Source organism: Aotus nancymaae, unplaced genomic scaffold (assembly GCF_030222135.1).
Source record: "Aotus nancymaae isolate 86718 unplaced genomic scaffold, 86718_ANA_hifiasm-v0.15.2.pri h1tg000010l, whole genome shotgun sequence".
NCBI classification, from domain to species: domain Eukaryota; kingdom Metazoa; phylum Chordata; class Mammalia; order Primates; family Aotidae; genus Aotus; species Aotus nancymaae.
Window position 1 is genome coordinate 7,352,912 of NW_026988421.1, and position 71,938 is coordinate 7,424,849.

Below are 71,938 nucleotides of genomic sequence, written 5' to 3' on the forward strand. Positions count from 1 at the left end.
AATGTTTCAAGAGCAGAAGTTTTTTATTTTGATGAGGTCCAAGTCATCAATTTTTAATTTTACAGTTATGCTTTATGCATTCTATCAAAGACACATTTGCATGTCTCAAAGTTGCAAAGATTTTCTCCTATGTTTTCTTCTGGAAGTTTCATATTATCCATCTTGACATGTGGGTCTTGAGACATTTCAAGCTAAGCTCAGCATATAGGGTGAGTGATGGGTGGAGGTGTATTTATTTATTTTTGTATGTGGCTATTCCAGCACTACCTGATGAAAAACTATCCTTTTCCCCACTGACTTATCCTAGCATCTTTGTTGGAGTCAATTGATAATCTATGGATCAGTCTATTTCTGGACTCTGTTGGTTACTATGTCGAATCTTACACCCAGCTTTATTTTTAAAATTGAGAAAATTGCAGCTAAGAGAGTGAAGAGCCTTGTATCAGGCCAAATGAAATAAGTTAGAAGCCAAGATGGAATGCAACTCTGTAAATACCTGTCTTAAACTCTTGTTTAAAGCCAGCAAAGAGAGAGTAGTAAGTCGCAGCGTGGATATTGATGCTGGGACAGTGGTTCCCTGGGTGCCCCCCAGCTTGCCCGTGGGGTCCCTGCAGAAGGAAGAGGCCAGTAGGAGAAAGAGAGATGGAGCTGGCCTTTCTGGGAGCAGCTGTGTGACCTTGCATAGCTTGCTCCATCCCTGGAGATTCCTCAACTGTAAAATGGGATAAGAATAACACTCACCTCATAGCAGTGTTGAGAGATTACATGAGATGGTGCTTTTGGAGTATTTAGTGCAGCTAAATATCTGGGACTGGGTAGGAGTTCAGGGTAGGTTGCCATGCACAGCCTTAGTCAGCATAAGGGTCTTCCCCCGGAGCTGATACTAGAGTTGCTCCCGTGGTGGGGAGAGTGGCCCTCACAGACTGAAGCATCCCATTCCCATTCCCAGGCACAGCAGCTTTCCTGCTTCCTTTTTTCTGCTGGGGGCTGGGCTGACCTACAAGGAAACTCACAACTCCCCTGAAGACAGCCAGACTCAGCATTGGAGAGCAAGAAGAGGTCCGTCTGCTCTGAACAGTGGCCTGGACCCCACCCTAAGAGAATGTTTGCGCTGTCCCTGCCAACTCCTTCACTTCCCAGGAGTGAAGCCCCATACACAATATCCATTCTCTATGGCCTAGTGAAGTTAGAACCAGCTGCATCAGTCCCGGGTGGGTGCTGGGCCATCGAACACTACAGGATGCCCGGCTGCATCATGTCTGGATCTTCTTGCTCAAATACCTGGCCCCAGTGTCAGGCTTGAGACTGCTGTGCAAATTTGCTCAAAAATGGATCAAGCTGCAGTGTTGCAAGCACTATGGGTGTGAGCAAGTGTGGGAAGTACAAGAGTTCCTCTTTAAAGTTTCCTTTCTTGTTAAAGAATAAATCATAATGTGCTTATAACTCTTTTGTTAAGCCCTATCCTATGTAGCTATTAGACATGCCATGCTTACAGGCACATAGTAGTACATTCTATGTCCTTGTACTTTAACCAAGATATCTGTGCTGGACGTGCTCACAGGCATGTCCCAGCTCTCCAGTGCTTTTACCTGTTTAGAAAAGTTTTAAGTTGTTAGCCAATCGGGTTTTAGTTTAGATTGTGAGGTCTGGTTCCAGCAACAGAGATCAGTCACAGCAGTAAGGATGACCCCAAATGCGTAAGAGGTAAGTATGTCTGTTTTCCTTTGTTCATTGTACTCTCATGGCAAGATGTCTAGCTTGGGTACCCTTCCTGCAGTCCAGGAAGTAAAAATTGCATTGCTGAAAGATCTTTTGTTTCAGTGCGAATTTTTCTCTGTGGCACTGAGCATCTGTTTCCAACAACAAGGTTAAGGAGCCCCAGAGACTCATCCGCAGTCTCTCCCATGCCTGCCTTTATGCCCCCTCTATGGAGACAGAGTGTATCTAAAAAGACAGCACTAAGGCTGAGTGGCAATGTTGACTGTGTGGCTAACTTCGTGTCAAGTGCTGTTTTGAGTGCCTGAAACATGACGACTCAGTAGTGCTGCTAGCCAGTGTTATCCACGAGGAAACTGAGGCATAGAGAGGTTAAGTCAGTCATTCTAGGTGGTACAGTCAGCAAGCGGCAATGCTGGTAATTTGGTCCTGTGTGCTCTGGCTCTTAGTTGCTGGTCATATTAGGATGTTAATTTTATGTTAATTCTTTGGTCGAGCAGGAAGTACTGTCCTAAGGGAGCAGCAGCTGAGGCCTGGGGGATCCCCGTCCTGTGAGAGCCACTGTGATGTGGACTGGGCATCGGGCATCTGGCATCTGCAGATGTGAGGCACCTGCCATGTGCTTTATGTGCTGATTTAATCCTCACAAGACCTTGAGGTATACAGAGACCTTCTCCCCATTTGAAGAGGAAATGATACCACAGAAAGGGGCAGAAAGAGGCAAATCTGATATTGGAACCAGAAAATAGTAGCGTTTAGAAAGAATGGAGTGACTTGCCTAAGATCTTAGGGCATGTGAGTTGTAGTATCTGGTGTCAGGAAATCAGTTCCTTCTCTATGAGTCAGTCTCCCCAACTGCAAGAGAGGCCTTTGCTGAATCTTTGGGAAGCATCATCATGGATTTGGTAAAAATAGGAGTTTAGTATCAGTCACACCTGGGTTCAAATCTCTGCGCCCCTTTACTGTGTGATCCTGGGCAAGTCATTTAACCTCTCTGCACTCAGTCCCTGCATCTACTAGTTGAGAAGCCCCACCTCTGGAGCTCTTCAATGAGAAACTGTAGCCAAGACCCCTAGCAACATGCCAAGCACACAGCAGGAAACCAAGAAGTCTGGTCCTCCTCCTCCTAGGCCCCTCCTACTCTGATTCTGAGATCCAAGAAGTTAATTATCATCTAACAAAGCCTGAGGAACTGGGCCAAAGTGGCAAAAATTACAAGGTATTTGAGAGGGTGGGGCACAAGCGTCCCCCTGGTCAAGGTGTTTGGGAAGAGGAGGGCTGCTGTGGTTTTGGGCAAGTTAAGAGATGCCCCCCAAAGGATGAATACCTACTACTCAGAAGGCTGCAGGGGGTCAGGAGCACCTGGGGCAGTGGACATGGGAGAGAAAAGGGTACAATATTGGAGGACAGGAAAGAGAAGAAATAGAAACTTTGGTGTCACCATGAAATTACGGGAAACTAACATTTCTGGCAATTAACCTCTACCTAAAAATGTATTTACATCAGGTCATCAAAAGTGTGCATGAGATTTTGTAACAGGAGGCTTCACTGGACAGAATCACAATATATACTTTTTCCCCGTATTAACCATCAATTCTATCATAAAAATATATTACAGCATTTGATATGTATTCACGAAACACAAACCATTGTAAACAGAGCAGGCAGCACTGGCCTTGGATTCAAAATTCTTGAGTCCCATTTCAACAGAAAACAGCTGTTGGCAAGTGGATTACACTGTTGCCATAGTGGGAGGGCTTCTGGTAATATTAAAAAAAAAATAAATGGAGCCATACTCACGTTTAACAGATTAGAAGAAAGGGAAATGTAAAACCACAATGTTAACACACACGAGAGGATGCTAAACTCTTGCTTCATTTGTTTTCTGCTCCGTGTGCAGCTATTTGTGTTCACGGACGTTCTCCCATATGCATATAATCACGGGCACACAGTCTCATGAGAGCGCAGGGTTATGGGCACATTCATTGCAACACAAACACACAGATGTCCCACCCATTTTCCTAAGAATCTGACATTAAGGGATTGCAACGTTGTTCAGAAGCCAATCATTTGCAGGTCACTTTGTCCCCAGGAATGCAATATCTTTTGTTTTTCTAAATCCTGGTTTCCAAAAGTATTCTTCAAGTGTGCAAATATAAAGTGCATTTCCATACGGAATGCTAAACCAGCTGGTACATACCTGAAGTTTCCTTAATGTGGACTCCCTTCTATCATTTGTCAGCCACTCTCTGGATCCCCCAAGCTATGGTTGGTGTGAGTTCCCCCACCCCACTTTACACAGACATGAAAAAAATGGAATCTATGAACATTCAAAAAACGTAAAGAATTGGAGTTCAGTGCTCTCATTACTAGGAGCCTCCAGGAGCACTGAGGATACCATTTAGCCAACTCTCCTCTCACTAAAGGGAAGAGATGGTTCTCCCATTGGACACTGGGCAGAGTGAAGCCTCTGTGTGGGGAAATGGGCGTGTTCCATGAAGAAGGATGGGTGGGAGTTGTCTACTGGCATCCACTACACACAACATACCAAGGCAGAAGGAGAGATCTATGCATTCTTAGGAGTTTCCTCAGCAAACACCAGCATGAATAATGCACATCCAGATGGCAGGATTTGATTCTCCTCCCAGATAAGCCGGAGAAAATTAAGTCTGGCCTATTCCAGTGTCTAAAAAAACCACCCTGGGTGGTAGTGGGGGTCAGGCAAGGCACCTTTTCGATTTGCTGCTGGACTTCCAAGGCTGTTTGTGATCCAGAGTTAGCCACTTTGCCGTGGGGAAATTCTGATGGGGCTGGCGGCACACCAGACTCCACAAATGTCTCTGCATGCCAAAGAAGGTTGTATTTACATGTTTGTTGTAAAACAGGAGTGTTGAGGTTTGGAACAATTTCAGCTTGCAAGGGAACTTGACATTCGAAGGTTGTTAGAGCAGGGGGTTTGGTTACTATTAGTAACTCAAGCAAAGATTTAGTAATACATGAGTTGAGAGCAAGGCAATGTCAGGCTGAGTCTTTGGGTGCAGGGTGTTTAGTATTTTAGCCGATGCATGAGCAATCACTATGGTCTGACCATCTTGGGTCATCCAATCAATTGAGTGTCAATATGACTACATCCAATGCTCCCCCCAACACCAAACCCAATCCCTGAGGATTGTCCTGGGTATGACTGAAGCCTTGGGTCTTGATGGTGATATTCTAAGTCTCACAGTTCAGAGTAGACTTCCTGTCTCCACATACAGATTTTAGGCTCTTGAAACCATCAAATCATGGACTTTGGTTTCTATTAAAGATGTGTAACAATTCTTCCATGCCAGGGAATGAGTACAACACTGACATGCTGAGCATGCGTGAGAGGACACAGGAAATGCCACACGCTGGTGTTCCTGAGAGCACACGCACGCCCCAAGGGGTACACATCCTCTTTTGAGTCAAAAATCCAAATTACTTTAAAAGTCCTTAAATATAAGTATACGTGATGAACCAGAACACTGCTAAGACTGATTAGACTCATAAAATTTGACCTTTAAATGCTAGATGCTATTTACATGACACACTGTACGGGCAAACTGTGCAACACCCGGAGATAGGTGTGGGAGTGAAGGAAGGGTGACTGAATTGCCAAGTAGCATGAGGACAGCTTTTGCCAACTGCTTGTTTCTGCCGCGTGGATTTTTCCATTTGTCCTGGGGGTATGTGGTCGTGCCCACTGGGGCCCTGCATTGATATTAAACGTGTGGCAAACATAAACATTCGCTCCCCTCAGGATATTGTCAGATGATGTGTCCTGGCTGATGTGGTTGGTTTCTTGAGAGTGAATTATGCTTCCCTCCCCAAGCTGTGTAATGAAGATGCACCTCAAAATGAATGAGATTTGTCCTTCTTCCTTCCTTCCTTCCCCCTTCCTTCCTTTTTCCTTCCTTCTTTCCTTCCCTTTTTCTCCTTCCTTCCTTTGTTTTTTCTTCCTTCTTCCTTTTTTCCCATTCTTCCTTCTCTCTTTTCTATCTTTTCTTCTGCTTTCTTTTCTTTCTTGCCTCCCTTTTTCGGTAGCTAAGAATAGAGGATTTTCTCCATATCCTCTTTTCTAAAAGAGACTTAATTCTGATACTCCCAACTTCAAGACTTCTATTACCTCCCACTGGCCACAGATCATCATCATGTTCCGCCCATCTCAGGAGGCACTTGCCCTCCCTCTCAGCCCTCACCTGACGCTGTCCTCAGACCCACACTGAGCGCTGACCCCACTGGACGCCTTGCCAGGCAGGCTCCCATCTCTTCTGTGTCTAGCCACATGCTCTTCCCTTCTATAAGTTCTGACCCAATGCCACTGCCTCTGAGAAGCCTTCTAGAACCCTCCTTTCCCACCAGCCACATTCTCCAGCCCTTCCCCTGGACCCCACAGCACTGAGCACCCACTTCCAGGGCAGCCCTGCTTCCTACACTGCAGAGGGATGACTTGTCTCCCCCCGAGTGTGACACAGCAGAGGGCCTGGCACACAGTAGGTGTTCAGTAAATGTTTGGAAAGCAACAGGCAAGTCTGTTCACAGCTCTGGGCCAGAGCACGCAGCTGCCACGTGCCGCCCTCTCAGCGGCTCCAGGACTCCACTCCTCCGGACCTGTGACAGATCACTGCTTCTGCACAGTGATGTCTTGGCCAGGCTGAGCAAAACCACCATGTGTTCTAACCGCTTCTTTCTCCTGATGCAGATTCCCTAGGAAGTTGCACAATTGTATTCCTTGAGACCTCTGATTCCTCCTTTCTAGATGATCAACTTCCAAAAGTGTCTGGCTCCTGCTCTTTCACTCCATGTTTGTGGAAGGAGGTGCGAGAAGGCAGGAGCAAACCTGAGGTTCCTGCCACCTTCCTTTGACCAGGACGGTCTTAGGCCACAGCACAGCAAGCAGCTGGCCTGGAGTTGGACTAACTTTCTGGTGGCTAATAGGCCGTTGGTCTGGGAGACAGTGGGAACCAGCCGGGAAGATGGGGAACTTGCAAATCATACTGCTCTCAGACCACTTTCTCCCCTGAATCTGTAAGAGCGAACTGTAGAGGCCAAGCTCCACCTAGCCTCTCCCCAAATCCATCTCAGCCCAGGTCCCAGAGCCAATACCAAGGCCCTCTAAGTCAGTCCTCCTGGCTGCAAGGCACAAAGAGGTCCACTTTGGTGCTAGGGAAAGATGCTCCTGGGGGCTGCTGGCCCAGAGTTTCAGGGAAATCCAGATTGACAATGAGCCTTATACACCAAACAATTGGATAGATTCCCTGTTGGCACAAAGGGCTTGTGAGCCATGTGTTCTGGGCACAGAGGTTGCTGCAAAGCATTGTTCCTCAGAATTCCCCTAGAAACACATACAGAGTAAGAGAAGTTTAGAGAAGTCCTTCCCAAGCAAGTGGGAGCCGTGTGATGGGAGAGGTCCCAAGGCCCAGCTGGTGGGTATGGGTGTTAGCCCAGGAGCTGAGACTGAGGGGCTGTTTCCTGATGGCAGAAAGACATCTGCTGAGCCTAGAGTTACCCGGAGCGAGGTGCAGGTGACGGTTTCCCCATGGTCACTGGTCTGGTCTGCCCTCCTTGAGAGCATTGCCCTGTTTTGCAATCTCCCTCAAACCTCCCTGCCTCCAGACCTTCAAATCCTCCCAGATCTGTAAAATGGAGACAATGACAGCACCTACATCAAAAGATTCTGATGAAGATTAGTGGAAAACACTACCTGTAAACACTGATCTCAGACAACTTTCTCCCTTGAACCTGCAAGAGCAAACTGCGGAGGCCAAGCTCCATCCAGCCTCTCCCCAGGTCCGGCCCAGCCCAGGTCCCGGAGCCAATCCCAGGGCCCTCCATGTGAGTCCATATCCTGGTATCTAGTATTTCCTCCATACTCACCAGATGTTAGGACACTGTCATTACTGGCAGCCCCACGGGATGAGCTGGGAGCCAACAAGAGACTCACACCCAGGGACTGGCATGCAGAACTGTCTCTCGCTGACCCTACCTCAGCCTGAGTCAGCTCCTGTGTGTGAGGCTGGCTGGGAAGAGGGCAAGACAAGCTCTGGGTAGTGGCAGAGGTGTCAGATGTCATAACCTCTCACAGCCAGGCTGCCCCAAGCAGAGTTTGATCTAAGACCCAGGCAAGTGCCCCCGAGGGGACCCCTCTGAATGCCATGATCCCTTCCTCTAACAAGGCTTCCTGGCTCAGAACCAGCCAGCACTGCCATCTTCTGCCAGTACCCCAAATACGTCTCATCCCATGACCTGGGAGCGCCATAGAAAGGAATCAAGACAGGTTTTTGCGATTTTGTGGAGAGATCAAGTTCGTCCCTCTGAGAACAAAATGCCCCAGCCCTTGAATAAAGCTGTAGATTGAACTGTTTGGAGAATTAGGGAAAGATATGAGACAATTGAAACTTAGATACTTATTAATAGAAACACTCAGTTTTCTATAGAGTTTATCCAAGTGTCTAAGATCATTTTTCCTTAGGGGATGGTTTGAAGACAACTCCTGTAAGTCACTTGGGCATCAGTGATTAAAAGTGCTCTCCCCAGGTCCTGCCTGGCCCTGCTGAAATTGATCTCTGAGGAGGTGATGCTGGAATCTGCATTTTAAACAACCTTCCTTGGTAACTCTTGTGAATAGTAATTTAAGAGCCAATGGCTCCCTTTCAGACACATGAGACCCTAATATATGGTGCTCCCAGTCCAGAGGATAGGAGCTGACCCAAGGGATTCCTGGCACCTGATAAAATGTCCTCATTAAACTCAGGCAAGTTAGTTTAACCTGCATCTGGGTTAAATTCTAACAATACACAGTCTTTGGTTCTTCCAAGGGTCACATCACAGCCATGGGGAGGCCTCATCTACCTGCCCCCAGGCAAGTAAAAGGCTGACAACCAGGACCTGAACCTGGCCCCACTCTTTCCATCTTTTCTTAGAAAGAAAGGCACCATGAAAAAGAAAATTAATTTCACAAACACGAGGAGTGAGTTTTATTGCTCATGGGGACAGGAGGCTGAGCTGAGTCCTAGAAGTGTATACAGTTGGTCTGAGATGACTCAAATCCATTTCCCCTCCTGTCCAATCCTGGTTTCTAAGTAAAAACAGACAGGCAACTGGAAAGCCATCTTTGAGAGGAGAGCTGATCACGAGACAAACCCTACAAACCACGGCACCAATGCAAATGGACTTTTCTTTGGAGGTCCCACGGCTGTCAAATCCCCTCCCTCAGAAAGGTGCCATAGAAAAAGCTGGAATAGTTGCAGGGTGACTTAAAAAGGCAAATTCTGATTGTGTAGGACTAGGAACTCAGCCCTATATGTGGATTTGGGAATTTGAAAGCCTCTCTTTTATGGGCCTTATTTTCAAGCTTCTTGAAAGGTTTTCACCCAGTCCAACTGTTCACCAGAGTTTGGGCCTTAAATGTCAAGTTTCACCCTGGAGTGAAGTCAAGCAAGTAGATTTAGTTCGATTCAGATGCTGAAAATCTTGGTGTTTCTATGTATCTCAGGTGTTTGATATCTGAGAAAACAATGTTACCTTTGATAAATTAAATTAACAAAATGAGGTAGTTAATTCGATTGGGAGTAACAAAGCCGGGGGCAAATTTGATAGACTGTATAGCGAATTTGATAGACTGTATAAACATTTCTCTAAAGGTAATTACAGCAGAGTTGGCTAAGGCTGGCTGCTAACACAGTAATTTTCTTCTCACTTTCCCTTGGTATTTAATTCCTGTGTCCAAATAATAATGAAAATGCCCAATCGATGGACTTATCTGGAGTTTTTGTCTACATGATACCAGTACAATTGGTTTTAGAGGTATAGTGAAAATTATGAAAAGCATCTTTTCAAGATATGTGGTGTTGTGGGTGACAGATTTTGCTTCTTGGCTAAAGAAGAGGTAAAAGAGGCCAGGTGCAGTGGCTCATGCCTGTAATCCCAGCACTTTGGGAGGCCAAGGAGGGTGGACCAGCCTGGCCAATATCTCTACTAAAAATACAAAAATTAGATGGGCATGGTGGTGTGCACCTGTAGTCCCAGCTACTTGGGAGGCTGAGGCAGGAGAATCCCTTGAACCCAGGAAGTGGAGGTTGCAGTGAGCTGAGATCGCACCATTGCACTCCAGCCCAGGCGACCGTGAGAGTCCATCTCAAAAAAAAAAAAAAAAAAAAGATGAATTCCCAAGCCCTCTCCAGACCCGCTGGGTCAGGGCCTTGGGTGCTGCCCACCATCATGTTCCACCCAGTGCTGCAGGCTGGACAGGATTCCCTTCCTCTTCCCCTGGAGCCGGCTCTGCGCCGAGATGGCGCCATTGCACTCCAGCCTGGGTGACAGAGCGAGACTCTGTCTCAAAAAGTAAAAAAAAGAAGAAGAGGTAAAAGAGATCTAGTTGCTACTGGGAGTACAACATGTGCCTTTACAGCACAGAGAAAGCAAACAGAGGATGTGCCACAGTTATTCTCCCAAAGTGATATTGATGCAGATGTATTTTGCCGTCGGCTGACCTCAGGCACTGGGCCACTACTCCTCTTTTGCCCAACTTTGAAAGCCTTTGTGTGAGAAGTGAGCTACTGTCCTCCGATTCAGCTCAGCATCCTGTCTCGGCTTCTGCTGGTTTCTATCCCAGTGGTACTTCCGGGGTTGGGATGATGGAAGGTGCAGGAAGCAAATGTCTGTTGCTATTGGAACGTGAGTGGTCAAAGGAACTCTGAACCAGAGCAATTTTGTTTCAGTGACACACAGAGTCATGTCTAGCAGCAGCGTGCCAGCAGATGTTTCACAACCAGTTCTCTGTGGGGCAGATGGCCTGATTTACAGCATTTCCTGGTTTTCATGGTATAAACACTCCCACCGTGGCTGATTTCCAGCTACCAACATGACACCCCAGATCACGAAGCTGGGAAGGGTCGTGCCCCATCGGCTTCCCCAAGCAGGTATGAGCACATCTCTGACAGCAACTTCAAGATGCCAAAGCGTCCTTGAAAATTACACCTGTCTCCATTCTAGTCCCCATAGAAACTTTGAAACTAGACAACAGGTGAATTGTTTTCTAACGGAGGCGCTAAGAGTTAATAAGACATCTTTTCAAATAAACACGCACATACTTCTCTTTAAAAATTGGGGCTGCCTAGAAGAAAAAACAATAGACCCTTTTCTGCTTCCCTCCTGTTGGACCACACCCTTCCCTCTATACCTACAAAGTTAGGATATAAAGAGCTGGAAGGAGAGAATGAGCTGTCTGATTCCACACTTCCCACCATGGAGAAATCACTTAAGAGTTGAGGATTGAAAGGTAACCGCTCTGAGTCAATTTGAAGTGGTAGACAAAGAAGAGAGGGCCAGAAAGCAGGGGCTGCTCTCCTTGGTTTTTATTAAATCAAGTCAGGGCTGCTAACAGATTGGCATGTGTATTACAGGTGCAGTATTCTATAAAAATTTCATTGTCTCATCATTAGCACAGGGCACTTTCTTGAACAGCCTCTACTTTCTGTTAATAGGCTTACAGAAACTAGGGAGATGGAGGCGCCAGGACAATGGAACCCAGTGACTTAAAATCAAGGCAAAAATCCCTGCTCAGGCCAGCTCTTGCTCATCCATCTCCCAGGACATGCCAGACAAGATGCATAAGACAAGGTGAAACACTTCCTGAAAAATCAGGTCACAAACGGGAAGGGGGGACCAACTAGCCACCTTCCTCCTGCCTTTACTGAGCTCCAACAATGAGGACTTGTAAATCAGAAGGTGACCTCCCAGTCAAACTTGAAAGAACCTAATACGTGTAGGACCAGCCTGTTTAAACCATTTTCATGCTAGGATTGTCTGCACACATAAACATTCGCTTTTAGGGGGAAGGAGAGGGCAAAGTTGAATCCAATTGACCATTTCCAAGACAACTGGCCAGCAGCAGTTGGGCAGCCATTGATTGTGAAACACTGTCCTTCAGGCACAGAGCCCAAGAGTCCCAGCCGGGCACATTGTCGTTAGTACCAGCTGAATAATATTTGGATTGAAGCAGCCACCACTACCCTGTGGAGACGAGGTGCCATGTTAGATCCGGGCCGAATGACCACTGCCAGCCTCCCTTTGGCATGGCTGAGATGTCCCCTGGAGACTATCACTTTTCTTCAGCATGGAGCAGCATCCAGTGGTCAGCAGGCAGGTGGACACCATGCTTCCCACCTGCCACCAGCTCTCTGCATCCTTGACAGTGACAGAACTGAGTGTCATCCCCCAGGGAGCCTCAGGTGAGTCCAGGAGCTTCTTAGAAAGGCCAGCACATGGCCCGTAGTCATCCTTTGGTGACAAATAGGGACTGTCCAATGTCTGCCCTTGAGGAACCAGGAAGCAGGCTCTGGAGCCCCTACAAGCCAGGGAACCAGGATCACTGGGTATGCCAGGGGCTGGCGGCTGGTGGTGTTCACCCAGGGGCCCCCACGCCCTCCCTCCCTTCTTCTCACCGCTGCCTCATTCTGAACTCTTCAGCAGGAGTGTGGTCCTTCACTCAGACACCGGCAGAATGTTCTGGCTGTGAGAGTCGCCGGTGAGGCCGGAGGAACGGATGGAGCGTCTGTGCAGGAGCCTGTTCAGAATCTCCTTGCAGCTTTTGCGGTACTGGTGTCGCAGTAAGGAGTACACAAAGGGGTCGGACGCGGCCTTGCTGTAGGCCAAGCACTTGGACAGCACCCCCCAGTGGGAGCCGATGGGCACCGTGGAGAAGAGCTCCACCAGCCTGCGGAGAAACAGGGAAGCCGTTACTGAGGACACAGCGAGGCACGGCCTGGGGTGGCCATGGACCAGGGCTCCAGTCTAAGCCCCTGCAGACCACAATTTCCCAGCCCACCCCTCAGTTCATCTGAGACTGGCTTCTTAAATAACAATGATAGCAGTTCACACCAATAACGATGATGACGGTGAACACTTATCAGGCTGTATTTTATTCTACACACTGTGCTAAGCACTGATTTTGCTGAGCCCTGGGAGATATGGCCATCGCTGTTTTACATGCAGGGAAACAGATGTCCCAGGAGGTTAAATGCTTTGCCCAAGTCACATGGCCAGTAATTGTAAAGGCAGGATTTGAACCCAGGTCTGTCTGACTCTGAAATTCAAGCCGCACTGAGAACCCAGCTAATAGCTGGCTGTCCTGGCTTTGGTGCCAACTCTGCTGCTGACTTGTCATGTGGCCCTGGGCACCTCTGTTCACTCCTTTGACCTACATGTCTTATGTGAAAAACAAAAAGGTGGGACAATATAATCTCAATGATCTTTTAACTGGAAGAGTCTGATCCCACTGTTTGCTTCCAATCCTGGCTCTGTGTTCCTAAGGAGGTTGTATGGGAGGAAGAGCTGAGAACAATTTTGAAAACACTTTGCAAAGCTCAAAGTATGTTGTGAACAGGAAAGAATGCTAGCAAGGAAGTCCTCTTCCCTGGGTTGGGATCCTGGTCGTCTTTGACAATGGCCGTGGTCAGGGGATCCTAGATGGACCCTCATTCTTTGGGGGAGGGGCAAGGGAAGACCCAGGCTGCGTATCTTAGAGTCCTCTTGGTGCCATCAGACAACTCCATTCCATGGTGCTAATACCATCTTGTGAGGTCAGGGAAAGCCTTCTTTCTACCTGACCACCCAAGAGAATTCTACCCTCCACCGAAATCAAGCCATTTACTCTCTCAAGTGTGTCCAGCATCCTTGGCCACATTTGGACATTATCCAGCATTAACATGAAATAGAAAAGACCCACAGAGCTGGGAGAGAGTCTGGAGATCATATATATTGCTCTCTCTTCCACTCTTTATCATATGAAAAAATTGAGGCCCAGGGAGAGAAAGGGTTGCAGACATTACACAGCAAGTCAGTGGCCACAGAAGCTACAGCACCTGCACCCCCTCTGACTGGAGGTCTAGTACCTGATTCTACCTGGAGCACCTGCAGATAGAAGGCAGTGGTGGCTCTCAGCTTGGGGGTCTGCCCAGGTGAGGCCCCAGGTACAGAAAGAACTGAGCTTGAGCTGGAACTCAGTGCTGCTATCTTTAGTTGGTTATTCTTAAGCCTTCTTTGGGCTGTAGAGCTGGCGAAGAGGAGGAGGAGGAAGCTGGTGGGCTGCGATCCTCTACTGAAATCCCCTTTCTGGAGCAGACCCTCAAGGAGTCCACTCCGAGGCCCCTCTAGTTGGCATCCCATCTTCCTCAGCACTGTCTACCTTTGCCCTCTGACCCTGTTGGGGACTGTGGCTATGTTTCCTCTCATATCCTTGAGAGCCTGAATGGGGAAATGGAGCTGTGAACATTTAGAAAATCTGTACTTTTAAGAAATCTATTTTGAGAAGTGATGAATTCAAAGGGAGAAAAAAACCTGAATTCAGAATTCACACCTAATAATAATAATGAAATAGCTGAATGCCAACACATTGTTGCTATGCAATGCCAAATTGTTTTTCCAGAATGTCTATAGTTTTTCATACATTGCTAAATTCAGGCTTAGCATTTTAGCTCTCCCAAAAGGATTTATGAAGAGAACCAGATATCATCAAACCATCCAGCACGATCGAAATTGTTATTTGCAGCTTCTGTAGATTTCACAGAATTAAATTATTCACGACGATCTAAAATTTCACCATTTAGAGAATTAAGAGGTTAAAATCTATTGCATTTGCTTCTCAGAGATTTCATCGCAAGTTTGAGCTTCCCACCTGGCACAGACATGATTCCCAATTGAGTATCTCCTTTGGGCTAAGCACTTGTGTGTATAATCTCTAACCGTACAGTTATCCAGCAGCATGAGAATCATTATTCCCATTTTACAGGTGAGGAAATCGAGGCTCAGAGAGGTAAGCAGCAGGTCAGGGTCTCCTGCATGGGAAGCCCAGCTCCATCTAACTGCAGTCCAAGTCCTGGCTAGTGACCACACCAAGATGTGACTCTCAGCACTGCAGATATGACAAAGGAAGCTCTGGGGTCCCTTCCAGCTCCAAGAACCCCTTTTTCATGAGGTCACTGTATGCTGCCTGGAACTTTTTTCACTTGCCCCTCCTCACAGTGCACAATGACGATTTCTGTGTTGAAAAGCTAATGTCTGGCCTTTGTCAGGACCTCCAAGCAAAGAGGTGCTTTGGAGGAATACAGGCCTGGACACTGCTGCCACGTGGTCACTGGCATGGGGTAGCTGGGATGCCTCCTCCGGGCTTGGCTGCAGCTGGCTGGGCCACTGTCTCGTGGCCCTGTGCAGGTGGCTCCCTGCACCTGCCGTGGCTGGCTGCTGGCTGCTGGCTATGCTCCACACTAGCTCCGACAGCTCCCAGCTCCTTTTGTTAATGAGAAGAGCCAAGGGTTTCCATATTGTCACAACAACTTCTTTCTAATTCCAGATCTGGGCAGGCATCTGGATAAGCACCAGATCCCTTCCAGGTGACCTTTTAGAGAGGGACAATTCAGGCCGTGTTTTCCTGCCAGATCTAGCTCTGCTCACTCCTTCCTGGTGCCCTTCCCTCCAGGAAAGAGGCGTTAGAATTTTGACCAGTCACATGTCACTAGTGGGCAAGGTCACAGTGTGTAAAGGGAGCCTCTCTTCCTCCATGCGGTCAGTTTATTTAATGCCTTTCCCGCCTCCCTCCCCTTGGCAGTCAGAGTTAGTGGATGGTCTCAGGACAGGACGTCGGAGGGAGGCAGCTCACAGAGCAAAAGCCTCTAGTGTAAGGCCCTGTCTCCTGCTTAGTTCTGGCCAAGAGCCCTGTAGTGATGGTTATTGGGCTCAGGTGTTGACAGAGCAGGATTTGGCTTCCTTTTGTCATTGCCCCTGTTATGGGTTGAATTGCATCTCCCCAAAAAATGCATGTGTTGAAGTCCTAACCCCTAGTGTCAGAATGTGATCTTATTTATAAATAAGATTGTTTCCTGTACAAATCAGGTTCTAATGGAATAGGGTGGGCCCTCTAATTCGGTACCGTTGTGTTCTCATAAAGGCAGAAACTTGGACAGAGACGCACACACAGGGTGAGTGCCGTGTGAACACGAAGGCAGAGATCAGGGAGAGACACCTGCAACCAAGGAACCCAGCAAACCAAGAGCTTGGGGAATGCGTGGAGTGAGTTCTTCACAGCCCTCAGAAGGAACCAAGACCTTGATCTTGGACTTCTGGCCTCAGAAACTGTGGGCGGTCTTTCTGTGTTAGAGCCACTCGGTTTGTGGTACTCTGTTACGGCAGCCCTAGCAAACCAAGATTCCCCCTGAAGAACCGCATGGGGAGCAGGGGTGGCTGTGTGATTGTGTGGTCGTTCTGGGGACCCCTGGCTGTAACAGCATCAACCAGCCCCACCACACTCCTAGAGCCCGTGTATGCCCAGGTCAACCCTGGAGATCTGACAAAGATTAGCAGACCCGGGAGCAGGGTGCTGCCCCTTGCCACCCTCTGGAAAGCAGGGCCTGTCCCCACAAACATCGCTCCCTGCCACCTGTGCTGACCTTCCACCGAGCACAAGATGACTTTCCATGTGCTCTCTGGGGTATGAGCCGGAAAAACGTCTGTCTGCCAATAGCTCCATTCAGGGGGAAATGTTCATGCTTCTGTGCTCAAAAGGCACACATGCCTGCCCTGACACGGCTCCCCCAGGAAAATCCCCTGGGGTGATATCCACACCCTCAGTCCGCAGATCAGGTCGGAGGAGGGGACAGAACTAGGGAGGGGGCCCAGACCCCCTTTTCCAAGCATTTCAGGAAATTCTGATGCAGGAGCCCAGCCCCTATGGGAGCCTGGGGTGTGTGGGTTTGGGGAGGATAGAAAGTGCTGCAGGGTGCAGAGCTTATTGATGAAAAGGAAGCAGAACACAGGGACATGAACTCTTCTGACTTAGGGTGAGACACAGAGCAGATACCCATAGATCTTGCCAGACCCCCAGACCCTGTGTGCCTGCACCCCTATGTTCTGATAGCAGTCCAGGGAACTCTTCCATGGAGCCATGGCTCCTCTCTCAGTAACAAGCCCCTCTGATGTGGGTTGCTGGTGCATCTGAACTGGCTGCCACAGTCCAGGGCTGATGGAGACAGGAAGCTGCCCACCCTTGCCCCTCGCACCCATGGGGGACTTCATACTTCCATCCAGCAGCCCGGGAAGTCCTGGTCCTGGGAGGGAGAAGGGAAGCATGTCTGCCAGGACTCCAAGGCATTCTCTGGGCCTCTGGAGAGACTAGCGTCCTGACCTTGCTCCACAATGGGAATCCCAAGGGAAGCAAGTTTCGAGGTGAGAACAGTACAGGTAACCCCTGTGGTCCCTGACCCAGCACCTCTTGTGGGCCGCCAGGGGCTCTGTGTCACCTTAACTGCCTCACAGATATCATCTCAGGATGCCAATATCACTCTTCCTGTGGTACAGAAGATGGAACCAAGGCAGAGAAGTGTCAAAGTGACACAGCCTGAACATGCAGGAACCGGGATTTGAACCTGGAAGGTGGGTGCCAGCAACCACGTGCCTTCCTGGTGCCAGGCTGCCACACCGGCCTCGTTGACTCAAGTTCCTATTTCTCAGTGAGATCAAGCACTGGTACTTTCAAATCCTGAATTTAAAGGGACAAATTAGCACCCTCTCTTTACACTTTCCATGCCACCATCATCTCTCCTCTCTTCTCTCTTCTTTCCCTCTCTCACTCACTCTGACACACACAAATGCACATGCGCACACACACCCACATAAACTCATGCACACACATACATACACACACATGTATACACACACACACATACATTGTGTACCAAATGTAACATGGGCCACAGAACATTCCTTGGAAAACCAGCCCCGTGTTTTCTCAAGACTTCTAAAGAACTTGGCTTATGTATTTGAAGACCTACATATTTGAAGTAATAAGCTGATGCTTTAAATTTGCATGAGACAGAATGGAGAAGTCATCTTATTAATAGAATATCTATCTTCGGGAATCCCCTGCCTATGAAACCTCTCTTCCATCTACACATTTTCCTTACTTTGAAAAGCCACAATAATGGTGCTGTCAGATTTGCAAGTGCCACAAAGCCTGATTCCAATGATTTATGACAACCATAATTATTTGTAAGCATAGATTGCTGCAGAGAGCATACCCTTGCAAATGCTTCTAGACATGTGGATTTTAATTCAGAAAATATGTAATTTGAGCTTTTGGATGAGACTCTGTTGTGGATCTGCAGACTCTGCTCAAAGACTCTGGGAAGAGTCCTATGTGACCTAGGGCTTTGAGGACACAGAGCCAGTGTGACTGTGAATTGGAGGTGTCAGACTTCTATTAAGAGTGAAGGTGCAGCTTTGTAAATATGTTTCCACTGTGGCCTTATGTGCCCCCATACACAAGTGCAGGCGGCTCTTTGGCTGGTAGAGTTGGATGTCCTGTCTTTCTGAGATGCCAACTGCATCCCCCAGTAGCTCTGCCTTCCAGTGCTGATGATCTCTTGGGAACTCCAGCTACACAAACTGCTGCTGTCAGTGAGATGGGAGATTGGGGATGACTCCATGAGAACTTATCATTTTTGCTAGAGAAACTCAAATGCCTGCTTCACTCACAGGAGCTTGGAGGCCATCTGCACTCATGTCATGGTACTTACACATGGACCTATTGGAAGTTGGGCAGAAAACATACACATGTGTGCATCTCTGTGTTTCCAGAGCCTGCCCAGTCTTTGGAGTTGTGGCATGGCCTAAAGGCTGAATTATAGCCAATTGGCCTGACACTGACCTTTAACTCTTGGCTTGGTCACTCCCTACCCATATGTCCTTGAGCAACTCATCTCACCTCTCTGAACTTCTGTGAGACTAGGATTCTAGTATTTACCTTGTTAGAGCTGTCTCAGGTGCAATAAGGTACACACTGATAGCCCCAGGTGGTTGGCAGGTGCTCACTAAGTGACAGGTATGGTTATAAAGACTTCATGCTCTCCAATAGAAAGCTTGAGAACCTATAGGAACACTTGAAAGGTTCTTTTACTTGATTCAAGAATGATGCTTCCCTATCTGAGAACGTTATGAGGCAAATGTGAACAGATGGGGGACAAACAGAAGGGAAACCCGCGCCCAGCCAGTGGGATCTTCTCTATCAACTCAAAGAGGTGGCAGGTGTTGCAGCGGTATCCTCCTCTCTTCCTCAATATCCCGGCCTCCCGGCTGCCAGCATTCTCAGCCGCCATCTGACGTCAACCCACACTCTTGAAACGTCTCCATTTATAAGGTACAAGGCGGGTGGAAGTGGCAAAGCCGACTGTCTAGATACAGCCACTGCAGAGTTGTGGGGAATATTAGTTTCTGTGCTGACGGCTCAATAAAGGGTGTAAGTGACACCTGAACGACTTGGTCTCAATCATCTCAGAAACTGTAGCATTTCATTTCTGAGTGGGTCGTGCCTCAGTGTGTCTCCTCACATCCCTCTGGGAGGAAAGTAGGAACCTCTGCTGGTGGAGTTGGATGTCCTGTCTTACTGAGAAGAGAAGCAGAATGATACATTGTGAGGGGCTGGGCATGGGTGCTGGTTTCAGGCAGACCCACACTAGAACTGAGCCTGAGTCACTTGCTGGATCTGGGCAAGGCTGAACCCTGACTGAGCCTCAGTTTCCTTGTCTTTAAAATGGGAATGTTAGCGCCAGGCATGGTGGCTCATGCCTGTAATCCCAGCACTTTGAGAGGCCGAGGCAGGCAGAAGACCTGAGGTCAGGAATTTGAGACCACCCTGGCCAACATGGAGAAACCCCATCTCTACTAAAAATACCCAAATTAGCCGGGTGTGGTGGTGCATGCCTGCAGTCCCAGCTACTCAGGATGCTGAGGCAGGAGAATCGCTTGGACCTGGGAGGCGGAGGTTGCAGTGAGCTGAGATCGCACCATTGCACTCCAGCCTGGGCAATAAAGTGAGATTCTGCCTCAAAAAACAAAAACAAAAAACCCCAAGAGACTGTTAGCTAGGTGCAGAGGGTCCCCGGACAGCTCTGGTACAGCTTCAGGCACAGAGTGAAGACTTACAGGATTAAAAATGAAGAGAGCTTCCTGAATTAGTTGATGAGATAGAGCTTTTCCTTACTCGTCCTTTCTGAATTCCTCAGAATCAGCCTGTCACTGCCGCGATGGGTTTGGATTTTTATATCTATGGACAGCGAGGAGGCAGAGAACAATGAGGAGGCGCTGCATGCAAGGGAGACAGCTTTCCGCCCAGGGGCCCTGGAGCTGCCCAGTGGCATCCGCAGATGGGCTCAGGCTGTCTGGTTCCCCGAGTCTTTCTAGCTAAATGACCCGTGCCATCTCTTCCCTCTCTGAGCCTTGGTGCCCCCATTTGCAGAGCGGAGCTCACATAGCTCACCCAGTCCATCTCTTGGGGGTGGTATAGGGCCCAGGCGAATAACACCTGAGCAAACTGCGGAGTGCTGTGGAAGGCACAGCCCTGTCAGATCCAGCTGAACCTGTTGCAGTAATACATTTGTTAGCTCAAACAAGCTCCACCCAAGGGCTGCCTCCTGGTCCCCATCAACCCCATCTAGGCCAGGAGCCCCACATCTCAGGGATCTGACCCAGAACAGGGTTCACACCTGCCACATCTGCTGTGTTGACTCTTTGGTGCTGGGGCTGCAGCTGAGCTCAATGTCCCTGAGCCGCCACCACTGAGCACCTGGCAGGTTAGAGAGACAGAGCTGGGGCTGCTGTTCTCAAGAGAGCCTATATGTGCAGCCAAGGAAATGACCTCCTCCATACGGAGCTCCAGAACTGTCCAGGGCCTGCCCCTGGCCATTCCCCAGGCTTCTGCCTGCCCCAGGGCCTCACTCCACCATTGCAGCTGCAGTACAGTGGGCTGACGGGGTCCAGGAGTATGACTCACTCAGCAAGCCCCAGGAGATCTGCCTTGGGAGTGGGTAGAGGATCCTGGGGAAGTGGTTTGGGAGCACTCTCTGCATGCCATGTACTTTAATGGCACAGTCACAGACCCACACAAGACAGCAGGGGAGAGCTGGGTCTGCAAAGACTCCCCGGAGGCCTCTGAAAGCCTGAGGGGCAGGTGGAGAGCCTAATGAATTTGGAAGTCCAGTTCCACTGCCAACTAGATGCGTAGCTCTGGGCCATTATTTAAAAGCTCCCTGACCCCAGTCCTTGGTTACACTCCAGCAGTAAAATGGGTTAGGATGCACTAGAGACATGGCTATCAGCACACTCGTCATTAGAATCATCTGAGGTGCCTTAAAGCCACCCATGCCCCAGGCCCACATCAAGGGAGTCTAACTGAACTGGTTCAGTGTGAGGTCTAGACGTGGGTTTGGATGTAAAGCTCCCAGGTGATTCTAATGAAGCCAAGATAACAAACCAAAGAAAACCTTCAAGTATGCACGTCTCTCCCGACTTTCCCACTAATCCCAGCCTGGCTTCAGAATTGCTTTCAAAACAGCGCTCTGCTAGTCACCAGCAGTGGGTTGAAGTTGGTCTGCACGGTGCAACCAGCTCACCCTTCCTGCATGAGGTGATAGCTTAGGGGGTCCTTTGCCTCCAAAACCCATGGCTCTTGGTTCTTCTCCACAAAGACTCATTTTCTACAAGAAGTTAAATCTCAACTACATTTCAGCAGGTCTGTCTTCAGCTTCTTCTGAGACTGGTTGTGTCTACACTTGGAAATCATCTTGAAAAGAACAGCAGAAGAATCAAAAATTGCAACTGGAAGTGTCAGTGATCCCGATTCCAGCGTGGATGATAGGTCCACACTGTGCTGAATGCTTTGCTGGGATCATCTCGTTTATTCCTTACCATTGTTTGGCTTCTCCTCACAAGCAATGTGTGTTTCTCAACCCTGACTCAGAGGAAGATGGAAGAGTTTGCATCAGGCTTCCTGGAGGTGGGTGTGAGATTAATCCTGTCCCCTCCGCACCCTGCCCAGCCTGGCAGTCCATGTCCTGGCAAAGCCCTGATGGGGTCCTGGCCGCGCCCATGCACAGCTGGGGCTCAGATGGCCCCTGGTGCAGTGAATATAAATTCACAGAAGCCCATCAGAGGGTGCCGGGGGCAGGGGCGGCTCCTAGCCACCCTAAAGACTAAGCATCTCGTTGGACGTTATGTGAGCCTTGTGGGGATAGAGGGATTGGCAAGGTCAGGTGCTCCAAGAGGGGTGTGATTCAGGAGGACCCACCAAGAGGCTCTATTTGCCTTGCACTCCCCTCCCTGCTGCCTCGTTTCAGGGCCTGATGTCCCCTCCCTTCAGGCCTCCTGACCCTAAGGAAGAAGACACTGATTTGGCAGCTCAGGAAACATTCCCAGATAAACCCTGACATTAAGCAGGGTCCAGAGAGGGGAGAAAAATGGAGGAAAAAGTCTCAGAGTGGCTGGCATGGAGGTCCTGGGCACTGAAGAATGATATGAGCAGCTTGAGGTCTAGGAGGAGTGGGGTGGGGAGCAGGGCTTCGGCACACCTCGCACCCCAGACTTCCCTGACGGCAGGCCAGCAAGGTCCAACAGAGAGAGAAGGCAGGCACAGGTGTCACCTGAAATGCTCTGCCAGTAAATAGAAACAGGTGCAATTAATTTTAATTACATATTATATTTAACTTTATCATTTCACTATGAATTCTATACAAAATTACTAGTTCTTATTGTCAATGTTTCTGTGGAAAAAGATGTCTCATTATGTTGTCCCAACTGGTCTCGAACTCCTGGCCTCAAGTAATCCTCCCCCCTTGGCCTCCCAAAGCCCTGGGATGACAGGTATCAGCAGCTGAGCCTGACCAGAAAGGTATTAATTTCCTACATGGAGTATGTAATGTGAAGTCTCAGGACTTGTGTGTTTTTAAACCTATAGCATATCTGTTTGGACAGGTTATGTTTCAAGTGCCTCGTAGCCACCTGTTGCTGGTGGCCTCCGTGCTGGACAGCACGGTTCTAGATCTGGCTCATGCTGTCCCTTCTCCCTGGACAGTTGCCCTGAACAGCCAGGTCCACTTGACAAGTCTCGTCTGTGAAGCCCCAGCCATGAGAGCTCACTTCTGCCCCAGAACCCGTGGAGCCCGTGCCCTTCCCACAACACGGTGCTCCATCTGGGTGAGAGGACTACAAGGTCAATGTCCCCATCAGTGGGGAGCACCCGGGGTCGCATCAACCCTTGCCTCTGCATCAGGGATTCTATTATGCTCCACAGAAAAGTTGCTCTAGAGATGTGCTGAACTGGAATGTGGGTATGTGTGCTCATTTTAGGAGATTTTCTTAGGATGGCTCCTTCACACACATGAGAAGGCCAAGGCAGGAGCGGGCGGGGTGGGGGCAGTGGGATCCAGGGAGGGGGGCGGTTTGCCAGAGACATGTTTTGTACTCATGAGGTTTCCTGGGCATAGTTTCTCTCCTGGGTAGGTTGCTGCTCGTCTCCATGGAGGATGAACTGTTCTGTGAATATTTTTTAAAACCCAAGATGCATCAAATCCATTTGGAGGGAGCATATTGAGCTGTAATCTATCAACCATTTTACTGAAACATGACTTCCTGAGCACTGTTAGAGAGAATCTAGCTGCAATTTTTTTTTTTAAAAAAAGGAAAATTTTGTTGGGAAATGAAATTAAGCCAGAGAAAAGTCCAATAGTTTGAAACTGGAGTCGTGTCACCTATCCTCTGAAGGTTCAAGTTCACCTCATTAGCCCACGGCTGCCTGTCTTCTGGTACCTAAGAGGAGGGGCTCTGTGTGGCCTCCCTGTCTGAGGCACCATCCCTTACTGCATCAAAGCCTTTCTTGGCACAGCAGCCAGTCCTGGGCAGGGGCAGTGTGGGTGATGCTGTAAGCACCAGAGGGAAGGAGAGTGAAGACCACAGATGTCATCCGCCAGGCCTGTGCCACATGTTCCCATGGTCCCTGTCCTTATATCCTCACAACGCTGCACTCTCTTCTGGAGACCCAGAGAGGCCACATCACTGGCCCAAAGTCACACGGCAGGATGTGGAGGCGCTGGGGTTTGGGCTCCAGGGAAGTGCACTCCAGAGTCATGCTGCTAAGTCCTCTGCCACACCTCCCTTGGGAGTAATATGTTCTCCTCTGTTGCCATGCCCAGGCTTTGTGTCTTGTGGAAAACCCTGAATGATGTAAGCGCTGGCTTCCTGGCTGGATGTGGTGGGTCTAGACTAGTGGTTCTCAGCTAGGGGTGATTCTGATCCCCAGGGAGCACTTGGCGATGTCTGAAGACATTTTTAGTCATCAAAACTTAGAGGGACCTGGAAGGGTACCCCTGCCTCACTGGGAGTTCTACTAGCATCCAGTGGGCAGATGCCAGGGATGCTGCTGAATACCTCATCATGCCCAGGACAGCCCCTGGCATCAAAGAAGTATCTGGCACAGAATGTCAGTGGTGCTGAGGTCTAGTGGACAATTTTAGAAAGAAGAGCCAATAGTTCTGCTCTGGTCAGACCCATCCAGAGACGTGCAGCCAGGTGTTGGTCCCCCATTCAAAGCAAGACACAGCTAACTAGATCTTCCCTAGAGAAGGCAGCACGCCACAGAAGTCAGGGGAAGGCACCCTAGAGGTGTCTATCTGGGGAAAATAGGGGAGCTGGTCTCCAGGAAGTCAGGCTCAGTGACTGCAATCCACAGGGGCTCGTGGGAGTGGAGGATGGCATTCTGGATGACAGAAAGAAGAGCCAGGAGCAGAGGCAGAGGCCAGAGCAAATCATGCTTCAGCTCAGTGTAAGGACAAATAGCAAATGGGAGGAAACAGGGTGAACTGTCCACAGGACCCCCCTCACTGGGGCATGCAAGACACTGCTGAGTGATGGTGAGGCAGGGGTGCCCCTCCTGGTTCCTGCAGCTGAGGATACTGGTGCCTGGGATCTGTTCTTTTTCTGGGTCTCTCTCTCTCTCACACACACACACACATATACACACACACACACACACACACACACACACACACACACAGAAAACCCTGCACAAATTCTCCTTCCCAGATTCAATGAAAGCTTCCACATCCACCTACTAATAAGCATCAAAGTTCCCTTCTTATTGTCAACTTCCCAACTAGTTAAGCCCCTTTAGATGCAAAGTTGTGGAGTTTTTATTTTCCCTCCAGTGCACAAAACTGATTGGGTAATATGTATTTTTCTTCTTTCTGGCTAACACATGTGGGGAGTGTTCCAGCTAGAGCAAGCTGGCTTGAGGGATGCACAGCCCAAGGCTAGTGTATTGCAACCTTGGCTGGCTCGAGAATCTGGAGACCTGGGAGAGAGCACGACAAGCCTCACAGCACCTGGCCTAACAGTGGAAGAGCCCCTGAGCCACAGGACAGGTATGCCCACCTGGCTTGACACAGAGCATGCTACCTACTCCCTGTGTAGGTGGTAGGGGACCTCGCTGTTGACCTGGATGTTCAGGCTGGGGAAGCCTGGGGGTTGGGCTGTCTTGCATTCAGTGGGTGGTGAAGCAGGGTGTGGGGAGCTGGCGTTTGGGAAGATGATGCTTTCCTCTGTCTTCTCTCACTTTCTCCTTCTCTTTAGGGCCTCCTGGGGGTTGGGAGCCTGGGATAAAGGGTTATAATTACATGATTTAGAAATCGAGTGGGAGAGAGTCTTTCACACCCTTTGGGTTCTGAGTCTAATCCAAAAGAATTCGAAGATGGAGAGGAAAAGCGTGCAGCCTCCTGTTCACTAAATCCAGCAAGTTCATTCTTGCCCCCCACAACTCACCCTGCAGAAGAACGTGTGGCCAAGAGTGGCTGCCACTGCTACAGGCCACTGGGCCCTGCCTTGCTCTTCAGAGTCCCACCACGCACCTGCCGGTCAGGCTCACCTGGTGATCACGTAGGGCGCGAAGCACACAAGGAAGGTCCCTATGAAGGTGCTGATCTTCTTGGTGGCTCGCTGCCGCCTCCGCTTCTGCTCCTCCAGACAGCGTTCCCGCACACTGCGTGTGAGAGAGGAGAGAAGGTCACCTATGGGGCGCCCTTGCTAGGCCAGGATGAGGCACTATTTTGAAACACAGTCAGTGGTCTCTAGTGTGAGAACTTGACTATGGAGTCAGAAAGACTTGACCAGGGTCAGGTCTTGGCTGTAGCTATTGGCCAGCAGTATGACATCGCTAAGCCTCAAGGTCCTCGTGTGTCAAATAACAATATGTGTCATATGTTTTAGTGTATTATACGTAATGTAATAAAATACTACAAGAGGCTATTTTGAGAATTAAATGCATAAAGCAGAGATGCATGGAATGCATTCCATGTGTGAAGTACACAAGCTACCGGCGGTGCCCAAGTCAGTACAAATAAACGTTAAACATGACCTCTTACTATTGCTCATATCATTCACTGATCATCTGCTATGGGCTGGCTCCAGAGTGCCCCACTCTCTAAGTAGTATCTCAAATTCCTGTCTTTACCACAATCAATCCTGGAAGGTGTTTTTACCTGCCCTGGTTTACAATAAAAACTGTGAGCTCAGCCGGGCACAGTGGCTCACACCTATAATCCCAGCACTTTGGGAGGCCAAGGTGGGTGGATCACCTGAGGTCAGGAGTTCAAAACCAGCCTGGCCAACATGGTGAAACCTCATCACTACTAAAAATACAAAAATTAGCTGGGCGTGGTGGTGGGCTCCCATAATTCCATCTGCTTGGGAGGCTGAGACAGGAGAATCACTTGAACCTAGGAGGCATAGGTTGTAGTGAGCCGAGACTGCATCATTGCACTCCAGCCTGGGCAAGAAGAGTGAAACTCTGTCTCAAAAGAAACAAACCAAAAAAAAAAAAAAAGCAAAGAAAAGAAAACTATGAGCTCTGTGAGGCCAAATGATTTGCTTAACTGGTAAGTGGAGGCAGGACTTGAACCTGCGTGGATGACTCAAAGCTGGTCTTTTTCATCTGGGACAGCCTAGACTCCATGCATAGTGTGGCATGAGGCTTCCTTTCCTCCATGTCTTCAACCCTGATTCTTCCATCCCAAGCCTCATTCCTGCCTGGAGCCACAGATGCCACATGATGGGGTCATTGAAGGAGGAGTCATTTGGTTCCTCCTGGGACCAAGCTTGAAGAGGCTACGAGACTCCCAAGTCCCCATGGAATCAGGGACACAGCTCTGAGGATGGACTCAAGAGCCACCTACGCCTCTAACTGTAACCGTGTTTCTGCTCCACTCTGCTGTGGGGCCTTTCCGGAGGATCAAAAATGAACAGGAAAGAAGACTGTGGACACAGTTGCCCAGGAAGTGAAGATGCAGCACCAGGCCTGGGCTGCAGTGGCCTGGCTCCAAAAACAGGCCAGTCTGTTGAAAGAAGGCGAGCAGTGGCGAGAATATTCATGAGCCAGGTTCATGTACATCGCTAATGCCAGGGCAGCCTTCCCTGCCTGCCAGGAGACTCATTATTTTGATACTTAATCAAAACTCCTCTTAACTAGATTTCCTATCACAGATGGACAAGTCCATATTAGTTTAGACTGAAGCCTCCTGAAATTCTTCCAAGATTTTCCCCCCTGACTTCTGCATTTCCAGGAAGTTAAAGAGTTAAGAACTAGAGTTGGGCTCAGTACAAAGAGATTTTGTCCTGGCTGAAGATGTATTACTCATGATTAATATTACTAATTAATTTCTAGAAATTAATATTAATAACCCACATTTCTTGAGTCTATAATATGTGCCATGCTAGATACTGTGATGGGGATTATTCATTTATTTAAAACTCACAACATCTATGTGAGTGAGGGACTGATATCATTATGGTCCCCATTTCTCAGATGAGAAGATATAACTCACAGAGGAGTGGAGGGCCCAAGATCACACAGTTGGAAAATGGTGGTGGTAGCAAGACCAATTTGTCCCATTTTATCTGGGACTGTTCCTGAACAGTTTGCAGGAGACTAGCAAGTTTTAAAAAGGAAAGGCCCAGATCTGAGAATCCCTCCTCTATTTTGGGCACACCAGGATGGTTGGTCACTCTAGGTGATGGCAAGACCTGAACCCAGACCTTCTGACTCTGTGGGCATGTGCACCACCTCCAAAACCACAAAGCTCCTCCCACTGCAGAAGCTCTCTTCCTGCACTATGCATTTGACAGACAGCTGTAACCAGAGGCTGTGCCGAAGGTGCAGCAAGAGTGAACCAGGAGTCAGGAGACCTGAGGTGGAGACCTGACGCTTGTGCTGGCTCTGTGGCCCTCTCTGGGCCTCCAGGGACCTGGTGGACATGGTTTCCTAACCTTAATGGCACCGGACCTGCCATGGAGCACAAAGGGTATCTGTACGGTGGATGCTGTGCTGGGATTCACATCCACATGGGCCTTGTCATGCCTCTGCTTTGGGACAGACCAGCAAGACACCACAGCCATGTGTAGTATGAAAGGCTGGCTCATCCACGCACCCAGATCACAGATGGGGAAACTGAGGCTCAAAAGAGAGAGGGATTTGTCCACCCAGAGAGTGCAGTGCAGGTGGGGCTAGCACCCACTCCCTGACTCCTAGTCTGGTGCTCCTGGTTGGGAGCCACGTCACTCCTTTCCTGAACTCTTTCCAAAGAAAAGGATGAATCCATCTCCCCTGCCTGAGGCTCTCCTGCTTTCCAGGTGAGAACAGGGAGGTGGCAAGAAGTGAGCAAGACAGGGCAGTCCCCAGGCTCTGAGGGAAGCAGCGCAACCCTCTTGCTTATTATTATGATTATTATTTAAGCACAGTATGAGAACAGCTTACCCGCTCCCAGAACAACACCACTTTGCGCTTGCTGTCTTTTTTCCCCCACCATAACTTTGCAAAACTGAGCTCTTAGAAATCTTGCAGCCTTGTGTGCTGTAATTTTGCTTATTTTCAGATGAGAACACTGAGGACTGGGAAGTTTCCAACATGCCCAAGGTTACACTGTGCATTCAGGACAGAGCCAGCCCTCTTCCCAGGTCTCCTGAGTGAGTTCTGGGGGTGGCTCCATGATTCTGCCTGCCATTCACTGAGTGGCGGGCATACTCAAACATCCCCTGGCCTGCTGATGACACCCAGAGTCCTCAGACCTGCAGGCAGGATCTGTGGTGCAGAGGGTGTGAGACTCAAAGTTCTCATGATGCAACCTGGCCAGGTATGTTCGGCCAGAGTGCGAGCGTGTGTGTCAGTGTGGTGGGGAAGGAGGGGGTAAGGTCCTGAGGCTGTGACATGACAAAGGGCTTCCTTGAGACAAAAGGAGACAGACTCTCTAGCATTGTGACATGTGGGGTTGAAGAGATGTTCCCCAGTGGCTCCAGTCACAGGGAAGAGGGGATGGCATATTCAAGAATATCTGAGAAGTCAATCAGTGAGGTGATCTCAGCTAACACCTTCCAGCCACAGACACCTCCCTGCTCTCTGCAATAGGCCTAGGTCCTGAAGCATCCCTAGACAACTGGAGTCCAGCCAGAGCCCATGCTCTGAGTACTTAGGGAGTGACTCAGATTGGTTTTTCTGGGTTTTAAGGCAAGGGAACAAGCTGATCGATGGAGGGCAAGAGCCCTGAGTTCCGAGTCAGGACACTGGCATAAGCAGTCTGGCCCTCAATACAATACAATCCCTTAGCCCCACAATACAATAAAGAGTTCATGGGGCTAAGGGGATGTGCCTACCCACAGCCGCCACTTTCCATTCCAAACCAAGCTCTAAATGCCTAAAACACGGAATTCTTTGCCCAAACGCCCTCATCCTGCCTGCAAGATGTGTGTGGGCACCTCCCCTGGTCCCACGCTCCTGAGGGTAGACTGTACCACCTGTGTGCTCAGCTAGATGCCTGAGGGGTGGCATTTGTGAGCAACACATGTGCATGGAGCATGGGTGTGCAACCTGCAATGTGCTCCTTGTGCAAGGGAGGCCCCTCGTGGTGCTGGGTAGAGCGAGGGTGAGGGGCAAGGCAGGTGGGCCAGCTCGGCTCTCCCATTGTGTACAAGGCTGACCCCCAAGGAGCCTGAGAATTCTAAATATGAACCTAGACTTGCAGGTCATTATAAAGATATATTCACCAAGGTAGGAGGGCAGAACACATTTCATTTAACAGTTTGTAAGATTAATGTAGAACTTCTAAATCTCTTTCTATATGTACAGTTGATGAGCCTCTATTTGCACTATTGCTCCCTCCATAAATCTTAGGGGCAGACCTGGGTGTGAGTCTTAGCTTGAGACGCTTTCTTTTTTTTTTTTTTTTTCTGAGATGGAGTCTTGCTCTGTCGCTCAAGCTGGAGTGCAGTGGCGCGATCTCAGCTCACTGCAACCTCTGCCAGCTTGAGACTTTCTAGATCTATTGAATTAGCTGAATGCTTCTCTTTTCTTCAAAAATTGGGTCTCCCATTTTCTCATCTGTAAAGTCAAGGGCGCAGCGCAATTCCTGTCTACTGAGCCACAATTCTGACACCCTCCAGAGTCAGTCACTCAGCCAACATGTGCAGACATTGCTCACAAGACAAGGAGGACACACTGGGGGACCCTCGGGGAACCTCAGAGGAAGCTCCAGTTAGTCTCGGCACTGCTTCCCTTTTGAGGGAATCTCATCATCAATGTTCTGCTTCTGTTAATCACTAAGCCAAGCTGGTGAGTGGGGAAAGAGCAAGGTCCCTGCAGCCACACCCGGGGGCCCACCTGCTCTGCCATGCCTGGCAGCACCAGGAGAGGGGCTCCCTATAACTCTGCTGGGGAAAAGCAAGGTCCCTGCAACACGCCCTGGGCCCACCTGCTCTGCCGTGCCTGGCAGCACCAGGAGAGGGGCTCCCTATAAATAGTCCCCAGCTGTGGTTTGGGAGAACTGAATGCTGCTCTTGCAGGTGGAGGACCAGGTGTCTAACAAATATTAGAAACTCCCAACCGCTTCGGAAATGTAACTCAAGAAATCGCCACAGAAAGGCAGGAGTAGGGGATGCCACCAAGGGTCCCAGATTGAATTAAGAAGAGAGGGTCCCAGGTGTTTTGGAGGTGGTTGAAGCAAAGGGGTGAGGACTGCTACTTAACATGCTAAACATCCTGCAGGCAGAGCAGACACCACCAGGGAGCTTCCTGACAAAGACAAATGCCACCCTGGGTCCTCAAACGGGTACCTTGTAATTAAGTCCCAGGAAGCCATCAGTGTGGAGGCTGACAAAACTTCCAGTGAGCAAAGACTCCAGCTGCCACCCTGGCTGTCCAAGGGGAGAAGCCGACTCCTGCTGTCCAAGACCAGCACTTCCGGGTCCCACAGGCTCCCAGCACAGAATGGCCCTGGGAGACTTAGTGGCTGAGACTGGTGGCACCTGGGGCAGCCTCTGAGCTAGTTCTGCACCTGCTCATTTGTAGGGAGGAAGAGTTTGGTGCTGCCAAGATAGAAGCTGGCGGACTGGCGGTCAGGGTCTCTTGTGGACCGACTGTCCTCTCCTGTCCCTCCCACATACCTGGTGGGGACCAACCCCCCAGAGAAGGACAAATTTGTGTTCACTGAAGGGGCAGTGCTATCAGGTCTGCCACGATTCCATGACCTCAGGGAGCATTAGTCAAGGGGGCCTGTTGGCACTGGGCCTGGCCCCAGAAGCCTTTCCTCTCTGCAACAAGACTGGGCCTGGGGCGCTGGAAGCAGGGGCTCCTCAAAGCATCCTGGGGCTAAGAAGAGATCAAGGTCCTCCCAGAGAAGTGGAGGGGAGACCGAAGGCAAGCAGAGTAGCTGCCTCCACTCCTGAGACCCCAGAACTCTCTCTGCAGTGTCTGGCCTGGTGTCAGCCAGAAGGATTTGCAGGAGTGGTGCTGGCCCTACATCCCAAATAGGCTGAGCAGGAACCACAGCCCCTCCTCTTCTAGAAGTTGGAGGAAGAGTGGGAATGCAGTTCGTACTGCTCTAAATAAGAACTGGTTCCACTCCCAGCTCAACCCTCCTCCGCTGTTAGACTCATGGTGAGAGGGCCCCCTCTAGGAATCTTTAGTCTTGGGAGTCAAACAACATTGCCCTACATCTTCTAAGAGCAGTCCCAGCGCAAGTGCTAAGGATACAACCTATAAGGAAGAGCGTCTCAGCCCTGAGTCATGGGAAGGGAAATAGTTCTGCAATTGTGGTTGCAGATATTTCCTTGAAGGACACTGAACCACGCAGACACGTGCTGTGAGAGCTAGCGTATGTCTTTGTGGCAGAATGCACGCATGCCATGCCCGTCACCTGTGTACGCATGGCCAGCTGTCTGCAGTTTATGTGTGAACACATGAGATTGTGTGTGGAGCTCCCACATGTACATGTCCTGCTATCTATGTGCTCTCAGTCACTGGCATGTACATTTCGTTCCTGAATTTGTGGGGATTCTGTGGCTGGAATATTGGTCCAGTGCGCAGTCAGGAATGGCTGTGCTCCAGGGGAAATGAACATGTGCACACTTGCCCTTCAATGTGCTGGCCCAGTGAAGGTCAAGGACTGCTTGTCACTGCTCTCGTGCAGGAAATACACACAATGCTCAGCCTGACACCTCCGGTCTTTCCTCAACCCTGGTGTGGAACATATACACCAGAGGATGGAGCCTCCTCTGCCCCGAGACTCCCCTGGGTTCTCTCACACAGAATGCCCTCACTGGCCCTGTCAGAGTCCTCTGCCTGCCTCACCTGCCACACCATCTGGACCCCAGCACCCCCTTATCTGGGGTCCCAGGAGACAGGGGGAGCCTGCCTTTCCCTGGGACAGCAGGATGTAAAATAGCAGAGTCCAGACGCTGCCAGATGTTTCCATCCTCGATTTCCTATTCTCCCGGGGAAAGCCGAGGTGAGCTCAGGACAGCGCAGCTAAGAGTTCCCTCCTTTTCTCCCTGACAGGCTCCTGCGGATAGCAGGGGTTTGCAGAGGGTACCCATGCTTGCCGGGCTCCATCTGCCCTCCTGAGAACAAGAAGCCAGCATGAGGACGGAGATGGGGGCAGGTTCAGCCCCAGCAGCCTTGGGGTGACACTCCTTCTGCGGGAGCCTCTAGGCACCAAATCCGGGAGACACTGGATGGTGCTGTCTGGGGAGGGCAGGAAGAACCCCCCTCCCCGCCCCTCAGAGCCCACCACAGGGAGGATGCAGCCCGAATACTTGGGAATTCACACGCACACGATCGGAGACAGAGGCAGCGCCACACACCCGAGAAAAGACTCAGAGAAGCGACACACCTGGGTTTGGAGAGCTCTTAAGGAGCTCCCTGAGCATCAAGGCCGCCCTCTCAGGGCCAGATTCAAACACTTGGAAGGTCTTTAACAGGGAACAAAGACCACGGACTTCCCATGTGCCATTTAAAGTGAAAGCTACAAACACAGAAAATGAGCATGAAGAAGCTCAACAGAGTTCTGACTGTCTGTGATTTCTACCCTGATGCTTCACAAAACTATGTATAGATGGGCTCAGCCACGTATTTTGTGGCCCTGGTTTGCTGTTACCCTAAGTACCTACTTAAGCCCCACAGCCTGGGCCGCTCCCCACCCTCGTATTACCAGAAGCCATAGAGGCTCGGTGGAAAAGAGCCCGTGGGGCTGGGGACCTCCCACTCCTGTTGAGATCCCACGGGGCTGTTCCCAGAGCCCTTTCGGGGCTCGGCTCACCTGGGGTGCAGGTCCACGAGCAGCACGAGCGTCTGCATGGTGATCACGTCGATGCGCTTGCAGTGGAAGCGGGCCACCTTGAGCACCTTGAGGTACGTGCAGCAGAGCACGACAAAGGAGAGCAGGAAGCTGAGAGCGTGGAAGGCGCCCGTGAAGACCGCGAAGCGCAGGCGCTCGTCGGGCCGCCGGCTGCACAGCGTGCACGAGGCGTACAGCTGGTGGAAGCCGAGCCAGGACAGGGCGAGCGCGGCGGCGGGGAAGGTGAGCGCGTGCAGCCACGTGTAGGCCACCATGAGCGCCGCGTCGCGGAGGCGCATCTTGGCCCGGTAGCTCAGTGGAAAGACCACGGCCACCCAGCGGTCGATGCTGAGCGCGGCCATGCTGAGCATGGAGTTGGCCGCCAGGAAGGTGTCGAGGAAGGCGGCCAGGCGGCACAGGCGGTCGCCCGCGGGCTGCCGCTGCGCCACGACGCCGGCCAGCGTGAGCGGCATGTTGACCACGGTGCACAGCAGGTTGCCGCACGTGAGGTTCAGGGTGAAGAGCGCCGGCGCCTGGCGGCGGATGTCCGCGCTGTGCAGCAGGCAGAGCAGCACCAGCGCGTTGGACAGCAGCGAGACGCCCATCGTACCTACCAGCAGCCCCGCCAGGCCCGCGTCCCACGAGTTCATGGTGCGCGCCCCAGCCGGCGCTCAGGGCCCGCAACCCGGCGCCGCCATGGCGCAGCCTGCGGCCGTCTCAGCCCCTAGGCGCCGCCGCTGCCCGGCGACCCCCGGCCCTCGCCGCCATGGCTCCCCGGAGGGCGCGCGGCCACCCCGGAGCCTCGGGCCGCCTCCCGGGCAGACGTCTGGGCGCGCGGCCACCCCGGAGCCCCGCGCCTCCTCCCGGGCAGGGACCTGGTGCGAGGCAGTGAACCCCGGCCCTCTGCAGCACCTCGGGCCAGCGCGGGAGTGCGCCGCCGAACCTGAAGCCTTTAGCGCCCCGGGATCCTGGGTTGCAGGCACCTGCGTCCCCGCTCCGCCTCTGCTTCTGCTTCCTCCTGCTCTCACCCCATCCCTGCGAGCTCTGTCTCCGCTCCGTTCGCGCACCCTCTCGCTCTCTTGCTTTCTCTCGCTCGCGCTCTCTCTGTTCTCCCCTCCACCTCTCTCCCGCTCCCCGCGCCCCACCCCCCGCGCTGTTCTCTCCGTCTGTCTCTCCCACCCCCAATTTTCTCCTCCCCTCTTGTTCTTCCCCCTCCTCTTCTCTCTGTCTCTGGAATCTGGCTGCTTCTATCAAAGAAATTCCCACTGGTGCACACGCAGATACACTCACACTTACGGGCTCAGAGGGAACCAGCCCTAAAGGCTCCGGTGCAGGGTGATTGGCTCACTGTGGCTCCCTTCCCCCCTCAGCCCCATCCCCCAGTGTGTGTCAAAGACAGGCTGAGTCAAGGAAATCTCTCTGAGAAAAGGAAGGGATGCCTGGACACCTTCACGCCCCAGTGCCACCTGTCCCCACCTGCATGTCATCCTGCCAGACCTTGATGTGAGAGTCCCAGCCTGCCTGTCCCAAGAACAGCTGCTACGTGCCTGGGGTTGCTCGATGCACAGTGCCTTCTTTCCCTTACCCGACAGCCGGAGCTTCAGTGGCATCCTAAGCCTGCTCCGGGAGCAGGGACCCCAAGGCTCTCTGTAACATTCCTTGGGCATCTCTCCAGTTGGGAGAGGCCTTTATCTGACCCCGACTGCTCCCAGCTGGGCAGGCCAGGCTGTCCACAATCAGCCTGGCCAGCAGGCCTGGTGTGATGGATACTTGGCTGTCCTGCCCCGAGTTCCAGCAGCTGCCTTCTACAGCCCTAAAGCCATACACTCACCTGCCCTGAGACTGGTGAGGCAACATGTTCTAATTTATGAGGGCCCTGCCTGACATAACATGCCAGAACGCTTCAGAAAATGAGGAAGGTGCCAGTTGCCAGGCCTGGTTCAGGCCACAGAGACCCTGGACACATGGGAACCCTGCCTCCCCTCAGGAAAGTGTGCAGGGACTGTGACCCTTCTGTTCTCAATCAAAACTCTATGGGGAAGGGAGCAGACAGGGGCAGCTCTCAGGGCTGCTGCAGCCCCCTTCACCTCCGTGAGATGCTCCCTGCAGTGACCCACTGCACCAGGTCAGCAACCTTAGGTCCCTGTCCTAGGCACAGACAGCCCTATCCCAAAGCTTCCTGGTGTGGCCAGTGTTGACTGGACATTCCTGGGCCTCAAGCCACTAGATAAAGTACGCCAAGCAAGGACCTGGTTGACTCTACCCCCTGAAGGTAGAGCCCTCATTGTATTTAATCATCTCCCTTCACATAGTACCAAGCACATCATAATACCAAGTTGCTGTATTATGCCATTTTCTTTGCCCTTAAGGAATACCTGAGATTGGGTAATTTCTAAAGAAAAGAGGTTGAATTGGCTCATGATTCTGCAAGGCGTGCAATCATGGCTCCAGCATCTGCTCAGCTTCCGATGAGGGCCTCAGGAAGCTTCTCATCATGGCAAAAGGCAAAATGGGAGCAGGCATGTCACATAGTAAGAGTGAAAGCAAGGAGAAAGGGGAGGTCCCAGACTTGTAAATCACCAGATCTCTCACGGACTGAGAAGTCATTCAGGGTGGTGCCAACTCATTCGTGAGGGATCTGCCCCCACGATCCAGTCGATGTTCTGGCCTGGAGGCACTCACTGAAGGCTCACCATAGACTCTAGACACACAAGATCCCATTTATATTTTTGTATATTTATAGAAATGTTTATTTACATTTATATTGACAATATAACATGTCAATATCCTCCTAGCACATTGGAGTTTATAAAACATGTCAAACATTATCATACTTTATTTGGTTCTTGCAACAAAAAGGAAGAAAAGCTTTATTCCTGCCCCACATTTTCCAGATGAGAACACAGACTCAAAGAAGTTAAGTGACAGAGTTGGTGAGGAATGAAGCCAGTACCTCTAGCTCCATGGCTTGGCTCTTTCTGCATACTGCAGAGGTCTTCAACCACCTTCTCAGGAAGGTGTCCTGGGACTATAACTTAAAAGTATCTCAATTTTGCAACACCAAAATGATGTTGGTGACCTGGTAACTCGGTCTAACATCAATAAACCAATAAACACACATACATGCACACGCACACACATGCATACTCACACATACACATTCCTGTACTAGCTCATATCATTTTAAGGATCATTTGCTTTCTGAATTCCTAAAGGCAAGATTGAAAGGCTAAAATGCCAGAAAGACACTCAGAATATATTAACTCAGTTTCCTAAAGAAACTGAGCTCATTTTCCTCTAGGTTTGAGCAAACTTCCCTACCTTCAGTTGGTCTATGGGAAGGCTGATATCCCATAATAGCCAGGCCACCAGTCCTGTTGGTTTCAGCCAGACTGAGCTTCCCCAAACATGGGTTCCAGCATGGCCCAGACACCAGTTGGCAGTGAGATTACACTCAGCAAGGAGGGGAGATGCATGTCTCTCTCCAGGCTTTGATACAAGTCCTTACTCCACCTCCATGAAAAGCCACAACAATCCATTCCACCTGACCAGGGGCAAGAAGGCCTGGAGTGTGCCCACCAGGGGAACACACTGTGGCTGGATCTGCATGGCATGCTCCTTCAAGCTGGAAAGAAGTCAGCAGCAATGGAATGTTCATGACAGAGTCAACATGAATCACTAAATGCTGTTACTGGAACCCAAGGGAGGGCTCAAAACAGAACTATGGTAGAGGCAGATGGGTATGCACGTCATTGCCTATCCTGCAGCAACCTTGTGGCATAAATATCATGATTCCATCTTGACAAGTGAGGGAGCTGAGACTCAAGGAGGTCCAAATTTGTTTAAGGTCACTCCAAGTAGGCATCAATAGATAGAACACAATGAACTGATGAAGAGTCAGGATTCAAATTTACTGTTATTTCCATTGTACTTCTGTCTTTATCCCATGCATGTGCCCAAATACACACTCCAATTAGAGGTCGCAGACTGCAGTGGTCCTTTCTACAGCTATCTTTAGAAAGAGATGAAATATTGATATAAACTGAACACAAACCAGAATGTCACCAATGCCCCAAGGAAAGTTCTGTAAAAGTGCCATGGACACAGAGAGCATATCCCTTGGGGGAATCTGGAGTTCTGCAAGTGGAATGGGGCTAGAGCCTGGCATTCCATGGGAAAGGAGGTGCCTGAGTAAATGCCTGGAGCCTGAAGCCTGGCATGTAGTTGTGGCTCTTGAGCATCTTCTTTCTTTCTCTGGAATCTGGCTGCTTCTATTACAGAAATCCCCAATGGTGCACGCACAGACACACTTGTGCACACACACACTCACAGGCTCAGAGGAATTAGCCCTGAAGGCTCTGGTGCAGGGTGATTGGCTCATTTGTGTCTCCCTTCCCCTTTATTCCCCATCCCCATAAGATGGGTCTGTAGAAAAGCAGGAAAAAAGGGCACTGGTAAACTCTGGATGCAAACTGTGGATACCAGCCCAATGCCAGGCTGAACAGGAAGGCCAATCCCATTCAGATGACAGCTTCCAGGACCTGCAGCATCCAGTCATTCTGGGATATATCCCTTCTAGTCTCTCCACCTTGGCCGACCAACAGTTCTCTATTTTTTAAAGCATTTACATATCTGATTCTTCAGGGGATTCTTGCAGAACCCTAGAGTTGTAGGAATGACACAAAGATGGTCTCCTTTTACAGATAAGACCTCTGAGACCCTAGAGGGGATGTTCATTGCACAAGAACATGTGGCAGACCAGAACCTGGAACCCAGGATCCTGACTGCTGTCTAATGCTCTCTCTGCTACCACTATCAGACAGGTGGTCCCTCCCCATAGGAAAGCTGTTTATACACACCCCTGGCCCGGCCCTCAAGTGGGGTAAGCAGAATCAAGAAAACAAATTCCTTCCAACAGGACCATCGAGCTCTGGCTGACTTGCTCATTATCAGAGAAGACAATAATTGGCTTGCTAGACAGGGCTTTTGCCACTCCTGAGTCCCTGGCTGGCCCAGGTCTCACAGGCCAGGCAGAGGGCCCTGCCAGAGAGAAGAGGAAGTCTGCTGCCAGGAAATGTCAGCTGGTGGTGTCCTGGAAGAAGCTGAGGCCCCACTATCTGATTGGACTCAGAATGCTGAGGAACATGCATTGAAGGTTTGCTAGGATCCCCTACTTTATCTCACGTAAGTTTCACGGCAGAGATTCAAAGAGGCTAAACAGCATTCCCAGGAGGTCGCAGCTGATGAGGGAGGTGATGTGAACCTAGGCCTATGTGTATAAACGCGGTGACTTGGTTCTAATGCCTAGGTTTAGTTCCCCCAGTCTCTCTGGATGATGCCCAAATGCCCATCGCTTCCATTCTTCTTTCCTTTAACTCTCTTCCCACATTAAGTGCTTGGACTGAATGCCAGCTGAGGAGTATAGAAACTCAGCGTCTATCTGAGGGCTCGCTGTGGACTAGAACTTCTGCTAAGCACTTTAAGTTCATTTCTCCCCTTATCATTCATGGGATAGAGATAATCACCCTACTTTTGGACTGGGTGTCAGAAACTTGCAGCCAAGCAGCTTGATTAAGGTCTCACAGAGGTCCTGTGGCAGATCTGAGATCAGAATACAGGACTTCCCTCAGCCCAGGACTTCATCACCTACACCACAGTTGTCCCACAGTTGGACAAATAGAAAGAGTTGCAGTTCAGCTAGAGTCTACCTGAGTCAAAGCCATTCCTCTCCACTGAACTCACAGGCACACACAGCCAGCCAGTGAGTTTGCACCTTGCTTTGAAAATCCATTAAATGTGTCTGTGGTGGCAGCAGCTTCTTTATTTGCAACGCAGACTGACTCCAGGAGCAGAGAAGTGTGTGATTGATCTTCCTTAGTGTTAGACTGCGAGGCATTGAACCGGTTCGTGAACAACAGCTTCTCTGGGTTTAAACTGACTTCTAAAGATGTCTGGCCCTGTTCATTTCCTGTCTCTGACCTGAAGTGAGGCAGTGGAGCTTGTCTTGTATTCCCAGGACTGGAGCCTTCAGGAAAAGCTATTTCTCCAAGTTCTCTGTCCCACTGTAGTCCCCACTCACCCACAACCACAGCCTAGAAATTTACCAGTGGGTCTGAGTGGTTGCAAGCCTGCAGGGTCCTGCCTAGGCTGGAGTTCTCAGAAGGTCAGCACCAGGACAGTGGACAGCTCCTTGCCTCCCACTCACCCTCCTGCCCTCTGATCACTTGCAAGAACACCGGGTCCCGAGAGGTGGCTCGTGACTGTAACAATCCCAGCATTTTTGGAGGCTGAGGCAGGAGGATTGCTTAAGCCCAGGAAGAGCTTGGGCAACATAGCAATACCCAGTCTCTGCAAAAAGAAATTAAAAAGCCACACTGGGGCCAGGCATTACAGACTCACACCTGTAATCCCAGTTTGGGAAGCTAAGGTGAGAGGATCGCTTGGGACCAGGAATTTGAGGCTAGGCTGGGTAACATAGCAAGACCCTGTCTTTACAAAAGTAAAAATTTTAATTAGCTAGTGTGATTATTAATATTGAGTGTCAACTTCATTGGATTAAAGGATGCCAAGTATTGTTCCTGGGTGTGTCTGTGAGGATGCTGACAAAGTAGATTAACATTTGAGTCAGGACTGGGAGAGGCAGACCCGCCCTCAATCTGAGTGGGCCCCATCTAAACAGCTGCCAGCGCGGCTCAGATAAAAGCAGGCAGAGGAACGTGGAAGGACTAGACTGGCTGAGTCTTTGGCCTTCATCTCTCTCCCGTGCTGGCTGCTTCCTGCCCTTGAATAACAGACTCCAAGTTCTTCAGCTTTTGGACTTTTGGACTTACACCAGTGGTTTGCCAGGTCACTTAGGCCTTTGGCCACAAACTGAAGGATGCATTGTTGGATTCCCTACTTTTAAGGTTTTGGGACTTGGACTGGCTTCCTTGCTCCTCAGCTTGCAGATGTCTTATTGTGAGACTTCACCTTCTGATCATGTTACTCAATACTCCTTAATAAACTCTCTTTCATATATGCATCTATCCTATTAGTCCTGTCCCTCTAGAGAACCCTGACTAATACAGCCAGGTATGGTGGTGCATGCCTGCAGTCCCAGCTGCTGGAGAGGCTGAGGCAGGAGAATCTCTTAAGCCCAGAAGTTAGAAGCTGCAGTGAACTGTGATCATCACTGCACTCCAGCCCGGGCAACAGAGTGAGACTCTGCCTCTAAAACAAAGAAAAAACAAAAATTATATACACTGGCTGTGAAGCACCCAGTTGGCCTCTGGGTGCTGTGTCTCCCGAGTTCTGAAACTAAATCTTCAAAGCAAGTCATCCTCAGGTACTGTGCACTGAGTAGATTCTGGGATAACTGCTCTTTCCCATTTATAGGCTCAGAAACTGGGGTTCATGGCAACATATCCAGTGAGAGGCAACATCCAGGTCTGTTGGATTCCAAAGGCCATGCTTTTAATCACTGAATTATACTGTCCCACCATTTTGAAAGACAGAATATTTCAAAACTATGACTTCTACTTCCTTTGTCCATCCTCCTGTAACCTACACTTCACTGAGCACATGCCATGCTGCTGTCAGTGGTATAGGCAGACCAACTTAACTTGACTCCTCTGGGCTTCCTGGGGACCGTAATCTGTATCTCTGTGGTTATATTCCTGTGTACAGCTGAAACAGAGACCCACTCTTTACTGGTGATTCTGAAGCTGCTCTAGTTGTGCCCCAACACCAGGACCGGGAAAGCAGTCCTGGTGTGGGGGTCCTAGCAGGCCACTGGGGGAGCCTGTAGGCTGTGTACCACCTTCCAGTACTTTCCAATGGAATAAGCCCCCTTCTCTGATGGAAAAGAGACTGTGGGACTGTGGTCTGGCAGCACCATGTAGCAGATATCGCCCTGGACTGCAAACCAGGAGTTTGGGATGCTGGTCTGGTCAGTGACCTCAGTTGATCACATGCCTTTGGGCAATTCCTTCTGCTTTTGTTAACTCAGATTCTCTACCTGTGAAATGAGGTGGGTAGACAAGGTGATCTCACTGGTCAATTTAGGACCCTCGAAGATGCCACACAAGGAACTTGGATAAGGGGAAAGGGGCCAGGAAAAGGAGACAGAGACAGGCATCTTAGGGCCTTCCTTCCCCCATATAGCTGAAATTAAATCCCTTCCACTGCAGTGGCAGCTGAAGCCCATGCACCACTTTTGCTTCAGAGGTCTGTGTGGGTAGATGTGTGGGGGAGGATTCACTCTTCTCTGGCCGCACTGCTCGGAACAGTCACTGGGCTCAGCTTTTGGCCTTCATCCCATGTAAGGGGCCTATGCGTTTCAGGCTCCACTCTGTACATGCATTCAGGGAGAGAGCCTACCTAGAAGTCTGCTGGGGACAGGGGTAGTGCGTATGTGTCTGAGTGTGTACAAGAAAGAAAAAAGCTCAAGACTGGTTAGTAACCTCACAGTGATATTTTCTTATGGAAATTGGTGTAGGTACGCAGGGAAACCAAGGCACAATACGTCTCTTTCACTAAGTGACTCAACTCCTAGGGGCTTAGCAAGATTTGGAAAGCAAAAAAGGTCATTCCTTTATTTTGCCTGACTATTCAGGGCATTTTATGGAAAACCAAACTATTTACTCATGGCAGAGAGGTTAGAGGGAGTTTGTTACAGAAGGGATTGCCAAGCTCATCTGATGCCTCTCTCTGACTGCAGCCTGACTATGCATTCTCAAATATCACTTGTCAACCTCAGAAGCTCACCCTTCCAACCAGATGTTGTGGTACTGACACTGGGAGGTTTCACCAGGAGGTGTCGCATGGTCTGGCCCAGCCAGATGGGAACAAAAGCCTTGGTCCTGCCCACCCCACCTCCCCTTTCTTTCTGCTCCTGGCAGCCCTGCCTCCCCTGTTGGTGATGCAGTCCACTAGTCAGAACCCCTGAGTCATTCTCTTCTGGCTCTTCATGGCTCTGAGAGTAGAAGCATATTTTCCCTCTCCACAGATTCAAACTTTTTCTTTATTATAATAAGTTTTTTTAGCAAGGTGGGATTTAAATAGCGAAAAGTAAAAGTATACTATTTGATGAGTTTTGATAAACACATCTTCCAAGTAACTTACATACCTATTAAGATACAGAATGTTTCTATCACCCCAGAAAACCCCCTCATGCCTCTTTCCAAGCAGTCCATGTCTCGTCTTCCCCAGCTAACTACAGGGTTCTGCTTTCTATCATTGTAGATGAATTTTGCAACTTCTAGAACTTCATTTGAATGGAACCATACAGTGTGTCCTCTTTTACATCAAGTTTTTTCACTCAGCATAATATCTTTTAAGTTTGTCCATGCTGTTGTTTATTTTAATAGTTCATTCCTTTCTCTATTTATACAATAGAGTTGAGCAGAACTCTATTGTATAAATATACCACAGGTTTTGTGTGTGTGTGTGGTTTTTTTTTTTTTTTTTTTTGCTATTTTCCTGTTGATGAACATCTGCGTTATATCCAATTTGGGAACATTCTGAATAAAGCTTTTTTGGACATTCTTCCACTACTTTTTTTCTTTTTGGAGACAGAGTCTCACTCTATTGCCAGGCCAGACTGCATTGGCACAATCTTGGCTCACTGCAGCCTCCACCTCCTGGGTTCAAGCAGTTCTCCTGCCTCAGTCTCTCAAGTAGCTGGGACTACAGCACCCGCCACCATGCCTGGCTAATTTTTGTAATTTTAGTAGTGACGGGGTTTCACTATATTGGTCAGGCTGGTCTTGAATTCTTGACCTCATGATCTGCCCACCTCAGCATCCCAAAGTGCTGGGATTACAGGCATGAGCCACCACACCTGGCCCTCTTCCACTGCTTTTTAAATATACATGTATTTTAGTTTTTTTCCAGTAAATACCTACATATATATTTAACTTTATAAGAAAATGTCGGTTTTCCAAAATGTCTGTATAATTTTGCAATTCAGTTAGCATTAAAGCAGGTTATCATTCATGTATTGAGTTTTAAAATATATTTTGATTATAAGTCATTTATTAGTTATATGTGTTGAAATACTCACCTAATCTGTGACTTACATATTGCTTTTCTTAATGGTGCCTTTTGATGAGCAGAACCTTTTAATATTTGTGAAGTCCAGTCTATATTTTTATGATTCTTGGTTCTACTAAGAAAAATTTTCTTATCCCAAATTGGCAAATATACGTTTTCTACTAGAAGTTTTATAGTTTTAACTTTCATATTCAGGCAAACGATTCATTCAAATTAATTTTTGTGTATGATGGTGAGGTAAGGTTAAGGTTTATTTTTTTCAATTTGATAGCTAGTTTTTCAAGCAACTTTTATTGAACAGGTTTTTTCTACATTAAATAACTTTGGGGGCTTTGTACAAATCACTGACTGCATAAGAGAGATTCTATTTTGCACTCTTTACTGTGTTCTCTTTTTATATCTTGACATCAATCTACCCTGTTTTGATTACATTTTCTTTATAGTAAGTCTTAAAATAAACACCTTACAATAAATATCAACATCACACCACTTAGTGGGATCTCCAAGTGCCAAAATAAGACTACAGGAGTTATTCAATTTTATTCTTCTCTTTCAAAATTGTTTTCATCAGTCTAGGTTCTCTAATTTTTCATATACATTTTATAATTGGCCTGCAAATTTAAAAAACATGCTGGAATTTTGACTGGATGGCACTGAATTCATAGATACATTTGGGAAAATGTGTCATCTTAACAATATTGAATTTTTCATTCCATGAACATGGTACATCTTTCCATTTATTTAGAGTTCCTTTAATTCTTCTCAGCAATATTTTTCATTTTAAGTCTTAGATTTCTCCCTTTTATCTCTAAATATGTTATATTTTTATGTTATTCTATGCATTTTGTAAGTTTTATTCTCTATTATTCACTCCCTTCCCTTCCCTTTCCTTTTCCCTTCCCTTTTCCCTTCCCTTCCCTTCCCTTTTCCCTTCCCTTCCCTTTCTTCTCCCCTGCCCTGCCCTTACCTTCCCTTCTCTTCCTTTACCTTCCCTCCCCTCCCCTCCCCTCCCCTCTCCCCTCCTCTCCCCTCCCCTCCCCTCCCCTCTCCCCTCCCTTCACCTTTCTCCTTCCTCTCACCCGTCCCCTCCTCCCCTTTCCTCCCACCTTGGGAGGTCTCAAACTCCTGAACCAAAGTGATTCTCCCACCTTGGCCTCCCAAAGTACTGAGATTACAGGCATGAGCCACCACGCCCGGCACCATGGGCTTCTTATTCTCCCCTCTCCCCTTCCCTCCCCTCCCTTCCCCTCCCCTCTCCTTTCCTTTCTGACAGGGTCTGGCTCTGTTGCCCAGGATATGATGAACTGATGTAATCCTTGTTTACTGCCACCTCCACCTCCCATGCTCAAGCAATTCTCCCACTTCAGCTGGAACTATGGGTGCATGCCATCTGGCTAATTTTCATTTGTTTGTTTTTTGTAGAGGCAAGGTTCCACCATGTTGCCCAGGCTAGTCTCAGACTCCTGAACTAAAGTGCCAAGCAGCATCCAGAACCCAAAAGAATGGCTCAGGACTGAGGCCTCTTATTGAATGAGGAGGCAGGTGGCCCACACCTTCCAGGGACTCCTGCATTGCACTCAGGATTTTCCAAATACTGGCCTTCTAGTCCTGTGACCCTTAATAACATAAAACGTTTTTAAGTGTTACTAAGACCACTACAAATATTGTTTTCATCCCAACTGCCTAGCCAAAGAAGACAGTTTGGTATTATTATACCCATTGCACAGATGAGAAAACTAGTAGAGTTTAAGTGATACAGGGAGCAAGTGGCAGAGATGGGGTTTAATGCTCCATCTACTTTTCCCACTCCACCATCTGAGAAAATGTGATCTAAAGCACCAGAAACATATGAAAATGTAGGTTTACCAGCCAGGTTTGGGAAGGGAAATGGGGTCTATGGGCTCAAGAGAGAGTAGGGTTCTTGCCAAAGCCCTTCTGTACCCTAAGTTCAGACTCATCTTTGCCAGCACTGAATCTTCTGTCCAAGTCAGCACAAAGCCTCAAAGGAAGATTTCTCCGTTGTCAATAAAACCTTTTTGTTGTTTTTTAGCAGAACCCTTTTGTTGTAGTTTTATGTAGCAAGATCCTTCTGGTTGCTGTGGGTATCCTTGTCTTTCCTTGCATGCATGGGCGCTTTAATTTCATGCCCAGCTTGCTGGAGAGGCATGAGTCTGGATTTCGACCATGACTTCAAGGCTCCCCAGCTGTCTCCCCTCTTGATCGTTATTCCCCAGTAAGGCAAGCCCATATCATTAGAGTCACATTCATGGAAGGCTACTAGGAACCTGAGAGTAATCTACTGCAGCTGCCAAATTTTACAGAATGGAAATCAAAAGCCCCGGGTTGAGGGTGAGGGTGCTGGTGAAGGTCACACGCACTGGGACTTAGAACCCAGACCCCCACCTCCGGCTCCCCAGCCCATATTCTATCCTTCCTTACTTCCACTTTATATAATAGAGAGACAGCACACCAAGGCAATCCATATTTTCCCCAACCCCATGGGCCCTGAAAGATCTGACATAAGAGCTGTATTTTGGCCAGGAGTGGTGTCTTATGCCTGTAATCCCAGAACTTTGGGAAGCCCAGGTGGAAAGATCCCTTGAGCCCAGGAGTTCAAGACCAGGCTGGGCAACAGAGTGAGACCCCATCTCTATTTTTAAAAAGTATAAAAATAAACACTAGAGCTATATTTTGCATGTAGAGAGTGTAACTTCCCTGCCCTTAAAGAGGAGGTCAATCAGAAGTCCAACAAGCAGACCCTTGAGGGCTGACACTGTGATTATTGAGAGGAGGGGAGTGAGCCAGGTAGTGCCAGGCTGAGGTAAGGCCTCTCTTCCTTTTGAGCCCCTGTCCTCCTGGTGGGGGGAGGGGGTCAGCCTCATGGTCTTTTGGCTGCAGTGAGGGACTCTCCAGGATGCCCACATGCCTGCAGGGCAAGCCAGAGGGGCGGTCCCCACGATGGGACACTGGGAGGAGCTGCCCCAGCTGCAGCCCAGGCAGATTCATCCGAGACAAATTTCTGGCTTCCTTTGGGCTCCTCATCTTCTGCTCCTTGCAAGATCCCTTCCTCCTAAATACGCAGCAGAGTCCCCAGTTTCCAGCTTTGTTGGGGAAGCTAGGTCCTCTCAGGAGAGCACAGGCAGCTGCCCGCTCCTCCATGTCAACACAGCATCAGAAAAGAGGAAAGGGTGGGGTGGCTCCCAGCTACTGAGCCTGCTGTGTGCCAGCAGTATGCACGGGTCTCCTGCAATGTCATCATCCTTGTCACGCAGCCCCATGAGGGGCCCATCATGAGCCAATTTTACAGCAGGAGTTTCTGACAAGTCAAGCAACCAGCCCGAGTTACAACGAGAGAGGGCAGGACTGTTAGAACCAGGGCATGTTAGTTCTAAAGCTCATGTCCTTTGCCACACCAAGCAGCCTCTGGGCTGGGCCACCTCTTTTGTCAATTGAAGGAAGGAACAGGAATGGCCAGTGTGGGGCGTCACTGCTGCTGGCTGCTTCTTCATGCAGCTGCTGGAGGGTTCAATCACTCCACCCAGGTTCTGGCCAGTCATGTCCAGGTGGGCTTGAAGGCAGCTACAGAACTTCCTGACAACGTACAGACCTTGAATCCTCATCATTGGGGGCACAGTCCTCCAGCAGGAAGGCAATGAAAGGGCCAAGAGACTTCAACACCAGGACCCTGAAATCCTGCACAGCCCTTACGCTGTCACTGCACCTTCAGCTATAGGAACCCAAAAGGGCTCAAAACCCTAACAGCGGCTCACAACTGTGCTTCAGCCAAGACCCAGGGCCCTGGCTCTCCTGGGCTGAGTAAGCCTCACTGTATAAACCCACGGGGGAATCTGGTGCTTTCTCCAGTGGAAGGAATGGAGCTTCAACAGGAAGCCTGTGCTGGCCGGGGTGGGACTCCTCAGGGTATGTAGCTTTCAGGACCCACCCAGAGAAGGGAGAGAAACCTGGGGAAGACTTGCCCCATCAGAGTGTTTGTTATCATCCAAGATCTCCCAGTTAGTGTCTCATCAAATATTTGGGACAGCGGCTCTGCATCCAGAAGCTATTAATAATTCGAAGTCATCACAAAGCTCTGTCTCATGTGTTCGGCATCCCACGTGCTGTGCATTCCCTCACTCCACAGACTACAAGGTCTCTGGGTCTTGCAGAAAGTACAATGGCCAAGAAGCTCCAGGCCTTGTTCCCCTGAGGCTAGTGCCTGGCAAATCGTAGGAACCTGCTTGCTAAGGATGTGTTGGCTGACCAAGGAAGGAGGAATGTCTGGGATATGCTTTGAACTTATACTATGAGGAGGGCATCTTCCATAGAAGGAAGGGTTTGTGCAAAGGCCCGGAGTGAAACACTGGGAGAATCTCTAGTGCTTCAGGCGATGGGGCCAGACTTCTTACTCCTCAGCCTTGCTTCATACTTGGAGTCAGCAAGAAGCAGCCACAAAAAAGGTTTTGAAAGGCCCCAGCAAGGTGATAGACACCACTGACTGCAAACAAACAGAGCAACAGCCACTTTCTGCCCCTGTTAGAAGGGAGACCATCTGTTAGGACCATGTTCAGCTGCGTGGGCAACCTGTCATGTGGCGGTGCCCTGCAGGCAGGCGCTCCTCTCCAATCAGAAGGGGGCTCCCACATCTCCCCCAACCAGTCTTTTTCCCTGTGAAAAATGGTTAGACACATCCTGAGGAGCTGACAAGCAAGCTGGATGTAGAGAACACCTGTCACCAACCAACACCTGAGAAATAAACAGAGTGCCTTAGCACTCTGTTGTTTTTGAAGATTGTTTGGCTATTTCTGAATATTCAGCTGGGAATATTCTTTTTACCAACCCCCAAAAGACTCATGGTCAGCCTTTATCTCTCTGTAACCTCTCTCTCTCTCTCTCTCTCTCTCTCTCTTTTTCTCTCTCTCTCTCTCACACACACACACACACACAACTTTGTTTTCTTCCCTCTAGGAACAAGGAGCAAACTAAAACCCACGGCGCATGGTGGTAGCATCGGACCACACTGTCCATGATGTCTTTCTTGTTTATAAATCTCTCTGCAGTTAGAATTATTTGTTCTATTTTCTTCTTTCCTCAGAAAAACTGTCCTAAAAGTTTTTCTTTTAGGACACGGACTACATCCCAAGTTCCAAGTATATAGCCAGTTATTTTAGTAAGGGTATTTGTGTTTGTAATGGACAGAAACCCAATTTTAACTATTTCAGGCAGAAGAGATTTCTTGGGCTTCATATACCCTTGAGCCAGGAGCATCTGGATCTGCAGAGCCAGGAGCGTCTGGAAGCAGGTGCTGGAATGCACCCTCTCCGACACCTTCTCTCCCCACCATTCACCCCTCCTTCTTACTCCCTGTCAGCTTTCTTCCCCGTGCTGTTTTCACTGGTCTGATAGCCAGAGACTTGTGAATCTCATGTCTTATCAATTTACCTTCAAAGGAGCCCAAACCTCCTTTGTTTGAGCATCAATGTCTGATATTTCAAGCTCCCTAGTTAGGTGGTGACTTGTTACAGCAGCCCTAGGAAATGAATGCACCATGTTACAGAGGAGCAACTGGCACGGGGAGGTGCAAACACCTTGCCCAAAACCACAGGACCAAGAAGTGACAGGGGTGGAATATGTCAGGGGGCAGGAATAGGGTCCCAGGGCCTGAAACAGACCAGCCTTGACATTCAGTCCTGCAATCCCAGGCACCCTTCTGAGCAGGTGGCACAGTGTCCTTGGGCTCACTGTGTGCTGGGTGGCTTTGCTTCTGGGATGGAGCTATGGTCTGGCTGTTACCTTCACCTCCCTGAGGCTGCTCCCCAGCCTCTACCAAAGTCCTGCTTTCCAGCCTGGGTCTTGCCTTTGGCCAGACCTCCTTCCCCTTTGTCAGTCATACGCCCTTCCTGGGAGGTGGGGGCTCCTGCTGGGCTCTCAGGCATCCGTAAGAATTGCTTAGCCTATTGGCAACTGCCATTTATGGCCCTGGCTAAGTTAATCTACATGTCTAAAACATTCCCAAACCCCAAACCACTCATGGTCAGCCTTTATTCTTTTCTAGCTCCTCGTTACAAATAATAGGCATTTGTCAACATTTGGAAATACAGAAATGTAATCCCACCTCCTCAACCCAATGGTGTGAACATTTCCATGTGTTTATTATTTTTAAAAATACTTCTTTTTAACTGTATTTCTCAGTTGGGACTGTACTGTTAATTGTTCTTTTACTTATGTTATAACAAAACTAGTCCACATGCATCTCGACTTCTCAGGACACACTCTCTCTCACCACTGCCTCGTGCTGCATTCAATGGATTTAGCACAGTCTACTTGACCATCCTCCAAATGCTAGATGGTGGGAGGAGTTGCAGTTTTTCAGAATTTTAAATAATGTAATGAGCATCACGTTTTTCATATTATGGTTTTTGTTTTGTTTTGTTTTTAGAAGAAAGAATCCCAGAAGTGGAATTGCTGAGCACAGACAGCTTGAAGAGTCTGGGTGTTCATTGCCAAGTGACCTTCCATGGTGACGATGCCTGTGAGTGTGCTCACCAGCGCCCCCTCTCACCGTCCTCAGGGCAGAGTCTTCCTTTTCTTCTCAATGCTTGTTCATTTGATGGGTAGAAATTTGGTTCCTCTTTCTAGTTTGCATTTCATTGATCACCGATGAGGCTGAGCGTTTTAAATAGACGAGTCCTTCACATTTCCTCGTTGGCGCACTTTCTAGTTGCCTCCGGCGCGCATGGTTCCATTCCTGCCTTGGCTCTTTCTTATTAGTTTCTGGGAACACTTTCCTTGGCTTATGAACCCGTTTCTGCCATGCTCACTTACTAATATTGCCCAAATTGTTTGGTTTTTAAAATTTAAATAATCTTTCATTGTTCCAGAAGCTCCACGTGTGCATCGTAGAAAAGGGAAAATATACGCAAACAAAAATAAAAAGGAAAATTATCGCATTCCTACCACCCAGAAATTTCCACTTTTAACACCTCGGTACACATATCGTTCCTTTTTTACTTCAGCAAATGAGATCATTCTGCACATAGTGTTTTATAATCTGATTTTTTCAGTAGAGGATCCCACTATGCTGTCTGTTTGGAACATTTTAATGCTATCTAATACCCAGACCATATTCTGATTTTCCTGATTGACCCAACAATGTCTTCTAGGGCTGACTTTCCTAAAGCAGCATGTGATGCAGGACCCTCAGGTCATCTATTTATGGCTTTAGGTCCCTTTGAGCTCAGCAAAGTCCTAATTAAGTGATACAAACTTGATGAAGAGACCAGGCCAGTGTCTGAAGTCAGATCCACTGGCTGGATTTGTCCAGCTGCTTTTCCCTCCCTCCTACCCTCCCTTCCTCCCTCCCTCCCTTCCTTCCTTCCCTCCCTCCCTCTCTCTCTTTCTTTTTCTTTCTTTTTGATGGAGTTTCACTCTTGTTGCCCAGGCTGGGGTGCAATGGCATGATCTCGGCTCACTACAACCTTCGTTTCCCGGGTTCAAGCAATTCTCCTGCCTCAGCCTCCCAAGTAACTGAGATCACAGGTGTGTGCCACCACACCCCACTAATTTTGTGTTTTTAGTAGAGCCGGGGTTTCACCATGTTGGTCAGGCTGGTCTGGAACTCCTGATTTCAAGTAATCCACCCACCTTGGCCTCCCAAACTGCTGGGATTACAGGCATGAGCCACTGTGCCCGGCTTTTGTCCAGCTGCTTTCTCACGATGTCATTAACTTATTCCCCTCTCCCCTGAATTTTCTGTAACCAATTTTTTTTTCCCGTAACCGACATGCATGAGTTCACTGACTTCTCCTTTTTGTCTCTCACTTTGGACTTGTGGGCCTCCTGCTGTGAGGAGTGGAAAGCCCGTCTCTGTGTCTTCTGATTTCTTCCCCTATGGGTTGGATGTTCCCATCTGGCCCTTTCTGGAATTTGGAGGAATCTTTGAATTACTCTAACATTGGAGCCACCTGTAAAGGACAAGGCACTTGCCACCCTGAAACTCACTGCAAATTCCCTGGGAAGATAATGAGCTGGGCTGAAAATGGAGGCCTGAGAGGTATACCAGTCTCTGGCAAAAAAACCTCCTTCAAAGAAAATCTGAAGCATACATTTTACACATTTTTCTGATTTTAGGGATTACTTTGCCTCAGCCACCTGCCTCAAAATAAAAAATATTCCAGTCCCCGAGTGTTCAATCTGCTTTAGCTGCACAGGCCTTTCCACAAGGCCAGCAGGGGTCTCTACCCGGGGACTGCGTGTTCCTAGGAACAGTTACTCATGGGATCTGTTCTGAAGAAGCTTGGCATAGAATGCAGCAGAAGAGAAGTGAGAAGGCTGGATAAGAAAAGAGGGAGAGAGAAACACAGGTCTCATTTGTGGCTCTGACTACACACTCTGTGCCCTGAAGAGCCGGCGGCAATGCCTTGCGGGCAGGGTCCAAACCCTGGAGGCTGGGGCTCCTGGGCCTGTAGGTACACTGCTCCTCTCTCCAGATTCCAGCTTTCATTGTTCAGTTGTACCACAGGAATAATAATAACTACATTGCAGGAATGCATGACCGCAGGAGTAACAGAAAAACACATGTGCAGAGGGTGCAGAGACATGACACACCTGAGCAGGAGGCCCCAGAATCGTTCTGTCCATGTTCACGTTCATCGGACCAGCCAGCAGCGGGTAGACGAGCCGGAAGGTGAGCTCTCCCAGGTCTTGTCAGGTGGATATGCTCTTGGGAGCTGGTCCTTTCAGTATGGAGGCTAAAGGGAGCTGCTCATCATGTAACCACAATGTTGCCCTGTTTCCTGCCCTGTTCTTGCCCCACCCTGTTGAGTCCCAGGTACCATCATCAGCACCACCACCCTGCCCATCATGAATATGTCATACTTCATGATCCACAAACGCAAGCTGTTCACAAAAAAGGTATGTGACATTCACAACCACTGAGATGCCAGTGTCTGAAGACGTCTTCACCTGTGATCCCTCAGGGCATCTCTGATCCCCCTTCTTGGCCTTCTTCCTTTCTCTCTTCTTCCATTGAGGGAAACTGGGACCTTATGGCTACACCAACAGTAGAAGTAAAATCAACCGAAGCAGCCGAATTCTGTGCATCCAGGACCGTCCTGGGATACAGGGGGTGGTTTTGGATTTAAGTGTTAGCATTCTCAAGTTACTGGTATATCTCCAGGGTCTCAGGAGCACCAAAGATGGAGCAGAGTCTGTCTCTGGCATGCAGGCATGTGTTCATTCATTCCCCACATCCACATTAATTATCAGGCTGATAGCACCGGGGATGTGCTGGTAGATGGTGGACACAGCCTTACTCCCAGGGAGCTCACAACCTGGCTTGAGAAAAGCAGGTAAGCAGGGAATCACAGTCTAGGATGGAAAGTCTGTGGAGGGGGCCTAAGGAGGGTTTCCTGGGTAGAGTGAAGGGTCAGTAGGGACCTGAGAGCTGAGTGCGAGTTGGCCCAGGAGGCAGTGGCACAGAAAATGACGTCCACGGACAACGCTGTGCAGAGCATGGGAAGGGCGCTCTGGGGAAGCGTGTGGCATGGCTGACTCCTTCCCAGCACATGGGAGGGGCAGGCGGGGCCACAGGCTTCCAGGCACAGCTCCATGCTGAAGACAGTGGGAACCCCGGGCCATTTTAAACAGAGAAAGGCATAGGCAGAGCTGCATCTCAGGAGCCCGCTCCAGCTGCATGCATGGATGACCGGGGGAGGAAGGGCCTCTGCGCAGAATTCCACATGAGGATGAGAATCACTCCTCCATGGGAATCCCAGAATTCCCTTCTTTGTGCTCCAGAGAACAGAGCATGGTTGGGAGATTCTGGACACCCACTTTCTCGTCCCACGTAGGGCAGTAGGTGGCCTTTGGCAAATCCCTTCACCTTGTCTTACCTTATTTTCTTTATCTGTAAAATGAGTGTAATGCAGAACTCTACACATACACACAAAGATGAATGTCTAGGGATGGTCATTGAGACATTATTCAAAATACAAGAGACGGAAACAACTTAAAAGTCCATGATTAAGGACCCAGAAAAAAAGAGATCAGCCAACAAGAGAGCACTGAAAATCCTTAAAAAATGAGGCCGCTGATTGAGAAAGCTCCTTCAGGCGAACTGTTGAGATCAATTTCAGGATGATATATATTATACGGCAGCATTCATTTTAAAATATATTCACACGAATATGTATGTACATGCTTGGAAAAGGGCTGGAAGGATGTTCCAGAACCTTCATGGAGGGAGCTGGGGTGGGGGGATGCATGGAAGGGGTTGGGGCCAAAGAGTGACCTTTCACATCCAACTCTTACTATCCTTTTGCTTCTTTTATGAGATACATTGATGTCACCTCTGTGAAAGCCACTTGATACCCGAGGCTGGGAGGCGGGAGTGTGGGCGGTGGGTGGTGGGCTGTCAGCCCCGAGTCAGGGGTTGCAGGGCTGAGGGAGGGTGAGAGCTGAGCGCCACAGTGGCTTCACCCGCCGCTTCCGCCAGGGGACAGCAGGGGACACGGACACCTGACTTAGAGCCAGTGAACCTGCGCCAGGTGGTCTAAGTTTCCAAGTCTCCACTGGCTCATCGGCTGCACAGAAATAATGAGCCACACGCCCCCACCTTGGGGGAGGGCCCGATGAGGCAGTGGACATGCAGATGCTCAAGTAAGGGATTCCTACTACCATGCTACAGAGTAGAACCAGCACTCCACCGTGAGCGAAAGAACAGGGAGGAAGCCACAGATGTGTGTGTTGCGTGTATGTGGGGAGGGGAGGGTGGGGAACGGAGTGGCCATTCACTGCTACTCAGCACCTCCTTATTGTCACAGTCATTGTTAGGTGTTGTAAGCTCCGTTTTATGGACGAAAAACAAGGTTTGGTAACTTGCCTGAGGCAAGGTGGAGAATGTGACCCCAGGTGGCAGTGCGGGACCCAAACCCTGCTTGCAGGTTTATGGGTGGCGATGCCTGGACGCCATGATCCTGGGTACTTGCCCACGCCAGGGCCTCCACAAGTGGGTATTCAGTCTTCCCATCACTCGGTCATGCCAGCCCACAGGTGCTGCCTCCCTCTGTGGGCCAGGTCCTGAGCCAGGTACCGAGGCAGAGAAAATTGACTCGCCGGGATAGGAAACTCTCCCCACTGCCCTTGCTCTCTGTTTGCCAAGTCCCAGTGAAAACTCACCCTTGAGCTCCCATTGCTCAGCATCTGCAGTTAACTCCACCTTCTGGAAGAAAAACGTAGGCCCTTATATGTGCTTGATACAAAAGAGGATTTGCTCCCTGGGTCCCTGTTCAAGGAAGATTTGCACTTCGCAAAGAGTGTGTTCACCCTGAAAGTCACGGGGCTAAGAGGAGCCTATGGATTCGAATGCGACTACACACTGTGGAAAACTTGCCAGCACCTCCCTATCGTTGAGGCTGCTTGGGAAAGGGATTGACATTTCCGTCCTGATTTATCCATATTGTTCGCTAGTGGCTCTAGGTTCCATTAATTGAGTCACTTTCTCTTCCTTCCATCCCCAGAAACAAAAGAAGATGTGGAGACGCCGTGGGCGCCAGGCCTTGGCTGCAGGCCAGGCCCTCTGGCTGCTCTCTGGAACAGCTCACCGCTGGCAGCTTCTGAAGCCTCTTTGCATCTGTGGTTTCTTCATTTTACCTGAAAATGGCTGCAAATCCTTGTGCAGGATAGCAAAAAGGCTGCCTCTAGGGTCTATTAAAGGAGCAGAAGAGATTGGGGACATTTTAACATTCAAATACTCCTCTTCAAATAGAGTTTCTGTCCTTTAAAACCTGACCCCTCCCACCTGTGTCACCTCACCTTGGCCCATTGTGGTCTAGATGCTGAATTCTTTGTCCCAGACCCTGTGCCAACCCCTACCCACCTCACCACCAGCACGCACACACTCACACTTTCTCTTATGGGTTCCTTTTCATTACCTTTCCCTCCAAACCCTGGTTCTGTAGCCTTTAGATTGGTATTTCTCAATTCAGACCTGAGATTTTTCTCCACACACAGTTTCCAGGGTGACCACTGAATAATCTATTTCTAGCCTAGAATGTCAACATCAGCTTATGTATTGACAATCACATGTGGGCCAACCAAACACCAAAGGATGTCAGTGTGTCCTGTACAGAAGCTTTGGTGGACAAGAAAAAAAGCAGGACATCATGTGAATGGCACCAGTGAAGGCATTTAACTGAGAACTCGACTCTTTCTAGCCCTCGTGTGAGAGGTTACATGCCAGAGAACCATGTGTACTCTGTGGGTTCATCTCTATGTGCACCAATGTACAGCTACAATTGTAAGCAAACCATGAAAAAAAAGTTTTGTTTCCAATTCCAGCAATAATTGGATTAGGCAGCTCTTTGATTAGGACATAAATAATTCCCCAACACTAACTATCTTCAGTGCCATAAAGTAGCTTTTTAGAGTTGTCAAGGGACAGGACACCTCATTAAAATACTGGCATTTGCAGATAGTTGGTGGAAAGTTTCAGTTTCATGCAGGCTCTGAATATCCAGCGCTCATAAATAGAGCCTTGGCAGAACCGATGCCGCTGGTTACACTTTATTTTTTCAAACATTCTGGGCATGCATTTTACCTCCCTTTTACAACAGCTTTATTGGGATACAATTAACACATCATGGAATTCACCCATTTAAAGTATACAATTCAATGATTTTTAGTATATTCAGTACTCTGAATATACTAAATATACTGAGTATACAACCACTATCACCTCTAATTTTGAAAGCTTTTGGATCCCCTCTACTACTATAATTAAGAAACCCCATTTCCACGAACAGTTAGGCACTCCCATCCCCACTCCATCGCCAACTTTCAACCCAGCCACCTCCCTGCAGCCTGGCTATCACTACTCTATCTCTATGAGTTTGCCTATTTCTGAACAGTTCATATACCGTTCACCCTTGAACAACTTCTTACGTGTGGGTCCACTTGTAAGAAGATTTTTTTCAATAAAAGTTATACCCAGTGTGCCTGCCTCTCCTGCCGCCCCTTTCACCTCTTCTATCTCTTCTGACTCTACCATCCCTGAGACAAACCCATCCCCTCCTTCTCTTCCTCCTCCTCAGCCTACTCAATGTGAAGACAAAGGATGAAGACTTTTATGATGAAATACTTCCACTTAATGATTCACTTCCATTTAATGACTAGGAATTACATTTTCTCTTCCTTATGATTTTCTTAATAACATTTTTTTCCTCCAACTTACTTTAGTATAAGAAAACAGTATATAATACACATAACATACAAATATGAGTTAATCAACTGTTTATATTATTGGTAAGGCTTCCAGTAAGCGGTAAGCTATTAGGTAAGGTTTGGGGGAATTAAAAGCTAATGTGGACTTTCAACTGCATGGGGGTTGGTGCTCCTGCTCCTAACATTGTTTAAGGGTCAACCGTACATAAAATCAAACGTTATGTGGTCTTTTTTGAGTGACTTATTTCAATTATCATAATGTTGTCAAGGTTCATTCATGTCGTATCATGCATCAGTATTTCCTTCCTTTGAATTGCCAAGTAATAGTCCATTGTATGAATACACCATATTTTGCTTCTTTGTGCATCATTTGAGGACATTTCTATGTTTTGGCTATTATGATTACTGCTACTATGAACATTTGTGTATGAGTGTTTGTGTGAATGTGTGTAGACTTTCAATTATATTGGTTATATATCTAAGAGTAGAATTTCTGGGTCATATGGTGATGCTATGCTTAACACATTCAGAAGCTGCCAAACTATTTTCCAAAATGATCACACCATTTAAAATTCCTACCGGGAATGTGTAATTCCTACCGGGAATGTGTAAATATCCATATCCTACACGAAATGGATATAATTCTCCATATTTTTTGCCAACTCTTGTTATCTGACTTTTGGATTATATCCATTTCGTGGGTTCCAGATGGAATGATATGCCATTGTGGTTTTGTGTTTGATGAGTGATGCTGTTGAACACCTTTTTATGTGCTTTTAGCCACTTGCACAGCTTCTTTGAAGAAATGTCTACTCAAATTATTTGCCCATCACTAGACAAGGATGCCCTCTCTCACCACTCCTATTCAATATAGTACTGGAAGTTCTAGCCAGAGCAATCAGGCAAGAAAAAGAAATAAAGGGTATTCAATTAGGAAAGGAGGAAGTCAAATTGTCTCTATTTGCAGACGACATGATTGTATATCTAGAAGACCCCATCATCTCAGCCCAAAATCTCCTGAAACTGATAAGCAACTTCAGCAAAGTCTCAGGATACAAAATCAATGTGCAAAAATCACAAGCATTCCTATACACCAATAACTTAAAGAGACTTAAGTCTCTTTAAGAAGTTTAAATAACTTCTCAGACTTAAAGAGAACCAAATGAAGAATGAACTGCCATTCACAATTGCTACCAAGAGAATAAAATACCTAGGAATACAACCAACAAGGAACGTAAAGGACCTCTTCAAGGAGAACTACAAACCACTGCTCAACGAAATAAGAGAGGACACAAACAGATGGAGAAACATTCCATGTTCATGGTTAGGAAGAATTAATATCGTGAAAATGGCCATACTGCCCAAAGTAATTTACAGATTCAATGCTATCCCCATCAAGCTACCAATGACCTTCTTCACAGAACTGGAAAAAACCACCTTAAACTTCATATGGAACCAAAAGAGAGCCCGCATAGCCAAGTCAATTCTAAGCAAAAAGAACACAGAGGGAGGCATCACACTACCGGACATCAAACTCTACTACAAGGCTACAGTAATCAAAACAGCATGGTACTGGTACCAAAACAGAGATATAGACCAATGGAACAGAACAGAGGCGTCGGAGGCGACACAACATATCTACAACCACCCGATCTTTGACAAACCTGACAAAAACAAGCAATGGGGAAAGGATTCCCTGTTCAATAAGTGGTGTTGGGAAAACTGGCTAGCCATATGCAGAAAGCAGAAACTCGACCCCTTCCTGACACCTTACACTAAAATTGACTCCAGATGGATTAAAGACTTAAACATAAGACCTAACACCATAAAAACACTAGAAGGAAACCTAGGGAAAACCATTCAGGACATAGGCACAGGCAAGGACTTTATGACCAAAACACCAAAAGCATTGGCAACAAAAGCCAAAATAGACAAATGGGACCTAATCAAACTCCACAGCTTCTGCACGGCAAAAGAAACAGTCAATAGAGTGAATCAGCAACCAACAGAATGGGAAAAAATTTTTGCAGCCTACCCGTCTGACAAAGGGCTGATATCCAGAATTTACAACGAGCTAAAACAGATTTACAAGAAAAAAACAAACAAGCCCATTCAAAAATGGGCGAAGAATATGAACAGATACTTTACAAAAGAAGACATACATGAGGCCAACAAGCATATGAAAAAACGCTCATCATCACTGGTCATTAGAGAAATGCAAATCAAAACTACATTGAGATACCATCTCACGCCAGTTAGAATGGCGATCATTAAAAAATCTGGAGACAACAGATGCTGGAGAGGATGTGGAGAAATAGGAACACTTTTACACTGTTGGTGGGAGTGTAAATTAGTTCAACCATTGTGGAAGACACTGTGGCGATTCCTCAAGGACCTAGAAATAAAAATTCCATTTGACCCAGCAATCCCATTACTGGGCATATATCCAAAGGATTATAAATCGTTCTACTATAAGGACACATGCACACGAATGTTCATTGCAGCACAGTTACAATAGCAAAGACCTGGAACCAACCCAAATGCCCATCGATGATAGACTGGACAGGAAAAATGTGGCACATATACACCATGGAATATTATGCAGCCATCAAAAATGATGAGTTTGCGTCCTTTGTAGGGACATGGATGAACCTGGAAACCATCATTCTCAGCAAACTGACACAAGAACACAAAATCAAACACTGCATGTTCTCACTCATAGGAGGGTGTTGAACAATGAGAACACATGGACACAGGGAGGGGAGCACTATACACTGGGGTCTGTTGGGGGGAGTGAGGGGACAGCGGGGGGGGGTGGGGAGTTGGGGAGGGATAACATGGGGAGAAATGCCAGATATAGGTGAAGGGGAGGAAGGCAGCAAATCACACTGCCACGTATACACATATGCAACAACCTTGCATGTTTTCCACATGTACCCCAAAACCTAAAATGCAATAAAAAAAAAATTATTTACCCATTTAAAAAATTGTGTTGTTTGACTTTTCCTTTGCGAGCTGTAAGAGTTCATTACATATACTAGACACAAGTCTGCTATCAGATATGATTTGCAAATACTTTCTCCCATTCTGTGGGTGCATGCATTGTCTTAAAGTCAAAATTAGATTAAATACAGATCTAGATATGAGGCAACATCTTTCTACTTTTGAATCCCAAATTCGACATTTAGTTTCAGCAAAACTGCATCATCTCTCATGTCACATCAAACTAATGTAATAATTTAAATGCTATCGGCTTTATAGTTTTAGGGTTTTTCTTTTTTTGTAAATGTGCTTTACTTCTATAGTTCTGTAGAAGCTGCCTACAAAATTAAGGAATTGATATACGGTCTTATATTTGAATATATTTAAATAATATTATATAAGAATAACTTAAAACTTTCCTTTAAGAGGTAACCTTTTATTTTTCAAAAACTGCCTTACCCTGTAAATTCTATGAGGCTAGACAGCCTCTGCCGTATTCACCATGGCATTATCTGAGCTAGCACATACAAAGTGCTCACCAAATAACAGGGCTAACCAAATGTTTTCTGTCTCAGGTGCAATGAAAATATTGGGCACGAATCAGACATTCGAGGAGGCCAAATGGTGCACAAAGACTGTTTCTCTCTGGCATTAAAAATACCTAAGAATGGAAAATCAGATCGAAAATAAAAGCATGTGTCTGCATTAGCAAAGAATAGAATCAAGCAGTTCAGTCGGCCACAGAAAAACGGAATAGGAAGGATGTTGGAAATAGCGTCCTTATCATCTTTGCCTACAAATTTGTGTGCCCTGATTTCAGCCCATGACCCTGAGCCCCCTGGTGCTGCTCTTCCATCATTTGGTAGCTGTCCCCGCTCCCAGATTGTCTTGGCTTGGACTGTCCCTGTGTCTACAGCACTTTCAGAAAAAAAAAACCCATGTTGCACCCTTCATGGAGCTGGCCCCACTTCTGACCCAGATTCTGCCAAGAAAGAATAAAATCTAACCTTAAATAAGCTCTTCCCATATTCCACGTACTTTGCATTTCATCCTCACCACAGCTCTGCAAGATGGTTATTAGCATCTCATTCTGCTGATGAGGACACTAAGGCCGGGAGAGGTGAAATTTCTCCCCAACGTCACTCCATAGGTGAAGGGCACAGCTGGGATTCCTTTTTAGATAAAATGACTCAAAAGCCCCAGGCTTGCCTCTTTGCCCTGCTGCTCCCAAACAGCAACGCAGTCCATTTGACCACTTGAGCTACTTGCAAATGTACACTGAGTGGGTCACACGGACTGGAATCCATCACAGAGGCCTATCAGCCCTGACGCCCAGCAGAGTTTGTTGCAGTCTCTGCCTCCTGCTCCTTTTAGAGAAGAGCTGATTTTCCAACAAGATCTGAGGGGCATGGGATCTTTCCAGCACCACCAGTTCCATGTCCTAACCTGCATGAGCACAGCAGACACACGGGCTGAGAGAAGTCTCATTTCCCTCCCTAGAGGGAAGGCCTGCTAGCGGATCACAGCGGCATCACTCCTTTTTCTTCAGAAGGCTTTGGTCTGCCACACCAGCCACGTCAATGGCTGTTGCATTGTGTGTTCCCCAAGAGAGCTTCCCACCGGCTTCCATTTCTGCAGATTTAGAAGGCATCTGATCCAGGAGCTTCATTCAAAGAAGGTCAGTGGCACAGGCTGATATCAGGCTAGAGATCAGGGACATCCAGGAAAAACCTTCTTATCATAGTCAGCGCCGGTCCATCATGTGTCCCTGACATCAGAAGGCAGAAGAGGATGGATGGATGGTGAACCCAAGTAAGTCTGCAGAAACTGGCTGTTAAAGCAGCTCAAACTTCTCTCATTAGGGGTGAAAAATCCGACAACTTGATCCCTGCATTTTGCGTGGGCCCAATCTCTTCTAAAGGAATGGGAACTCGGCATTTGCTTCTGAGAGGAGGCTGTCAGGAGAAATGAGGGAGGGATCGCCTTGGATTCTGAAAATGTCACTCTCTCCCTCTCCACTGACATCTGAAGCCCCACAGAGGGCTCAGATCACAGTGACAAAAGTCCCATGCAAGGGCACTGGCCTCTGCCCCGGATAGTAACAGCATCCTAACGCAGCCTCCTTGGACAGCAAGAGGAAGGCTACAATGCCAGGGAGCTGAGGATGCATCAGAGCACCGGGCTGCGTCCCTGGAGAAGGCTCCCATGTGGGTGCTCCTCACACACCCTGGGGGAGGCAGCCAGACTTTGGGGCTGGGAATATGCAAAGTAAAGCAGGGAAAAGACTTCTGACTTGTAGGCAAAGATGATGAGGAAGCTACTTCAAACACCCTTCCTCTTCCATTTTTCTGTGGCCAACTGAACTGCCTGATTCTATTCTTTGCCTGATATGACAAATGCTTCTTTTTTTCTCCTGGTTTTTGGTTATCATCCATTTTTAATGCCAGGGGCAAAAACTGAAATGCTGACTTTGTGCACCGTTTGGCCTCCTCAAATGTTTGATTTGTACCCAATATTGCCATTGCATTGGTATGGAAAACACTTAATTAGACCTGTAAAAATTTATCCAATTAATTTTCAAACACTTGGCAAATTCTCCACATGCAGACAATTGACAGACAGTTTCCATTTTCATTAGGTTGCTTGTTTTTGTGTTTAGAGGCGCAAGGCCCAGAGCACATGGGTTGAAGTTTACACAGAGCTAGTATCAGTCCAGAGGTGTTCATGGAGGCCTTTCTGCTCTATTTATTCCATTTGAGTACGTGTTGTCTTTAAATGGATTTTTCATGGCATAAAAAGAAAAATAAATTTTTCATAAACTGAAAGAATATGATGCATCTGGATAGTATTTTTAAAGGAACTTTTAAGTCCATGCTTGTATATAAATAATTCAGTCTGTTCATGATCATCATATTGATAAATTCATTGTAGCTTTGGAGAGAGCTGTCCACAAGCAATACATGTCCTGAATAGAATGTCCCAGCCTCCTGAGGGATCTGAGGCACGCCTACGTGGTGGGGATTTTAGGGATCATGACCCATATTTCCATAATCCTTACTGGAGCACCTTCTATATACTTGCTACCATGCCTGGAGCTAGAGATACCAGTTAGGATAAGGTGCAGTTCATGATCTTAAGGAGCTCGTGGTGTTGATACTGGACATTTACCTGGGTCACTGTAATATGGGCAGAGAGGGTTCATCACATCGTAATAGGTACAACATGTTATAAGGGCCCCAAACAAAGTTTTATTTCAACTGCAGATTAAGCAAAGACTTGATGGAAGAGGTGGCATTTCAGCAGGCCTTGAAGGAGGGCCCAGAGTTTAACAGTATGAAATGGGGATGGGAGCGAGGCCTCGGTGTGAGAAAGGACACAGTATGAAGTTCTGGGTGTGTTAGGGGAAAGAAATGCACTCCGAGTATGTAGATTATTGAATGGAGACGTTATCGAATTAGTGCCTGAGGAAGTTTCGATGCCAAGGGAGTCAAGTGTCGGAGGCTGGGAGCTGCTGGGGGTGTAGGAGGACAGCAAGAGGCCCAGTTTGAAGTGAGCAGGGGCCCCAGGAAGGAAAGAATGAGAGGAAGACAAGGCAGGTGGCCTGAATAAATCATAACATTTCTGCTCTATCTTTAGTCATATTGCAGGGGCCAGAAAATGTGGAGCCCAAGGCAAGCCAACCTTGCCTCCAGGGTGGAGAAATCTTGATACTGGTTTCTAGGTGTTTTCTACTCCAATGATGCACAGCATCTTTCATATGTGTAGAGGGAGATATCTCCCAGTTTACCCAAGAGAATAGCCCCACCCTCATGGGACTGGTGACGTTCCAGATGCCTCAGGCCCCGCTGGGACTTCCTCATTTTAGAAAAGGATGACACATAGAGGATTTGAACGGAGGCAAGCATCCATCAAAAGTGACACAGACAGAACTGGCGGGGACCTCAGCAGACTCTCCCTCCTGCCTAGCGTCTCCTTCTGGGGAGTGATTGTGGGTCACATCCTTGAGTTCCTGTGGCTTAGAATGAGACTTCGGTAAGATGAGTCACCAGTAAGACTGGTTTTCACTTGAAATCTTTTCATGTGCAGTCATATAGCACACAGACCAAACTAGATTTAGAAACCCAGTTCTGCTCTAGAGCTACAAGTCAGTCTTGGGAGCTTGAGCTCATTAAAGGCAGGGTTTTTCTTTCACCATCTATCTGGACATTAGAATCATAGACTATTAGACGTTAGGGAAGTTTTAGAATTCATCCAGTCAGTGCACCCTCTGAAAGAAACCTCTCAAGTATTTCCCAAATTGCCAGTCATCATTTTTGCCCAAACACTTCCAGCGATGAGTCACCTGCTCAGTTAGTAACTCATTACGGGGCCAACCTGCTGTAAAGTCAACTCACCGTTCAAGCTTCTGCCTTTCCAAAGTTGCTTATCCATCTAAGTAAATGATTGCAGTTTTGATCTTTTAGGTTCATGCAGTTTGAGGTCAAGCTGACCCAGCCTAAGTCTGTAGCTGAAGAGGCCGAGGGAGTCGGAGAGCTGAGTCTCACCCTCCAGTGTGGCCTCTTGGCCATAGCTGACCAGAGCACCTTTTCTTCTTCAGCCTAGTGTCACCACCCTGGTCCAGAGCATCATCACAAGCCTGGGCGTGTGTGACAGTGTCCTGATCACCCTCTTTTATGCTGCTTCCTCCTAGTCCTGGCTGCTTCCCACTCCACCATTGGATTGAGTCCCGCTCCTCTACAGCCTTAAATCTTTACTACTTTTCGTCCTCCCCCTACCCATTTTCCAAACTGCACCCAATAGCCCACGGCCTGGCCTCATCTCACCATCCAGCCCCACCAACATCAACCTCGGCAGCCTGTGTGCTACTCCATGAAATCACCTGCTCACTAGCCAGCATTCTTACATTGCCATAATTCTGCAAGTCTTCTCCTTCCTGCCCTTGACCATCTTTCCAGACTCAATTTAAACGCTACTTTTATTTTATTTTATTCCCTCAGCCCCCCAGCCTTGGACTGTCTTCCCAGGGCCCCTTTTCTGGGCTGCATCACACTGAGCATCCCCCTCTGGAAGCCCTTCCCCTTGCACCTGAGATGTGTGTGTGCATCTCCACATCCTCTGCTGAGCTGCGCACCTTGAAGACTAAGTTATGGCTTGTTCATTTTTATGTCCTCAGTGCTGGCACAGAGCAGATGATCAGTTTACAGTAATGGAATCCATGAATAAATGAATGAATTAATGGGGTCAATGCCTGTGTGTCTACATGCAACTGCCAAGCAGAGGCTGGTGAAGCCACTCAATTACCGACAACCATGGCAGGTCCTGCTTGGTACCAACAGACTGCGCAGAAAACAAGACACAGCCTCTTCTCTCAAGGAGTCTAGTTGGGCAGACAAGATATAAACGTTTAAAGAGTGATCGTCTTGACCAAGGCTAGCCTCTGCCCTGCACACCTTTTGGAATTAAGTCAATCTAGTGGTGTTCTGAAAACACACAAAACTCACTGTGGCTTATTTACCTGGCAGGTATTAATGCCAAGTCTGGGAGTCTCCTTCTGTTGGGGGCTGTGCTACTGGTAGAGGCCACCTGGGGCCAGCAGATCTGCTGGATGACTCTTATCTTGGAAAGCCTGAGCAGTGACAATATTTTCTTCTTTTACTTCTTCTTTTTTTTTTGGTCTCCTTTGAGTCACGAAGATCACGGAGGTAGTAGTAGTATTATTATTTCCACTTTGCAAAGAAGCCACAAGTAATTATAGCAAAAGCCATCTCAGTAAGTTAAATGGGAGAGCTTCCCTTCCGCCAAGAGATTTGTATGTTCCCTGCTTCAGCAGACGCCCCCTGAATACCTGCTCTGTACCAGGCACTATGACAGGTGCCAGGAACACAGACACACATGGGAGCTGAACCCTATCCTGGAGGGAAAACTCACTAAGTATGACAGATGCAGGACTACCACTGGCCTTCCCTAACTGCCATCTGCCCCTTCCTAAATACTGAAGTGGGCACATGTCTATCCCTCATCCTTTCTTCCATGCAACCTCACGTGGGGACTCAGATGCACCAAAACATGCAGTTGCCATGACCTCTCCTTTCTTTTAAGATGTGCTGTAAGCCCCTTTGGGGGTGGCTGGCACTTGCACTTCCTTGCACTCATCACTAGACTGATGCACCATCCACTGTGTATGTGACGTAGGTGCTGCCAGTAGGGGTAGAAAGGGCTTTGGATTTCAATCCACAAGGATATGAAAGCAGCTCCCCTACTCACTTACTGCGTGACTTTGGTAAAGCCATACCAACTCTCTGGACCTCAGTGTGTTCATCTGTAAAATGGAGATAATTGTCTCATCTCAATGGGGAGAGGATATGTAGAGAAAGCCCAGGGTTCAAGGGCAAGGAGTGTCCATTCCCTGGTAGCTTCATTTTCAAAAGCAAGGACAGCAGACTTTCGGGCAGTGAAGACCCACCAGGATGTGCCCCTCATCCCTGTCCACTCTCCCACACCCCCTCCAATCCCCATCTCCTACTTATTGAGGGGATGGTCACCATGAGCAGTTGGTACTGCTGTCCTAGCCTGAGGGAGTGTTGGTGGGTCGGTGGTGAACTGCAAGCTTCAGACCTGTGGATCCAGGAAGAAACTATTGAATGGGGAAATACCAGGGCTGAGCTGTCATAGCTGACCTTCTTCGTGGCGCTGAAGAGTCTACCAAGAAGCCCCCATCAGTTACAAATCTGCTCTCAGAAACTCTGGCCCATTTGTCATGTCAGACCGTCATCTCACTGAAACTCCAGTTAAATTTCAACGGTGGGAAACCAACTCAGTGGGCTCCTTGGCAGAAGGGCAGAGTCAGTCCATTCTGAGCCCACCCCTGCACCCAGGCCTGACAGTGTGACACAGCGCGGGGTTTTAGTGGATGGGGTTCACCCAAATATCATCATGGCTGAGTCGGGGACAACTGAGCTGAGCCCTGTTGGTCAACGGCTCTCAGAATTCCTAAAGTCCAGAGAAACTGTGGGAGCTTCTGAGATACCACGGGGCAGCGTCTGCTTTCTCTGAGATTTTTCCTGTCACGTTCTTCCAGATGCTGCCATCTGAGGTGGAAACATCTCTTCGGGTGCCCCTTGCCAGCCTGGCACCTTCCTAAGATCCCTCAGGGAGACCTTGCAGTTCCTGCTGCTTGACCAGCCTGGGTTTGAAACACCTTCTCTGTGTGGGTGGCTGGTGACATAGACTCCTGGCCCTGAGCTGTGTTTTCAGCTTGTTTGTCTGACCTCCCAGCCCCACCCCGGTGGAACTCCTTCACCACTTCGGCAGAGTCCCCTGGCTGTCATACCCAGAGCTGTGGGATCAAAGAAAGGATGAGCTCTGGGAGGGCCTGGATCACAGATGCCCCTGCCCATTGACAATCAAGGATCAGACTCCTCACTCCTTTCCCAACTCTAGGGAGGCAAAGACACACCCAGGACCCTCTGCCCACTGTGACTCTATGGGGGGACAGTGATGGGACACCAAGGTCCTGACTCTGCTGACCTTCCTCACCCTGCTCCTTATTCCTTCCACATCTTGAGATGGATGTGCAGACAGGTTCCTGTCTCTGGGTCATGCTTGTCTGGTTCCCTCTACGTGGCACACTGCTCCCTCCTCTCCCTCCTCTGCCTTTCTCTTTTGACAAACTCCTTAGCTCAAGGGTGCCCTGGCTTCTGGACTCTTTGCTGAATACCCCAGCCCCGAAGTAAGTAGAGAACTCACCCGCAGCTCCTTATCCCGAAGAGACAGCTGTCACATTGCTGACTCTGCCTTGTTTACAGTAAGGAGCTCCTCCGCTCACAGGGCACAGAACACGTCACAGAACTTGGCCACCTTGCCTGGTGATGAGCAACCACATGTGCTGCCCACAGACCTGATGACACACAAACTCGGATGCCGGGAGGTCCTTGTCCTCCCCAAGCTTTCATTTCTCTACCCGCAGAACACAGGTGGTAGCACCACGTGATTAAAAGTCTCTTCCAGAGGCTTCTCCACGAGCTTCCTAAGGGAATTTCTCCATGAACCTACTTTGAACTTCTCCCCCAGAAGCGCCTACTTCCCAGGCTGCTGCATTCACTTGACTCCTAAGAGAGTGGGCACGCTGCCGGTGGCATCCTGCCTCCAAGGGACACACTGGTAAGATGAAGTGAGATTGGACGTGCAGCCACACGCCTGGGCCCTGAGTCACACCACCTAGAAAGCCAAGCATCTTTGTGCCATCAGTCGAAGGAAATGTCATCCGGAAATGTTATTTATTAAAGTGACATAATAAACAATTATAGCTTTTGGTTGCTGTTCAACATTACATTTTTGAGGTTCATCCACATCCTGACAAGCAGCTCCCTTCATTCATGTTAGCTGCTGTGTGTGATCCAGTCATATGAATATGCCAAAGCTGATACGCTCTTCCGTCCAGGGACGCTTGGTTCTACTTGTAGAGATTTTCCCTTCTTAGCTGTATTCCCCCACATTTTATTGTTTTTGTGACAATTGTGAATAAAAGTTTGTGATTTGGCTCTCGGCCTGAATATTGTTGGTGTATAGGAGTGCTAGGAATTTTCACACATTGATTTTGTATCCCGTGACTTTGTTGAAGTTTGCTTATCAGCTTAAGAAGCCTTGGGGCTGAGTCTGTGGAGTTTTCTGGATATAGGATTATGTCATCTGCAAACAGGGATAATTTGACTCTCTCTATTCCTATTTGTATGCCCTTTATTTATTTCTTTTGCCTAATTGCTCTGCCCAGAACTTCCAATATTATATTGAATAGGAGTGAGAGAAGGCATCCTTGTGCCAGTTCTCAAGAGGAATGCTTCCAACTTTTGCCCATTCAGTATGCTATTGGCTGTGGGTTTGTCATATATAGTTCTTATTATTTTGAGGTATGTTCCTTTAATACCTAGTTAATTGCAATTCCTCAAAGACTAAAGACAGAATTACAGTTTGACCCAGCAATCACATTACTGGGTATATACCCAAATGAATGTAAATAATTCTATTACAAAGATGCATGCACAGGTATGTTCATTGCAGCACTATTCACAATAGCAAAGAAACGGAATCAACCTCAATGCTCATCAATGATAGACTGGATAAAGAAAATGTGGTACATGTACACTATGGAATGCTATGTAGCCATGAAAAAGAATGAGATCATGTGCCTTGCAGGGACATGGGTGGAGTTGGAGGCTATTATCCTTAGCAAACTAATGCAGGAACAGAAAACCAAATACCACATGTTCTCACTCAGAAGTAGGAGCTATAAATGATGAGAACTCATGGACACACAGAGGGAACAAAACACACTGGGGCCTACCAGAGGGTGAAGAGTGAGAGGAGGGAGAGGATCAGGAAAAAAAAATTAATGGATACTAGGCTTAACACCTGGGTGGTGAAATAATCTATATAACAAACCTCCATGACACACACTTACCTATGTAACAAACCTGAACATCCTGCACATGTACCCCTGAACTTAAAAGTTTTTTTTTTAAAAAAAGGAACACTGAGGCATTTTTCATGTTTCTGTGTATCAAGCACCCTTGTCCTTGCCCCTGGACAGAAGTGGATGGTGTCTTTGCTGTGACTCCAGGCATGGGAATATAGGGTTAAGGGTTTGCTTTTCATCAGCTTTATTAAATAACACCAAGTTATTTTCCAAAGTTATTGCAATTGGTACCTCCTTCAGCCAAGCTCACATATTTAAAATAAATAAAACTTTTGCCAAACTGATGGATGCTGTCTTATTCTTTCCATTTTTGTTTTATTATACATGTTGAGGCTTTATGACTGGGTGCATATAAGTTTAGAATTGTTATTTCTTCTCAAGGAACTTTTTTTCTTACCATTATGCATTGATCTTCTTTATCCTTAATGTTCTTTTGTCCTTGAAGTTAATTTTGTTTAAAACTAATATAGCTACCCAGCTTTCTTTTTATGAGTATTTTTCTGATGTATCTTTTTTCCCTTTTCTTATTACTTTCACCTTTTTTGTAACCTTATGTTTTATTTCCCACTGAAGATTCCTAATAGTTTAAAAAAAAAAAAAGGAAAGCTTTTAGAAATCTCATTTCACTCAATCACAACACTCAACTGATGGGGGGGAAAAATCTTATATATTCTTTTTCCATTTAGCTTATATAAGCAGCTTGGCTACACAATTCTTTCCTAAAGTAATTTTTCAATAACCACAAGAAACAGCTTTATTAAAAAAGTCAATCTCTCGAAAACTGAGGTCATTCTTAAAAAGCATCTAATAAAAGACAGAGAAAGATATGGGAATAATTAAAGCTTAATTATTATGAACACAAAACCCACATAATTATGGAAATTTAAGTAGAAAAATTGTAAACTATAAATAAGTGCCTATAATCAAAGCATCTTTCTTATTTAGATAACTATTTTTTTTAGAGATAAAAACTAAATCAAGCATTTCTAGACATATAAATTTCATATTTATTTAAAAATATAGATTTTGTTTATGTTATATACTGTAATATAAACATTTGGAATTATGAAAATGATGACAGATTTAAATTATTCAATATTTTGAACATTTAAGTAATTTAACTTCTTATCAACTATTTTTTAGAACAATGTCATGTGTTTAACTCTTACAATTCAGATCAGTGTGTTAATTTCTTTTTTAAGGCAAACACTCAAAAAAGGACAAGTATTACATTTCTACTAACTATGAAATGAAGTTCAAAGTTAGCCAATGTGCAACAATTTTTTTTTTTTGAGACAGAGTCTTTGTTTTGTTGCCAGGTGCCAGGCTGGAGTGTAGTGGCGTGATCTCGGGTCACTGCAACCTCCGCCTCCTGGGTTCAAGCAATTCTCCTGCCTCAGCCTCCCAAGTAGCTGGGACTACAGGTGTGTGCCACCATGCCCAGCTAATTTTTGTATTTTTTAATAGAGACGGGGTTTCACCATGTTGGCCAGGATGGTCTCGATCTCTTGATCTCATGATCTGCCCGCCTCAGCCTCCCAAAGTGAACAATTTTTTTAAATACATGAATGTAGATGCTGGAGAATAAGAGCAACATGTAGTGAATGCAACTCTACCACAGAAAATGTAATGCATTTTGTTTTGAGTAAACGAGTATTGAAAACTAAATATTCTAACTTAAAAAGTAACTTCTAGAAATGTAGTTTAAAATGTAAAAGAGATATTTTTGCTTTCCTAATACAAATCTTTTCTATATTTTAGTAAAGCAGCAGTATCAGCATCTCTTTAAAAACAAAAACAACAAAACTGCAGCATACACATGGAAAGATAAGCATTACTCTATACATGCATTTTCCCATTTTATTTACATTTTTCATATTGAATTTAAAACATGCAATTCCAAGAGCTCTTCATACAAATGGGAAAATATGAGGTTAATGTCACCAACTTACATGGAAGGAAGGAAGGAAGGAAGGAAGGAAGGAAGGAAGGAAGGAAGGAAGGAAGGGAGTTTGAGACCAGCCTGGCCAACATGGTAAAACCTCGTCTCTACTAAAAATACAAAAATTAGTCAGGTGTGGTGGCAGGCACCTGTAATCCCAGCTACTCTGAAGACTGAGGCAGGAGAATCACTTGAACCAGGGAGGCAGAGGTTATAGTGAGCTAAGATCAAGTCAATGCATGCTAGCCTGGGCAAGAAGAGTGAGATTATGTCTCACCAAAAAAAAAAAAAAAAAAAAAAAGAGAGAGGGAGAGAAAGAGAGGAAGGAAGGAAGGAAGAAAGAAAGGAAGGAAGGGAGGCAGGCAGGCACAAAAAATAAAAATAAAAAAGCAACCACTGACTGAGAGAAACTTTTTAAAAATTATATATCTGACAAAATTCTTGCTTCCAGAACACCTACAAATTCATAATAAAACACACCCCAAATTTAATATGCAAAAGATTTGAAGAGACAATACTTAACAGAAGATATATTAATGACTAACAAACTATGAAAAATGATCAATAGCATTTGTGATCATGAAAACAAACTAAAACACACAGAAATACTGTTATACACTTGTTAAAATGGCAAAAACTTAAAAGACTGCCAATATCAAGTGCTGACGAGGATACGGAGCGACTGAAACTCTCATCCCCTGCTGGTGGGAGGGTAAAATGATATACCACTTTGGAATAAAATTTCACAGTTTCCTAAAAAAAAAACTAAAAATACACTTGTCATAGAACCCAGTTGTTTCACTCGTAGGTATTTTCCAAAGAAAATTAAAACTTACATTCACAAAGAGATTTTTACAAAATATTCTTGGCAGCCTTACTCATAGTATTTCCAAAACCAGAAAATTAAAACTGTCTGTCACCAGGAGAACAGATAAGTGAATTGTGATATATTCATGCAGTGGAATATTACTAAGGAATAGAAAGGAATTCACTTCTGATACACAACACAGATGAACCTCAAAACATTATGCTGAATAAAAGGCAAAGAGCACATGCTACACAATGTCATTTATATGAAACCCT

At 47.8% G+C, this 71,938-nt stretch overlaps 1 protein-coding gene across 1 annotated transcript; it reads right to left on the reverse strand.

Moving 5' to 3' along the window:
• Positions 1 to 9,982: 9,982 nt before the first annotated feature.
• GPR26 (G protein-coupled receptor 26) lies at positions 9,983 to 33,859 on the reverse strand. The gene is made up of 3 exons (XM_012453483.2): positions 33,192 to 33,859; positions 25,478 to 25,591; positions 9,983 to 12,454 (listed from the first exon to the last, which is right to left on the reverse strand). Exons 1-3 carry the CDS (start codon positions 33,857 to 33,859, stop codon positions 12,223 to 12,225), a joined length of 1,014 nt encoding a protein of 337 aa, XP_012308906.1. The 3' UTR covers positions 9,983 to 12,222.
• Positions 33,860 to 71,938: the final 38,079 nt, after the last annotated feature.

Excerpts from the sequence above, each read along its gene's own strand:
- GPR26 (XM_012453483.2), bottom strand. The coding sequence starts at position 33,859 with ATGAACTCGTGGGACGCGGGCCTGGCGGGGCTGCTGGTAGGTACGATG. Across the intron at positions 25,592-33,191 it reads CTCGTGGACCTGCACCCCAG|TGTGCGGGAACGCTGTCTGG; the intron begins GTGAGCCGAGCC and ends TCTCACACGCAG. Across the intron at positions 12,455-25,477 it reads GCGCCCTACGTGATCACCAG|GCTGGTGGAGCTCTTCTCCA; the intron begins GTGAGCCTGACC and ends GTTTCTCCGCAG.